Below are 72,089 nucleotides of genomic sequence, written 5' to 3' on the forward strand. Positions count from 1 at the left end.
TTGTTGGGAAAATTTTACATTTAAATTTATAAATTAGTCTAGAAATTATTAAAACAAAATTTTAAAAAAGGTCAATGCAAAATTTAAATTTAAATAAACTTAATTTAATTAAAATTATCTATTATAACAAAAAAATAAATAATAATATTTATATAAAAATTAAATTTTGTCTCAATTTGGAAGGGATGAAATTACTCTAGTTTAAAAAGAAATTAAGACTAAATTGAGACAAAATAACAAATACAAGATCAAATCGAGATTTTTCACATAAACAATTGACACGTGGCAAAATTATAATTTGACATTAACTTCTATTATGTGTGACGTGGAAAAGTACAGCTCAAGTGGTTGAGAGTACTGTGTTTGTGTGAGAGGACTTGGATTTGAGTCCTATGTATGCCAATAATGTGTATTTTTGTTGTTAATGTTTTAATAATATGTTGGGCCACAGTCCGTATGAGATAATGCTTGAATTGTATATGTTAGCAAGAAACATAAGTTGGCTTGGTGGTTTAGCTTTGGTTTGGCATAAGGAAGGTCATGGGTTCAAACCTTTGTGGACTCAAATTTAACTTTCTTTTTGCTAAAAAGTTAGTGTGGTTTGAATATGAAAGGGGTAGAGTGTTTTCTAAGAATCTTAGGAGTGCGAAAAATTGAGAGTGGATAGTGAGGTCTGAAGCGACCAAGTAATCAATGAGGTTTTGGTACTGTTTTATTGAACTTTGGCCAAAAAGCATGAAAATAATAGGGTTGTGCATTATCTATTCCGTGTTCAATTACGCATGTACAATCTGCTCGTGGCCATCGCTCGGGCAGAGAGTTTTGGGGTTTGGGCGAGGGCTCATCTCACTTAGGCGAGTGAGACTCGCCTAAGCGAGAAATCGTATGCAATTGTGTGTTTTGATTGAACAACTCGCGCAGGCGAGGGTGATTGTGTTTTGAGCGGGAGTATGTCTCGCCCAGGCGAGATCCTCTCTTAAGTGAGGTCGCGAGGGAAGGTCTGTGGTTTTGAGGGACTCGTCACTTAGACGAGGCACTTTTATTCTGGGCGAACGAGAGTCTCGCCCAAGCGAGCATGAGCTCGCCTAATGGTTAAACAAAGACTCTTGAATTAAGCAAGCAAGGGTGAAGAGGTACGTTTAAGGAAGATGTACCTACCGTGTTTATAAGACGAGATGAAACTTGTGAGAGGTGTTCTACATGGCTTTTAAAATATCTTCTTGGTGGGCTTGCTGGTGTTCCATGGGTTGTGGTCCGGAACATATCCTTGAGTTGTGGCTTAGGATAGGGGTTAAGTACGTGGAATTCTATGGGTTGTGGCCCATAATGACTTCCCTCGAGTTGTGGCTTGGGATAGCTGATGAACACGAGGAACTTTGAGTTGTGGCTCGGGTTGGCGAGTGTGCCGGTGTGAGTGTGTTGGTTGTGGCTAGTACGGATGGGTCCAATAGATTGCCCTCCTCAGTGGTTGCTGACGAGTTTGGTAGTCCTAGGACGTTACGGACTATCTTCGTATTTGAGAACTCCACTTGGCGTTACGGTGTGGGATCCGTAGCATGGTTTCCGCACGTGCTCTATCGGTTGTGGCCGATAGGTGTGGCAGCAAGGCACCTTGAGATACTTACTATAAGATGTAGAACACTGCTAACATGGTTGTGGCCATGTGAAAGAAATGGAACGAGGTTCCCTGATGTACTTAATATACATGGTGGTGGCCATGTGTAGGGAAGGTAACGAGTCTTCCACTAGGTGCTTCGGTGTACATGGTGGTGGCCATGTGATGGGAATTGAGTAAGGTTCTGTGGGAAAAGTAAGGATACTCTGTATGGTTGTGTCCATGCAGTATAAAGAAAGCGTTGTGCTATTGTTGCATTATTTGTATTAGTTATACATGTATATTTGTGTTTGGTATATTTTTGTGTATTTTAACTGTTAGCTCACCCTATCTGTTTGTGTTTGGCGATGATCATATACGTGGTATACGTGAGCAGGTGATGATGCAGGTGGAGCTGGTGAGGCTTAGTTGTGAAGAGGGGATGTTTTTGGGAATTTTTATGTTCATGTTTTTATCACTCTATTTTAATGTATGATGTAAAGGCTCATGGCCTACTGGACTAAACCCATTGTCTTGTATTTATGAACTTGTTGGTAATTTAATGAAGTTTTACATTTCCCGTGTTTTGGGAAACGAGGCATTATTATTACCTGAGATTCTAAATAAATGATGCTGATGTATTATTTCTATTTTATTTTATTAAATTCGTAATATCCGGACGTGATGTTACATCATTTTAGTTTTTTTTTTTAAAAAAAAAAGAATTAAAAAAACCCTATTTTGACACGTGTCAGCTATTTTTTAAGAAAAAAAAAGTAAAAAAAATTAAAAACGATTTAAAAAAAAAAACACGAGCTGACACGTGACACACAGTTAACATCGTCAATGATGCCCTAATGAAGATGACCAAATTGAAACAAATTTTTAAAAATTAGGACCTAATTGAGATAATTTAGAAGTTGAGGACCTAATTGAGATTTTGTAACGAAAAGAGGATCTTCCATGTGATTAAACCTTTTTTTTACAATGTAAATAATTATATTGTAGATAAGAAATTCATGTTTCATTTTAGGGTTAAATATACATTTGGTCCCTATTTTTGTTGTTTTTATTCAATTTGGTCCCTATTTTTGTTTTGTGTTCAATTAGATCCTCATTTTCATCAAATTGTGGTCAATTTGGTCATTTTCACTAACGATGTTTAAATAGTTAACGTTTTTGAACAGTACATGCCACGTGTCAGCTCTTGGTTTTTTAATTTTTTGTTTAATTTTTTTAATTTTTTTAATTTAAAAAAAAATTATCCACGTGTCAAGTCACAATTGTGTCACATGTTAATGTTAGTGGCACGTGTCATTTTGTGGTTGTATTATTTCTTTTTGTTCTATTTAGTCCCGATATTCATTATTTTTGTTCAATTTAGTCCCTATTTTCGTTATTTTTGTTTAATTTAGTACCAAATTTTTTTAAAATAGAACCATTTAATTTTTAAAATTGACATTATTATTAGTTATTTTTTAAATTCAATTATAAATTATAATATTTAATTATAAATTGAATATAATTCTTAGATTCAATTGTTAAATAGAATATAACTATTAAAAGTTTAAAAATATATATTAACACATTTAAATTTAAAATATTTAATATTTTTATTGCATTTTAGATATTAAAATCTAAAATATTTTATATTTAAATGTTCATTTTACAGATATTAGTTTACTTTTATAAAATATTTTGAATATTTAAAATATTTTTATATATCAATTTTAAAGCATTTTAGAATATAAATATTAGAAAAAAATTAATAATTATATTCTTTAATATTTTAAATAATTATATTCTATTTAGCAATTAAATATAAGAATTTTATTCAATTTATAATTAAATTTAATAATTTATAATTGAATTTAAAAAATAATAAATTCAAATGTCAATTTTAGAAAAAATATTAATATAATTTGTATAAATGATATTAAATTTATTGTCAATTTGAAAGGGACAAAATTGATTTATTTTAACAAAAATTGGGACTAAATTGAACAAAAATAACGAATATAAGGGCGAATTTGAACAAAAAAAATAATACTACCACAAACTGACACGTGGCACGATTATGACTTGACATGTGGACAATTTTTTTGAAATTAAAAAAAATCAAAAAATTTTAAAAAATTTTAAAAAAATTAAAAAGTTTAAAAAAATTTAAAAAAAAAATCAAAAAAACTATGAGCTGATACGTGACATGTACTGTTAAAAAATGTTAACTATTTAAACACCGTTAGTAGTGAAAAGGACCAAATTGATCACAATTTGACGAAAATGAGGACTTAATTGAATACAAAATGACAATAAGAACCAAATTGAATAAAAATAACAAAAGTAGGAATATCAAATATATATTTAAGCCTTCATTTTACTATGCAATATACTTTTTTTTTTTAAATTGAAGACTCAAAAATAATTTATCATAATCTAATAAAAATTTAAGAGTCGTAATTACTAAAAGAAAAATATATGATAATCAACTAACAACGAAAAATCGATTATAAAAAAAAAACATAGTACAATACTTTTTTCTTCTATATTTATAAAAAATGAATATAAAAAGTGATGATATTTCTTCGTGTGAGAAAAGAGACTATCACCATTTAATTTAATCCTAAGTCCTAAAATATTCACACTATCACTCTTTCCCCTTTTTTTCATCCTTGTATATTAATTCCAAGTTTGTTATTTTTTTTTGTTTCTTGCTTTCGTATACCTACAGCGGATATAAAGAACTGCAAAGAGTCATTATTAACTTTTTTCTTCTTCTTTATTTCAACACCTGTTCTGCTTCTAGGTATCTTTCTCATTCCATTTTAGTCCTCTTTAACTCTATTGCGATGTATTAGTTTTAAATTATGATCTTCGGTGAAGAACACAAAACATTATTTACTAAAGAAAGTTTAGTAATGTTTGGATTAGTTCAATTGTCTACCATGTAATACCTATTTTGGATACTTTGTCTTAATTATCTTTTAGATTTTGTAATTTGGAATGAGTTGTAGTGAGTTGCTTTTAAGGGTATGTTAATAATTAAGTTTTCTATTAATTGTTTTAATTATCTTTATCATTTTCCTAAAATAAATCCTATAATTATTTTATAATAGAAATTTACTCAACCACAATCCAATATCTTAAACGTATTATCAATTTTCAATTTATCAATATTTTGTAAGCTCCCATTCTAACAACTATTTCTCTCAAATTATTTAGATTACTTACTACAACCTTAATGGATAACTTTTTCTTCAAAGTATTAGATCCTAACTGATCCCCGACTCCAAATTCCATGTTAACTTACTTTTCCAAACTTAATCACAGCTTTATAATTTTGGTCCTAAATTCAAATAAACATGATGAGATGACATGGCAGAACATAAACAAATGGATGCATAATATGCCATGCATGACTTTATTACCAATTCAAAATTAATAGAAAAAAAAAGTTTAGGGTTAAAGAGATGTGCATATCCACCTTTATGCCTTAAGAGAGGTTTGGCGCCTAATGGATCTAAGGTAAAATACATGCGCTCACCAGGATGGTTTCCTAATACCTAAATATCAAGGTCACTAGAGTTATGACCCACTTCACAATATTTTCCATGACAGTTGGTAAACAACAAGAGGTATGTGTATAAATGAAGCGAACAAACTCTGGTTGGGGTTCTCACAATGACCTCTTGGGAAGTACATTCATCGTGGCACTACTACACAATCCCCTCTAATTCTAAAGCTACTCAAACTCGGGTATAGGACCCACTCATGTCATGCACACAGTGTGTGAAGGTAGGATGATGCATACCCAAATCTCTACCTACAAACAAATAGAAAAATCTAGACATATATATATATATATATATATATATATATATATATAACAATGTCGTCTACCTAGGATTCAATATTCGGGCATACAAATAAGAAATATAAACACATATTTCAATAATCCAAAATGAAAAAATTATATATACAAATTAATAATAATAATAATAATAATAATAATGAATAAAAATAAATAAAGATAAATAAATAAGAGAAAAAAAAGAGAACAAATTTTTTTTGAAACAACACATCAATTTCACATATTTAATTAAATGGCCTAACTTTCTAAAGTCCCCAATATATATATCCAAAATTTATTAAGACCATGAGAAAGTAAAATAAAAATAAAAGACATAAGTAAAATGCTTAGAATTAAATTTATTTAGCTGGTGAGTTAAAGAAATCAAACATGTTACTTGTAAAAGGTTAAACAAAAAAACTTAATCTACCACACATGTGGACAAGAATCATAATAAAGTAAATTAAATAAAAAAAAAACATTCAACCCAGTCACAAAACAATTTTGGTAGAGAAGCGCATGTGATTTTGTTTTGATATATGCAGTAGGGGCATTTTCACTCTAAAGACAATGTTCTGCATTTTTCAACCCAGGATACTTCTCATTCTTTCCTTATTTATTTTTTAATCTATTATTGTTTTAAGAATTGTTGGGTTTGATTAATATTCGTTAATTTATATATATATATGTCTTAGTGTTTTATTTTTCCAATAATTATTATTATATTATTCATATTTTTATTATTAGTAGTATTATTTATTTAATTATTTCTTTAATAATTAGTCATTATAAAATCTATACAAAAATGTTAGTCAAATAAAATAAAATAAATAAACGATTAAATAATAAATGATTTGAAGAAATAAAATTATACAAAGATATAAAAACAATCATAAAGAAAGATATTTTATATCTTTTCTCCATACTCTGATCACCCTTCTTTTTCCTTGTCTATGTTGTAAGATATTTCAATGCCTCTGCAGACTGACAGATCTTCTATATCGCGGGTGTTTTACATGAATTTTCATGTTTCCTAGTCTGATATAATCCAATTATTTTTCAAGCACCAGTGCATATCGCTTCCCACACACTCAATACACGACGCCATATTTATTCCATCTACTGTAACTCACCTGAAACATATTGAAGCCAGGCTACATCACACACTCTCCAACATCAAACAAAGATTGTCCAAGCACAACTTCCACTGGTTATCATATACTCTAACAACCAATTTGATATATTCATTGTTATTTAATGCCTCATTAAAGACACTCACCTATGCATAGTCAAAGAAATTCAAACGAAAGTTGTGAATGGTCTCATCTGAAGTCAAGTATCTTTCCTATATAGTCGAGGAATCTTGAAGACTTTAGCTCAAAGCATAAGCAATAGAAAAATTAACAACGATGCACGTCATATAAATGTGATATTAAATCAAGGGTGTTTTTGTAGAAACACGTCTCCCCCCCCCCCCCCCACCACAAATATCTTCACATGAAAGGAGATGGCATGAAAGTTGAATCATGCATATGAAGTCTTGCACCCCCCGCCCTCCATCCAAATCAATACAAACGAATAGAAAAAAACCTTCTTAAGTTCGTGCTTGGTATTCTCTCGAAATAGTAAATCTATCTAAAAGAACACAATCTGAAACTATTTGTGCAAGATTGATGTACCTTACAATCTCTTCATGTAAGCTTTGTCAAAAATAGAATGCATCACTTTCATGAAAGATTGATGCACCTTATAATAAACTGCCTCACGATGAATTTTACTGTGCACTGATTCAATATATGATTAAATAAAATCATTTCTCATCTCTTATATCACACGAAGTCATACACGTACTCATATTGACTGAAATCATCAATTCAATCCAAAATCAAGAGTTGTACTTGTGTAACATGAATGAAGCAAGTCAACAACAAAATTATATACAACACCCCAAAAAAAGCATCATGCAAGTGGTGGAATACCACCACACCAAAGTTTGGAAACATTACAAAAGGCCTAAAACTAACTTTAAAAAAAATGTAAGATTTAGCTATAATTAGCAAATGATGGAAAACTAAGCATGTGTAGGATTATTTATGATATTTTTAATTGAACGATTGGCTAAATTAAAAAGGAAAATACAATTAAAATAAGCAAGAGAAATTAACGAGAAGAGGATGATTTGCCACTTTGAATGAGATATTTAAAAATAAGGAACAAAAATTCTAATGAAGAACAAATAGAATTCTCACTTCAAGAAAATTATTTAAAAATAATCTACACTAAACCTTATATACCATGAATCTTGTACTCATGGGTAAAAAAAAAGATACTAAAGCCTATTTTGTAAGCCTCTTAAAAAAAACTACAAAAGGTCTTTATTTGCAAGAAAAATGAAACATGTAGAATGTTCAATACAAACAAACAGAACAAATACAATTACAAAGCCTAATAAATGTCCAACACCAAATTACAAAAAAAAAAAAATACAATAAGCTCCATTCAAATTATGTGATTCTTAAGAAGGACTCTCACATTTCATTTTACACCTCAATCATTTATATGAAATTTCAATACTCACCTTATAGGTCGTTTAATTTAACCTTAATTTTTTGTATTTTTCTACCACAGTCGTGTTTGTTCTACTTATTTAAAATAGTTAAAATTTATTAATTAAATAATTTATAGTTATTTATATTAATAGAATGAGTAACTGGAAAATTTAACAAAATTAAATTAGAATAAAGACTTTATTATTATATAATATAGTGTTGTGATTTTAATTTTAAGATTTTAGTTAATTTAATTGAATATAGTCAGAGATGTTAAAAAAAAATCCATATTCACGGATATGTGCGGGTAAAGTCCATAAAAAAATGAGTACAAGACGAATATTTATATAGCGGATAGAGTACGAGGGAACTACTATGTGATAACCCATTATTCCAATCTTTTTCCCCTCATTCCAGCAAACTGAACACTTCACTCTCCACTTCACCATCATCCCCTACACAACCACCTTCAATCCTAACCAAATTTCTTCTTGCTCCTGAAACAGATTCTGGAGAAGTGACCACGAAAAATCCTCAAGTTGCCTCCATCCTTAGCCTTCCTTCCTTCAGGTAAGTTCCCAATTTCGTTTTGAGGTCCAATTCCAGATTTCAACTCGAAATCTTGTTCCTGTTCTGAGTTTAATCGAGTGTTGCTCACTCATCCATGTCTGAATGATGAATTTGCTAGGTTAAACTAAAGAATTCTGCCCCTCCTCTCTAAGTTGCTTTCACCCAAAGCTTTCTCCATTAATTAGGTAAGGGAAGCTGACTTTTCACCAAATTTCGTATGAAATATGTTAATGAGTGATTGAATTGCTTGATTATGTGTTAAATTCGTATTTGAAACTGTTTGTGTGTGAAATTGATTGTTGGATGATTATGAGCGAGTCTGCATGTGAAGAACAAATGAGATTTCCTGGTAGTTTTGCCCAGGCGAGCAGCTCTCGCCTGAGCGAAAATACCAGAAGATCACCTATGTCACTGCGCGAAGTCTCGCCTACGCGAGCTGAGGTCGCCTAAGCGAGATAACGTCTCGTCTAGGCGAGCCAATTTAGCCTGAGCGAGAGTTCGCCCAGGATTTCATTTTGCCACTGTAAGAGGTCTCGCCCAGGCGAGAGTAACTCGCCTAAGCGAGACAAATTCTCTAGCTTAGGCGAGACTCTCTAGCCTAAGCGAGATTCCTTACAGAAATTGGCTCCTTCATTATTTTTGACTAATTGATACGGTATTAATTGCATTAATCTGATAATGACCAGTCTTGTATGTAATCCTTATGCATGATAGTCAGTGTGATGGAATTGAGTGTGAAATTGGTATGAATGAGAATATGTTGGAGTTAGGATTTCAAGGGAAATTCTAAGGAAAATGGTTTTAGTAAATGTAAGGACATGAAGACTCATATTGGTGGCATCACGAGTGGTTGGGTGAACACCCCTTGTGCCTAAAACTCTGCAGAGTTTAGGAACCGTCACGAGTGCAAGCCATCAAGAGCTCCAATGTCACTTACATAATCCCTTCTTGTAAGCTTACCCTTCTTGTATGTTGTGTGTTCCTTGTGTCTTCTATTTATGCAATGATCGTCCCTATATAATGGCGTGAGCAGATATAGGTGCAGGTGAGGATACACCACTCCTGGACAGGAGGTGAGTGGGTTCCAGGACGTTCCCAGTAGTAGTTATCATCTGTTTTCCTCATACATGCTAGGGTGTTTTGTATCCTTTTGTTTTGCATAGGCCATATGTATGGACAGTATATGTATGGTTATTTTGAGGATGACTGTATTGTACTTCATATTTTGGCCTGTTCCTATCAACCGCTTTTGAATTATTAAAAATTTAATGTTTTGTTTAATAGTATAACATCTATGAAAACGGGATGTTACATACTATCCATATCCTAACCGCCCCGTTGACATTTCTAATTACTTATATTAATAGAATAGAATGAATAATTAAAAAGTTTAACAGAATAAATTCATATGATAAGCAAATTTATGAGCACGACTAACCAAATTTAACAAGATTAAGAAGTCTAAAAAAATTTAGATAAAATAATCTTAAAGAAAAGGAGCATATTTTAAGTACATTTAGATATACTATAAGATGTGAAACCGACTAATCATACACCCAATATTTGTTACAGATTATATTATATCTTTGGGCGTTATAAAAAAAAAAAAACATCTGCGAAAATTACACTATATAGATAAATATAAGAGCAAAAAATTCCTTTTTCTTTCTCCACAAACACGAGAGACAAAAATATTTGTTGTTTCATAGTCAAACAGAACATATCAAACAAGTTAAGATTACAACAAACATACAAAAAGATTTTACACAAAGAGACTAAAAAAAAACGTGCAGTAAGCTGAGTTCCCACGTCATCCACTATATACAAAACCTGAATGTAACATTATGATTATGTTTCAAAGTGTACGAGATTTTAAAAACAGCCCTTCAAATAAAATTCAAGTTTATAACGTAGATCAAAACGAAATTAAGTTTTATTTAAGTACAAATAAAATTTGAGTTTGAAACATAAAAGAAAAAATGTTCTTAAAATTTATGATGATCAGTGCAAAACCATGATTTTCATCTTTCCATGGGAAAATTTTCTTAGATGAGGAGCTAACCATATCCATGAGTGAAAGTAATCATAATACGAAAGTAAAAAACGGATGAGGTCGAAATTAATTACTAAATAGAAGTGAAATTAAATGAATAATTATAATTTATAAAGTGTATGGAATGGGAGAAGGAAAGTTGCATCAATTTTTAATGCTTTGAATGATTGATTAAATCAATCACGAAACAGTCCTTTATAACTGCCATAATATAAAAACGAAAGATGATAAATGGTGATAAAGTACATAAAAGCAAAAGCAGAGATGCAGAGAGAAAAAAAATAAAAAAGGATAGCAGAAGTAAAATAGAAAAGTGTAAAATGAAAAGTAGGGTGCAGTCTGAGAGCAGAGTAATAATGATAAGGCTAAGAGGGAAACTAAATCTTTTACACCTTCTTCTTTTTCTTCTTCTGTATTTCCGGTAGATCATGTGACACTGCATACTCTACTTTCCTTCCACCTACTCCCCGTAACAGATCCACTCTAGTTTCCTTTCACTTACTTTCCGTTAGAGTCCCACACCGTATAGTTTCACTAAATGTTTAGTGTTTATAAAGAAGCGATCTGCAACCCTGCTCGTCCCTTCGGGGACATCCGATAAAATTGGAACGATACAGAGAAGATTAGCATGGCCCCTGCGCAAGGATGACACGCACAAATCGAGAAATGGTCCAAATTTTTTTTTCTTTTTCTCCCTTCAGCTTAGTTTCTTTCGAGTTCCGTATTGTTGGTAATGCATAATAATCAGAAGTTCTCTCACAATCTAGCTTTTAAAGTATTTGTTTAACGGGGTAAATGTTGAGATTTGGTGTCTTGTTATTCATAAACTGGTGGTTTTAAATGCTTTTACAGGATGATTCTAGTATTCATTCAGAGACACTGTTTCACACATGGTCCCAACAACCACGATGAGTTCCAGAGACAACACCATGTTTGGCACTTGATGCAAAATCTTTCTTGGCCAAACCTTGCAACATCTTTCCTTTGAACTTTTCATAATCAAAATAAATAAACTCATCAAAAGGGCATCCCCATTTGCCACCACAAACATTATTTTCAGATTGCAAGCAATAACAAACTAGCTAGACAGAAAGTGTTCACAATGACAACAGCTAACATAGTCCCACATCGACAGATTTATGGAAAGAAGGTATGTTTATAAAGCCAACCCTCACAGACTTGGTCACGACCTTACTTGAACAGGATCTGTTCTATAGGCTCGTACCTCTGTATCCTTAAGTTCTAAGGAGACAGGAACTGAAGTCTGGTGGATGAACCATGACCCTGTGATCAGAGCGTGATTAACGGTGTAGATGGTCTTTGTCACTCCGGACTGGACTCACCTTCAACTGTAGAGGATCGTTCTCAGTCGTTCACGACCTGGGATGGTCGCAGGGTTGTCTGACAGACTCCCTCATTCAAATTTTTACTGACTCACCTTCAACTGTAGAGGATCGTTCTCAGTCGTTCACGACCTGGGATGGTCGCAGGGTTGTCTGACAGACTCCCTCATTCAAATTTTTACTTTTCCAGTATGCTATCTATCATTCATTAAACTTACCCTAAATTTAAGGGTTGTGCTATTAAATTTTACCCTTTTGTTTAATTTTTGGGTACCCGACTTCTTTCATTTCATAATGCCAATCTTTCTCCTCCACCTTTTTATTCTTTTTCTTTTTGGTTTTCTCAATTAATACTACGTGAAAGGACAAAATGTCAAAACTAAACTTCAGCACCTCATCAACACATGAATGAAATTGGGGTTGCCTTCCTTTAATTAAAAAGGACATACAGTTTGATTAACATATATTTCATAAGATTCGGTGAGTTAATCTTTTTGTACATTTTTTATTTCATAAGATACAGTTGTACTTTTGTCAAGAATCATCTAACATATACATTATTTCTACAAAATTTGTTCCCAATAAATAAAAAATAAGAAAATGATTCTTCTCAATGTGATTTGTAGTACATTGAAATTAACATCATTTGCAATGTTAGTATCCTCCCATATAACACAATTCATACGATCATCAGAGGTGGTAACCATAACCACAAAAAAACAAGGGTGATCTAACTTAAAAAAATCATAACTAACACATTTTAAATATATATATAGTAACAAAATACCTCAACACACCTCACCTAAACCTTTTCATTAATTCATCCAATATCACATAAACAATAACAAAAATTATTGTCTCATCTGACGATAAAAGATCCACATGTAATCTCAGCCAAAAAGGTTCAATCATCAATATAAACATAACCCTCGCACGTAGCTTACCATCCAAACCAACTCACCTCTAGAGCTAAACCAATCCTTCCTTCCTACTCCCAAGGAGTCTTCAAACAGAGTCTACTTCCCCTTCTCTTTTTCGAGTCTTACGATGAAGTACACGGGTGTAACTTTCCATCACACTCATTAAGAGCTTCCTAAAAAAAGTTCACATTCGGTATAGCCATGTCGAGTTCACCATCGTTCATTTCTCTCCCAGAGATCATATTCGGAGTCCTCAAGGTCAGTTTCTAGAGCCCCCTCACATGTTCTCCTCAGGGTTAGCTCCCAAAGCCCCCTCACCTTTTGTTGAGATACACACTTCTCATTCCTACCATCACAACACATATGCATGCATTCCATTCACAATAACACAAATTCCGTTTCATAATATTATTTATCAACCATTCACATAAATTGCAAGTGATCCTTTATAATAAAGCGTAAAATTTTATAATGCCAACACATAATAACGCAATGAATCCACAACGTAATGTATTATGTGATTTTTTATAGAAAATTTTTAAGTGGACTCGATTATCATAATTTTGTATAGTAGTTATGTCTCTTAATGTTTGATTAGATTATGATAAATTATTTTTAATATTAAATTTGTTTTTTAAATAGGTATATTGATGAAAAACAAAAGAATAAATTCATTTTTTAAAATTGATAAAAGAAAAGTAAAGATCAAAACAAGACAATATTGTTACTCATCGCATAACAATGAAATGAAATGCTTGTGATGACTTTTGAATCGATATGTGCACATTAGTAAAAGGCAAAATGAATATTTTGTAGATAATATGGTTATTTATATTGAAAAAAAAAATAGCTGAAAAATGTAGTTATGATTGAATCATTTGATAAGTTCTAGAATATAAAAAAATGATGGACAATGTTTAGATATGGGCCATATTTACTTGCTTGAATGATGGAGGCAAATGCAAAGATGGTTGCTTTGAATGGTACAAATTATCATTTGTGGAAGGGCAAGATGAAAGATTTATTATTTGTCAAGAAATTGCATCTTCCGGTCTTTGCTACACAGAAGCCAGATTCTATGTCTGAAGAAGAATGGGACTTTGAGCACCAACAGGTATGTGGTTTTATTCGGCAATATGTTGAAGATAATGTTTATAATCATATTGCTAATGAGACACATGCCAGAGCTTTGTGGGAGAAGATTGAGTCTTTGTATGCTTCTAAGTCGGGCAATAATAAATTGTATTTGTTAAATTGCTTGATGAATTTGAGGTACATGGAGAATTCTTCTATTTCTGATCACTTAAATGAGTTTCAAGGGCTCCTAGATCAATTGTCAGGAATGGGCATAAAGTTTGATGACGAAGTTATGGGATTATGGTTGCTTAATACTCTACCAGAGTCTTGGGAGGTATTTCGAGTTTCAATTACGAACTCTGCCTCGAATGGTGTTGTTTCTTTTCAGATGGCAAAAAGCGGTGCTCTTAATGAAGAGATGAGAAGGAAGGCACATGGTTCTTCATCTCAGTCTGAGATGCTTGTTACAGAAATTAGGGGGAGAAGTCAGAAAAAGGAACATAAAGGTGGTAGAGAGAAGAGTAGGAGCAAGTCCAAGTCAAGATACAAAAATTTAGAGTGTCATTTTTGTCATAAAACTGGGCACATTCAGAAATATTGTTTTAAGTGGAAAAAGGAGAACAAAGACAAGAAGGGCAAACAGAGAGAGAATGATCATGATGATGATGATCGTGTCACTACTGCTACAGATGGTGATCTTGTTCTTCTTCGTGACTTTGAGTCCGTTAATCTTGTATCTGATGAGAGCATGTGGATTATTGATAGTGGTGCTACACTGCATGTTACACCTAGGAAGGAGTTCTTCACATCTTACACTTCTGGTGATTTTGGAGTGTTGAAGATGGGTAATGATGGTGAGTCTAAAGTGATTGGTGTTGGTGATGTTTGCCTGCAAACCAACATGGGAGTGCAGTTGTTGCTTAAAGGAGTCAAACATGCTCCAGATGTCCATTTTAATTTAATCTCTGTGCAGTTGCTTGATGATTGTGGTTATGACAATCACTTTGGTTCTAGTAAATGGAAACTCACTAAAGGTAACTTGGTTATGGCCAGAGGGGAGAAACAATCTAAATTGTACTGGACTAAAGCTTTGGTTGCTAAAGACAGTGTGAATGCTATGTATATGGAGAATTGGAGAAATGCATCTTTGTGGCACCGGAGGCTTGAGAAATGCAGAATTGGAGAAATGTTCTCACTGCGGATTTATTTAATTCGTTTATGTGTGTTTAACTTAGATGGACGAATCCGCAGCGCCGAATTTACTGTGACAGCTCTGTGAAAAACGTGAACAGAATTTTCCCTCTACCTCTCCCTCTATGTGTTAGGGCTTTCAGTGTATTCTGACTCTATTGTTCTGCCTCTCTCTTTATTTTATAGCCTCCTCTCCACTAGGTTTAAGTGAGACATGGGCTTCTCAAATTTTGGGCCTTTTCTCCACATAGGAAGGGAGCCCAATACCCAACAAATCTCCCCCTCATAACTATGTGGAGATAACCGCCATCATTACCGTATAGACTCTTCCTTAGTCTACACACGTAATCTTCCTTGCCTTTAACAAGAAAACCATCAGGTTGCTTCATGTATATCTCTTCCTCCAAATTACCATGAAGAAAAGCTGTCTTCACATCCATCTGCTCAACCTCCAAATCAAGAGTAGCAGCTAAACTTAGCACAGTTCTGATGGATGACATTTTCACCACAGGTGAGAAAATCTCATTGAAATCAACACCCTTTTTCTGTCTATTAGACCTCCTGAGTTGGACTTGAGGTGATTCAGGTATATCACCAAGATCGTCATCATCATCATGTTCCTCTTGAGCATCATCAATTGGAACCTCTACTCCACTTCCAAACTGTTGATCATCAACATCACCATGTTGCTCATTGTCTTGAGCTTCTGTTTCAACATTCTCCAAATTGTGAGCGGGCAACCTCATCGGATTACCATCAGTGAGATTACTATCTTTTTCGGGTGTGGTCTTCTCCACCTTATCAATTTCTTCAATGGTCTGGTCTTCCATGAATTGTACATCACGACTTCTAACAAGCTTCTTCTCAACAGGATCATAAAACCTGTAGCCAAATTCATCCTCACCATAGCCAATAAAGATACATTGCCTTGTCTTTTTATCTAGCTTTGATCTTTCATCCTTAGGAACATGAACAAATGCCCTGCAACCAAAGACACGCAAATGATCATATCTAACATTCGTACCAAACCAAATTTTGTCTGGCACCTCAGTATTCAAAGCAACTGCGGGACTGAGATTAATAACATGCACAGCTGCAAGCAATGCCTCTCCCCAAAAGTGCTTAGGCAACTTTGCTTCCGAAAGCATACATGTAACCCTTTCAACCAATGTCTTGTTCATCCTCTCAGCTAGACCATTCAACTGAGGAGTTTTAGGAGGAGTCTTCTCGTGTCTAATACCATGCTGCCTGCAATAAACATCAAAAGGTCCACGGTACTCACCACCATTATCACTACGGATGCATTTCAGCTTCTTGCCTGATTGCCTCTCAACCATAGCATTAAATTCCTTGAACTTTTCAAGTACTTGACCTTTCCGCTGAAGAGCATAGACCCATAGCTTCCTGGAACAATCATCAATAAAAGTAACAAAGTAAAGTGCACCACTAAATGACTTTACCTTTAATGGGCCACAAACGTCAGAATGCACCAATTCAAGCAATTCTGACTTCCTTGAGGGTGGATGCTTCTTAAAAGATACTCTGGTTTGTTTACCAGCCATGCAATGAGAACATTTCTCCAATTCTGCATTTCTCAAGCCTCCGGTGCCACAAAGATGCATTTCTCCAATTCTCCATATACATAGCATTCACACTGTCTTTAGCAACCAAAGCTTTAGTCCAGTACAATTTAGATTGTTTCTCCCCTCTGGCCATAACCAAGTTACCTTTAGTGAGCTTCCATTTACTAGAACCAAAGTGATTGTCATAACCACAATCATCAAGCAACTGCACAAAGATTAAATTAAAATGGACATCTGGAGCATGTTTGACTCCTTTAAGCAACAACTGCACTCCCATGTTGGTTTGCAGGCAAACATCACCAACACCAATCACTTTAGACTCACCATCATTACCCATCTTCAACACTCCAAAATCACCAGAAGTGTAAGATGTGAAGAACTCCTTCCTAGGTGTAACATGCAGTGTAGCACCACTATCAATAATCCACATGCTCTCATCAGATACAAGATTAACGGACTCAAAGTCACGAAGAAGAACAAGATCACCATCTGTAGCAGTAGTGACACGATCATCATCATCATGATCATTCTCTCTCTGTTTGCCCTTCTTGTCTTTGTTCTCCTTTTTCCACTTAAAACAATATTTCTGAATGTGCCCAGTTTTATGACAAAAATGACACTCTAAATTCTTGTATCTTGACTTGGACTTGCTCCTACTCTTCTCTCTACCACCTTTATGTTCCTTTTTCTGACTTCTCCCCCTAACTTCTGTAACAAGCATCTCAGACTGAGATGAAGAACCATGTGCCTTCCTTCTCATCTCTTCATTAAGAGCACCGCTTTTTGCCATCTGAAAAGAAATAACACCATTCGAGGCAGAGTTCGTAATTGAAACCCGAAATACCTCCCAAGACTCTGGTAGAGTATTAAGCAACCATAATCCCATAACTTCGTCATCAAACTTTATGCCCATTCCTGACAATTGATCTAGGAGCCCTTGAAACTCATTTAAGTGATCAGAAATAGAAGAATTCTCCATGTACCTCAAATTCATCAAGCAATTTAACAAATACAATTTATTATTGCCCGACTTAGAAGCATACAAAGACTCAATCTTCTCCCACAAAGCTCTGGCATGTGTCTCATTAGCAATATGATTATAAACATTATCTTCAACATATTGCCGAATAAAACCACATACCTGTTGGTGCTCAAAGTCCCATTCTTCTTCAGACATAGAATCTGGCTTCTGTGTAACAAAGACCGGAAGATGCAATTTCTTGACAAATAATAAATCTTTCATCTTGCCCTTCCACAAATGATAATTTGTACCATTCAAAGCAACCATCTTTGCATTTGCCTCCATCATTCAAGCAAGTAAATATGGCCCAACCAAGAGCTCTGATGCCACTTTGATGGGGAAAACAACAACAAACAATATACCAGAGAATGCAGCGGATATAATTTCCCCTAACTTGCAAGAATCTATGAGGAGCAATAATCAAAGAGCAGCAATAATAAATCACCAAAAGCACAAATAAAGGCACCAAGATTTTTAACGTGGAAAACCCCTCAAATCAAGGGTAAAAACCACGAGTCGTCCAGACCAAAGAAATAGCTCCACTATGATCAACAAGAGTACAAAAGAGTCTCAATCAATAGCACAAATTAGTGCCAACACCCAACCAAATAACAAAGCAACAAAGCTTTCAAATAGAGAAGAACAAGAGGGGAAAACCTCTACAAATCACTGCTGCAGTGCGAAATTAATATCTCCCAACTCAGACCTCGTATCAAAGATCCGACCGGTCAGAATGAAGAGCAATGAGTTCTGAACCTGTTGTAAAAATTTCAGCCCGATCCAACGGTGAACGAATCCGCAACGCCGAATTTACTATGACAGCTCTGTGAAAAACGTGAACAGAATTTTCCCTCTACCTCTCCCTCTATGTGTTAGGGCTTTCAGTGTATTCTGACTCTATTGTTCTGCCTCTCTCTTTATTTTATAGCCTCCTCTCCACTAGGTTTAAGTGAGACATGGGCTTCTCAAATTTTGGGTCTTTTCTCCACATAGGAAGGGAGCCCAATACCCAACATTCACAAATCTCTAACAGTCTGTTCACTTGTGGGAGAGTGATTGATTGAGAGAGAATGAGTGGATGAGTTTGAGTTGATTTAATAGTACAATTTGTGTTGTTTTTTTTAAGGAATTTAGAAGTTATGGTGAATAAATTTAGAAGTAATTTTTGTGAAAGTTTGGGAAAGATTTGATTGATTGTGATAGATTAAAAAATATGTTTTAGTAGAAGTAATAATCAAATTACCATTTAGCCCTTAGTTAAATTAGTATTGTAAATTAATTTCTTAATTTTTTTAAACACAACAAATGAAACTAAAAAAAATTAATAAAAAGAAATCGTATCCGATCCAGTATGGAACAAATCCAAGAGCACGTATTCGATCTAGCTATCGAATCCAAGACCAGGTATCCGATCCAGCACAATGGGATCGAATCCTTCAGACATGGGATCGGATCTGGTTTTCTCCGCGACACTTCTCATGATTGCAGCGAGTCATGGTTGCAGCGAGAGTGTGTTTGTAGCGGAGAGAGATGAGAGGGATAAATATGTAATACCCCAACCCAATCCCACCAAATCTTCGCATTGTGCCCGCGATTACAAATCTGATAGATTCCTAGCATCCTGGCTCTGCCATCTGCATAGATACCCTTAAGGGAACATCACAAAAAGTCTTTTTTTTTTGCTCGCAAATTTACTCTCTTTAATACGAACACAGCATAAAAGAATTGGCTTGAATGAGGGAGAATTGAATATATCACTAAAGAAAATAGATAATTAATGATTTACTTGAAGTTATTATAACTTCCAATAATAAACTCCTCTTCAAATTTAGGTTTTTTTTAGTGACCGACATTCTTGTTACAAAATTAAATTGATGAGTATCACTTATGTTTAAAATAGATAATATTTTTAAAAATTAAAAAAAAAATTCATAAATATATGAGTTTATAAAAGGTTCTTTTTAATTATATTTCAAATTCAAGTCAATGAAAGATTAAAAAGATATGAAAAATATTACAATGAGCGCATATGAATGTTAAGTTATTGATATTGATATAGTACAATTTGTTATGATTCATATTATATTAAAAGTAAAAAAAAAAATATTGATATATAATGATAATCGATTTGTTATACTTGCTTTTCTAAAAAGTATCGGTAAGTTGAAATTTGATAATATTTTTGAGATATTGGATTGTGGTTGCGTAAAATTCTACTGTAAAATAATTATAGTATTTATTTTAGCAACATGATAAGATAACTAAAAGAATTTTATAGCAGATTTAGTAATTAACTTACCTTTAAAAGCTGAGAATAAATCTGATCATAAGATAATAAACATTTCCTTTTTTCTTTCTACCTATGGAAACGAAACACTTGTTCATCATCAACTCCAATGCAAGTTAGAAACATTATTTGATTAGATCCGAATAACCAGGAACTAACCCTATCCAATTTATGATAAAAAGATGAAAAGATAAACGAGAGTGACTATATATGCAAATTTGAATGTGTGATTGGGTTGATCAGAATCACAAGAACCATTGTTCTCAAATTATCATGGGAAAGTTAGCGATCATGTTGCAGGGTAAGTGCAAGAACCGCAAGGAATCATCATCATGGCCATTGACAAAATGCTTTTACCACACCAATAGAAGAGACACTGGGGCCAGAATTGAAGAAGAATGGAACGTTGATTTTTCTGATCTCTTCATCGGACACAGGTTTTCTCACGGTGCTCACAGTAAAATTTACCATGGCATATACAAGCAGCAACATGTTGCAATCAAAATTTTCGAGGTACGAGAATGCGAGGAAGAGGGAAACCTTAGATCGCTTCTGGAGACACAATTTCTGAGAGAAGTCACACATCTACCTCGTATGCAGCATCAGAACGTGGTGAGTTTCGTAGCAGCATGCAGAGATTCTGAATCTTATTACATTCTCACGGAGTATCAACAAAAGGGTTCTTTGAGGGCACATTTGAACATGCTCGAGTCCAAGCCAATCTCTCTGAGGAAGATCATACGTTTTGCTTTGGATATTGCACGTGGAATGGAATACGTGCATGCACAAGGCATCATTCACAGAGACCTTAAACCTGAGAATGTGCTTGTAGACAAGAACTGTCGCCTCAAAATTGCTGATTTTGGCATTGCTTGTGTTGCTTCAAAGTGCGATTCATTGAGGGGAACGTATCGTTGGATGGCACCAGAAATGATCAAAGGAAAATGCTATGGAAGGAAGGTTGATGTGTATAGTTTTGGGCTTATTTTGTGGGAGTTGGTGAGTGGAACACTGCCATTTGCAGACATGAATCCGGTTCAGGTTGCTGTTGCAGTGATTGATAAGAATTCAAGGCCTGTTATTCCCACACATTGCCCACATGGTTTGAGAGATTTGATTAATCAGTGTTGGGCGTTGAAACCACAGAAGAGACTTGAATTCTGTCAGATTGTTCGAGTTTTGGAGCAAATGATCAAAGACATTGTTCTCTAACGAAGGAAAGTCACAACTTGTTTCATTTCCAGATCAGTAGTTTACAGTGTAAAAATTGCATTCTGAATTACTGGTTTTTGGAGATGAAAGAGACGTGACTTGTGAAATAATGGAGTATAGAAACTGCTATACCTCTAAGATTAATCTTTTTTGTTTATGTTTTGTATGTAGAAGGAACATGATTGTGTTGCACAGATCTTGTAGCTATGCTCATTGTCACAGTTTTTTGTTGTATTCATAAAGTTGGTCATGTGCTTTAGTAGTGACCTGGTTTTTGTAATTTGTGTACGACCGTTCCATTGTTATTAGAAAAAAAGAAGAAAAAGAAGAGTTGTTTTAGATATTTATAGTCGTGTCAATTATTTCATTTTGTTGAATGGCAAAGAAAACATGAATTGATCTGTTGTTACAAAAAGTTTGTACATTGCAGAAGCTAAGGTGTGAATATAATCTTTTGTTCGCTATTTATTCATTCAGTTTCTATCTTTATCTAATTTTCTGTCAGTTTTACGGATCTGGTGCTCTAATTGTTCACGTTGACAGTAATTTTCACTATTTAATGAACATTTTAATGGATTGAGGACCACCACCTTGCAACCTTACTTTGCCTTTGTTCTGTATATAAATAGGCAAACGGAAATGATATTTGAATATATTTTTTGAACTTAAATTTGACATGGCTGATGTAGCATGATCTTTTTTATTCAAACATAAACTTTTTTTTAGTGAAAGAAAACTGCTGGACGTGCGGGAGTTAAATTTTTTTTTTCCCAAAAACCAAAGGACACAGAGACAGAGAGAGAAAATGCACAGTGATGAGTGTTAGTGTTAGAGAAGCAAAGAAGCAACGCAAAGAGAGAGAGAGAGAGAAAGAGAGAGAGAGAGAAGCAAAGAAGTAGTGCTTGCCGGAGAACACATCGGCCACTAAAAGTCATCCACGGCGAGGCTTCCACTAGTTTTGGGTTTCAAGTGAAAGGTGTGTTTGGAAGTGTTTGCACAGCAAATCAAAGAAGCATCGATTGTATAGTGTTTGGAAGTGTTTGCACAATGAACCAAAAAATTCAAGATAACTTCCCACCTAATTGTTTTTGAGTCCCCACTTTTGACCCATTTCTGATTTAAATTTTTTGTCAGAATTTCGTGCCCAACATTGTATACCCATCATGGAATGTGATGGTGATGGAAATACAGACATACTATGTTAAGGTTGTGTGAGGAAATGTAACTAACAATGATGATTGATTTCTTTAAAATTGGGTGTCTAAGTCCAAAATACTCATGACAACTCCCTATTAAAGAGTTCTTTACTCCCCACGAACCAATAATATCCATATTATCGCATTTCTACATAGGTTTACCGTATTCATAATCCAGTGGCGAATTATGTATTGATTGAAGGAATTGTCTAGCATTCAAACGTGACTTTGTGGTGCGCATAACTTTGTAATTGGTTTCAAGTCTTGGGTCTGTGAACCAAAAAATTCAAGATAACTCCCCACCTAATTGTTTTTGAGTCCCCACTTTTGACCCATTTCTGATTTAAATTTTTTTTGTCACAATTTTGTGCCCAACATTTTATACCCATCATGGAATGTGATGGTGATGGAAATACATACATACTATGTTAAGGTTGTTGTGTGAGGAAATGTAATTAGCAATGAAGATTGATTTCTTTAAAATTGGGTGTCTAAGTCCAAAATACTCATGACAACTTCCCATTAAAGAGTTCTTTACTCCCCACGAACCAATAATATCCATATTATCGCATTTCTACATAGGTTCACCGTATTCAAAATCTAGTGGTGAATTATGTATTGATGGAAGGAATTATCTAGCATTCGAACGTGAATTTGTTGACTTTGCGGTGCGCATAACTTTGTAATTGGTTTCAAGTATTGGGTCTGTGAACCGAAAAATTCAAGATAACTCCCCACCTAATTGTTTTTGAGTCCCCACTTTTGACCCATTTCTGATTTAAAGTTTTTTTATCAGAATTTTGTGGCCAACATTGTATACCCATCATGGAATGTGATGGTGATGGAAATATAGACACACTACGTTAAGGTTGTTATGTGAGGAAATGTAATTAGCGATGAAGATTGATTTCTTTAAAAGTAGGTGTCGAAGACCAAAATACTCATGACAAATCCCCATTAAAGAGTTCTTGACTCCCCACAAACCAATAATATCCATATTATCGCATTTCTATATAGGTTCACCGTATTCAAAATCCAATGGCGAATTATGTATTGATGGAAGGAATTATCTAGCATTCGAACGTGACTTTGATCACTTTGTGGTGCGCATAACTTTGTCATTGGTTTGAAGTCAACAAAAAATTTCAACATAACTCCCCACCTAATTATTTTTGAGTCCCCACTTTTGACCCTTTTTTGATTTAAGTTTTCACGAAAACTCCCCATGAAGTAGTATTGTACTCACCACTTACCAATAATATCCATAATTTTTGCATTACCATATAGGTTCACCGTCAACATAACCCAACCACGAATCATGTTTTCATGGAAAAATATTTGTAACATCATAAAGTGATTGGGTCTGTAACACAATTGAAAAATATTTGAAATTTCCATTGCTTAAAAAAACTGTGTCTGTGAACCAAAATATCCAACAGAACTCCCCACTTAATTTTCTTGCACTCCCCACTTATGAACCTAATTGTGAGTTTATTATGTATGAAAAAAATCGCGGCCAACATTGAAACCCAAAACTGGTGGAAGCCTCGTCGTGGATGACTTTTAGTGGCCGATGTGTTCTCCGGCAAGCACTACTTCTTTGCTTTCTCTCTCTCTCTCTCTATCTCTCTCTCTCTGTTGCTTCTTTGCTTCTCTAACACTAACACTCATCACTGTGCTTTTTCTCTCACTGTCTCTGTGTCCTTTGGTTTTTGGAAAAAAAAAATTTAACTCCCACACGTGCAACAGTTTTCTTTCATTAAAAAAAAGTTAATGTTTGAATAAAAAAAGGTCATGCCACATCAGCCATGTCAAATTTAAGTTCAAAAAAAAAATGTTCAAATATCATTTCCGATAAGCAAAACACAAAGATATAAAAAATCAAATAAAATTGTTCTTGCCTATGAAGCCGGCACATGGACACGACAAAAACATGGACACCGGCTAGATCCAAAAAACACAAGACACATACATTTATATATATATATATATATATTAGTCTCAAAATTTCAAGTAACGTATTATTAACTAATACAAAAATAATTTAATCTATTTATTTGATATCCAAAAATGTAAAAATAGTGATCATATAAACTTTTTTTTCTTATTTTTATAATGAGAATAGAAACTTATATGATAAATTTACAAGTTTAAGTTTTTTAGAAAATTATTGAATTTGTGATTATTAACCTTATGGTAGAATTATGTTAAAATCATGTCAAAAATAAAATAAAAAATCTTTTAAATTAGACACTTTATTAACACGTGTGTCGAAAGAGTATATACACGATGCCTAGGTTTTCATAGGTTCTTGCTTCACTCTATGTTATATATATATATATATATATATATATATATATATATATATATATATATATATATATATATATATATATATATATATCTATAACAATATATAAAGAGGATTCCCTCTTTTGTGTCCACATTTCATAATACCAAATATACCCTTTACAATATTATTATTTATTAATTTTTTAAAATTAATAATTATTTTTATCTATTTTTTATAAAATTGTTTATCTTTTTTTTATTCATCAACAATTATTCTCTCTATTTATTTCATTTTATTTTTAATAAATATACATTTATTTTATATATTAACTTAATAACATTATACTATTATCATCTACTAATATAATCATTCATATTTAAAAAATACACACAGGCGCGATAGCGCCTGTGTTTACACTAGTATATATAAAGGGATTTCTCTTTTTGTGTCCACATTTCATAATATCCGTTTTATCCTTAGTTATTTTAAAAATTAATTATTTTATAAATAATTTACTTTTAATCATTTTTCTCCAAATCTCTTTCGTCTTAAATCATTATTATTATTATTATCTATATCTATAAAGGGGATTCCTTTTTTTGTACACATTTTAAAATATCAATTTTACCCTTTAAATATAATATTTTTTTAAATTTTTAAAAATTAACCGTTACTTTTATAAACTTTTTATAAAATTGACTATCTCTGCTTCTTTCCTTCTTTATTTATCAATGATTATTCTTTCACATGTTTTGATATATTTTACTTTATTTTTAATAAATATAATTTTAATTTATATATTAACTTAATAGCATTACAATATTATCACATACTAATATAATATCACACATATTTAAAAAATCATACACACAGGCGCGATAGTGCCTGTGTTTATGCTAGTATATATAAAGAGGATTCCCCTTTTTGTGTCCACATTTTAAAATACCAATTTTGCCCTTTAAATATAATAATTTATTAAATTTTTAAAAATTAACCGTTACTTTACAAGTTTTTTATAAAATTGGTTATCTCTGCTTATTCTCTTCTTCTTTATTTATCAATGGTTATTCTTTCATCTGTTGTGATATATTTCACTTTATTTTTAATAAATACAATTTTAGTTTATATATTAACTTAATAACATTATAATATTATCACCTACTAATATAATATCACGCATATTTAAAAAATCCATACACACAGGCGTGATAGCTAGAGATGGCAAATAAACCCGTGTCCGTGGGTATCACCCGAACCCGTCCCCGTTTTGACGGGGAATCCCCGCTTTGACTGGGTATGGGTATGGGTAATACCCGAAATTTTCAACTGGGGATGGGGATGGGGATGGGGATATATATATACCCGCCCAAATACCCGTCCCCGCTTAAATTACTAAACTATTTATAATTTATTAAATAATCTAAAAAATATATATAAATAAATAATATATTTACACATAAAATATAATATAATATAATATAGTATATATACATATAAATAAAATATACTTTTATATATATATATATATATATATATATATATTTACACATATACATGTAATATAATATAATATAATATAATATAATATACATATAATATATATACATAATAATATAATATAATATATATAATATATACGTATAAAACAAATTAATCATTTAACTAGTGAGATCTTTTATAAACAAATTTATAACATTACAAATTTATAAAAATTTAAAAGAAATATATATATATATATATATATATATATATATATATATATAAAAGCATAAAATATCTACGCATATACATATAATATATATACATAATAATATAATATATATTATTATATTTATATTATTATATAATATAATATAATATATACTTAAAATAAATATATATCTATAAATATATATATATATATATATATATATATATATATATATAAACATAAGATATCCACACATATAATATATGTACATAGTAATAATAATATAATATATAATATAATATAATATATATAAATAATTATATATATATATATATATATATATATATATATATATATATATATAAACATAAGATATCCACACATATAATATATATATATACATAGTAATATAATATATAATATAATATAATATAATATAATATATATATATATATATATATATATATATATATATATAACATATTTCTCATTCTCTTTGTTTTTTGTTATATAACATATTGGCAATTGCTTCAGTTTTAGATCCAAGGTACAAGATGGACATGTTAGAATATTATTTTTATAAATTGTATGGTAATGATTTTGATCTGAAACTTAGTAGAATTCGTCAAATGTGCTATAATTTGGTTTTGGAATATCAATCAAAAAAGAATGAAACTTCTTCTTATAGAGCTACATCATTGGAGTTGGGAAAGGATGTTGATAATGATGCGAATGAATTTTTAGAGTTTATGGCAAAAAAGAAAAAATCTAGAATTACAGTTATGAAAACAGAGTTGGATTATTACTTGGAAGAAGATAATTTGCCGGTTACACAAGAATTTGATATCCTATCATGGTGGAAAACAAATGGGTTAAAGTTTCCAACCCTTCAAGCAATTGCAAGGGATGTTTTAGCTATTCCAATAACAACTGTAGCTTCTGAATCTGCTTTTAGTACTGGTGGTCAGATATTAACTTCTCACTGTAGTCGACTTCATCATATTACTATAGAGGCTTTGATGTGTACAAGAAGTTGGATATGGAACTCAAACCATCTAGGTAAGTTACTCAAATTTATTAATATTTTTTGTTAGTATTTTTTGTGAATTCTCATCTAATATTCTACATTTGGTGTTTGTAGGTGTTAAAAAATTAAAAGGAAAAGATGTTCTGATGAGTGAAAATGAATGTGATGAAGAAGGTACATTATATTCTAGTAATTAAAATTTTCAATTTCAATTATTATATCATATCTAATTTTTCATTTTTTTTTCTATGTGTAGGTGGATCGAATGCAAATGAAACCACTGATCATTTGTAAAATTAATAAATATTTTGGTTATTATAAAATTTTAGTAATGTGTAATTTTTTAGCTTTTATATAATTATTTGAATTTTATTTAGTTGTTATTTGATACTTTAATTTGAGATTTATACTATTATAATATTTTTCTTAATATTTGACATCATGAAAATCAAAAAGAGTATGTTATTTTAATATTGAATATTTTGATAGTATCATGATTCCGTTGGTGTGATTTTTAAATTTTTTTTATAAAAAATATTTAATTGATATATGGAACAATAAAAAAATGGGTATGGGTATAAGAAAATACCCGTTACCCGGTGGGGATGGGATGGGTCAAAAGTTGTATACCCGTTGGGTTTGGGGATGGGGATGGGGATGAATTTTTATTATGGGGATGGGGATGGGATCATGATACCCGTACCCGCCCCGCCCCGTTGCCATCCCTAGTGATAGCGCCTGTGTTTACGCTATAAAGGGATTCCTTCTTTTTTGTCCACATTTCATAATTCCAACTTTACACTTTACAATTTAATTATTTATTAAATTTTTAAAAATTAACGGTTACTTTTACAAGTTTTTATAAAAGTATTTACTTATCTCTTTTTTCTTTCTTCTCCTATTATTCATATTTTCTCCATACATTTCACTTTATTTTTTATAAATATATTTTTATTTTGTTTATTAATATCATCAATTTTTAATATAATTCAAAAAATTGTGTATACACAAGCGCGATAGCGCTTGTATTTACGCTATATATAAAGAGGATTCCCTCCTTTGTGTCCACATTTCATAATGTCAATTCTACCATTTACAATATAATTATTTATTAAATTTTTTTAAAATTAATCGTTATTTTTACCTATTTTCTATAAAATTGTTTATCTTTTCTTTTTTTTATTCATCAACAATTAATTTCTCTATTCATTTTACTTTATTTTTAATTTTTTTTATTCATTTCACTTTATTTTTTATAAATATAAATTTGTTTTATATATTAATTTAATAACATTAAACTATTATCACCAACTAACATATTATCATTCGTGTATATATATATATATATTTTGCAATTCATTGCAAAAGCAGTTGCACCGTGATTTTTTCCCTCATTTCGCTTGCAAATATGTTGCAACCGTATATTTTAAACGTTGGGATTGTTATAGATATTTTTTTTTCTCACATGCCATGGATTTGGTCCATTTTTGCCCCCATCCACCATCTATAAATAGAGCATAATTCTCCTCCTTCAAACACACTTCCATACTTTCATCCATTCTTTCTAGTTCTCTCCTTCTTTTTCTCTTATATTTCTTCTCTCATCTTGGGTTTATTTATTTAATCTTTTCAAAAGTTATCTTGCCAGTTCTGAGTTCATCAAAAATTTCAAGAATCTTGAGGACTTGTGCAATACATCACGGATAAGTATTTAAGAACAGTAAGTCTACACGTCTCGGAAAGTCTTTTTGATTCATGATTTTTTCGGCTACTACAAACACTGTATACCCTTTTCAATTGATTCTTGCTATGTAGCAAATGCTCTAATTGAACTGAAGAAGGAATCAGTAATTTTTTTTTATTTCTTTGTTGTTACATTATTATAACTGGCGTTTCCTTCTTACACCTTTTTGAGAGTTCTTTTAATATTCATATGGAAGTAATGCTAATATCAAATGGGTTACGAAAAGGTTGAAGCTTTTTGCCAAAATTTGCCTTTTCTGATTGTGGCAAGTAGATGAAGTCATGAATATTTATAATTTTTCTCTTAGATCAAGTTCTGCCCTGTTTTTGTGAAGCTCTTTATAACAATTTATATAATATTGGGTGAATATTTCTGTAACATGGTTGTATGGTTGTGAATTTATCATAATTTTAGAAGTATGAATAAAAAAATATAAAAATGTTTGACTATAGGAAACTTAAGGAATAAGGAGCACACTGTAAAAACGATATAAAAATGTTTATGTCAAAATAGCTGGCAGAGACTCTGCATAATAAAAATGGAAAGTGTTGATACAAATTCCTTGCAGCTCACGTATATATGAACCCACACAGCATCATAAAGGATTATTTTATGATATGGCTCTATAAATAGAGCAGCTAAATGTCTCAACTTGAATTCTATCTGAAACCATAATTTTTGCTTCATACAGAGGCAAAATCTAAACTGCAACAATGTCTTTTTTCTCATCCTTCTTCAATTGCTGTGTTCCTTCTTCTTCATCATCATCATCGATGAAAGTCTCTGATGTTGAATTAAAAGCACCTTCTTCTGACAAGCAAAAGAAGAAATCATCAAAATCAAAGGGAGCACCAGTAGTGATGTCTTATTTTCCTATTAACTCTTCTCTCTCACGTTTGTAGGATGGTGTTTCATTCTTGGAATGAATTGTAATTATTATTATAATAGATTATTTATTATCGATTAAAGACATGATCAAAGTTAAAGAATATGCGAATATATAAGGTTTATTTTGACAAATTTGGCTGGATATATATTTCTTCTGTGATATATTTTGTTTTTTCAGATTTCCTTCTTTTAGAATAAATTAAATCATTTCAGAGGTCCTTATTTTTGTTGCGAAATATCAAGTAAGTTCTCCCATTTTCAATTGAGTTCCTATTTTGGAAAATTTGTTACAATTGAATATCATTTTAGATTAGCCCTTTGTACTTCATTAATTTGATTCGGTGTCTTCAAATTTGAAGACTTTTCCGGCATTGATTCAATTTAGTCTTTACTGTTAGTTTGACCAGACGGTGTTGAAGTCAACGTCATGTATCAATTTTTGATTAAAATAGTCAATAAGAAATTATATAAGTGACCCGTGGCGGAACTTAGAAAAAAAAGTTAGGGGTGGCAAATTAAATTTGTTATATATAATTTTCGTTTAGTTAGAAAAAAAAAGTATTTCATTTTTTCTCCTCATTTCCTCTTCTTAACACAAACACACATAATAGTAGAATTCAAAAAAATATGACTATTATTAGCTATTATATCATGCTATTATATCATGATACCAAACCATGAATATCATTTTAGATTAGCCCTTTGTACCTCATTAATTTGATTCGATGTCTTCAAATTTGAAGACGCTTTTTCCGGAACGACTCAAACGGGCGGGGCTATCTATTTGCTTGCAATGCGGGTTGTTCGCCTTTCGGATTCGGAAAGGGTTCGCCTATTTGATTTTGATTCAAAAGGCGCTACTAAACTACTCTAGTACAGCTAGTGTTAGTAGTACAACAGAATGTCGTTCACCCCGCAATCCCTTCTTCTTCAAGAGCTCCCTATTCTCTAGCAGCCTCTTCTTTCACAGCTCCTTCTCAAGCACTTGCCATTGTCTGGAAATTGGCCTTGTCATTGTCGCGTTCTAATGAATTTTTAAATTCATTATATATAACTCTAGGAAGTGATTTAACTTGGTTCTCATGAAATTTCTCATGAAAAGTTTAGTTAACATATATGCATTTTTTTTATCTTTATGACAAACCTTCTTTAAATAAAGAATCAGTTTTTTTACATTTTATCATATAATCTTTCTAATATAAATTTATCACATCTCACCTATCCTTAAATTTCATTTATAATAATTTGGGAAAAAGTATAATTAGGATTCATAAAAAAATTTTATAGTAAAAAAAAATCTGAATCTCTTTTATAAATCAATGTTTCCATTAAATTTTTTATTTTATCTTTTATTATAATTTCCATAATATAAATTTAATATAAATATATATATATATTATATATATATATATATATATATATAATAAATTCCAAAAAAAAATATAAATAATTGATTAAATATCAAATGCAAATTAATATGTTATAGTTATCTTGCAAGAACCAATCAAGGTGTAAATATCCTTTGGAGGAGATCACGTCAATATGTAACATTAGCTCAATTGTTGATCAGAAAATTTGGCTGGATAAACCTTTTATTTGTATTTATAAATTAAAATTAGTTTGTGTAAGTTAAAAAAAAAAAAAAGTCATTTAGAAATATTAATAAGAGGGAAATTTTACTAGTTAATTTATACATATACTAATTAGGAATAAGGAGGATAAGGTGAATATGGATAATATCTATATATTTTGACTTATTTTTCCATTATCTCTCTTTTTACTTATTAGGTAGTTATAGTTTTTTTTTTAATTTTAAACAATTCTTTAAATTATAAACTCAAATAAAAATTTGATCTTAAAATTTAATTTAAGTAAATGTGAATAAAATATTAGTGTAAATACATGTATTTTTTAAATTAATATAAGTTTCATTACAAATATAATTTTTAAAAAAATAATATTTTAATAAATAGTTTTAATATCATAAGTCTAAATAAAAAAAAATAAACTCTAAATACTTTTGTAATTATTATTGTATTTTTTATAAATAGCTTTATTTTGATAATTTGTTTTTTTTTAATATTTGAATAAAAATCAGAAACAATTAATATTGAATATTCTTAGGGAGTAGCTGAAATATCTTATTATCTATTGATATTTTTTGTCAACCCTAAAACTAATATTAATAATAAAAAAAAAATTGATCCAGCTATGTGCAAGTATTCAACGTTTACCCAAAAGAGTTGGTGGTGATTGCATCAGTAATGAAACTTATAATATAAGATGTGAATTTATAAATGTGTTGGACCAAGTATATAACATTAATTGTAGCAACACCCCATTGGTTGAGGTGAGGTGAGGCTCAAAAGCAGCCACTAAAGACCACCAACCAAAAGCTATGGTCAAATGTTGTCCTTGCTCTCCAAGCAAATGCATCTTCCTCTGTCTTTATCGTATTATGCTATAAATACTCTTCATCATCACTCACAACTTCACCACAAAAACCTTCGTTTCAGCTTCGTACACTCAAACTCAATCTCCACTTCAATTCCAAACTCAACCTTCACCAACATGCCTCTCATGTCATCCTTCTTCAGTTGCTTCATTCCATCTTCATCAGGTCAAGTTTTTGATTATACTGAAGGATCTTCTTCTTCTTCTTCTTCTTCAATGAATCTTCCTTCTTCAGAGAAACCAAAGCACAAACCAAAATCAAAGGATGCTCCTATTGTTGTGTCGTATTTCCCTGTCAACCATTACCCTTCACGCTTGTAGAATATATTCTGAGTTCAGAAGACTAAGGAAGTGTTTGGTTTTATGTTAAAGACGTGCTTCCAAGGACTTCAACGTGTTTTACAACATCTGTTAACCTAAAATCTAACAGATACTCAGAGTTTCAACATTCAGTTTATGTATTAATTGATGTGCCACCCTTTTTGCCTTTGTCAGGGTCATTAGGTTACAGAGTTCAACTTTGATCTGTTATTTGTAAAATATAGTTTCAAACTATATTTTTTTATTTATTAATACACGTTATTTCAAGAATTTATTTCATTACTTGTATATTGTTAAATTAGTTAGTAAAAAGTATTATTATTTTGTGATCAATATTTGACTAGATTCTATTATTCTTGTATATGTTTTTAAATTTTGGTAGCGTTAAAATAGAGAATTTTGTTCGAATGTATTAAGTTTTGAGAAAAAAAAAAATATTAGTTAGCATATTGCATTGGGTGGAATACGTACTCAACTCTTAACTTATCATAATCAGAATAACTAGAATAACTGAATTTTGACTTTTATTTTGGTTTATTGACTTTGTATGAACTATTAAATAATGAATATTAATTGAATAATTAATATAATTTTATTATTAATTAATTAAGGAATTTATTTGTCTACTAGATATTATTGATCTTTTTTTTCTAATATAAATTTATAATTTTGTAGCATTATTATAAACAGCGGATTATTATAATAAAAAATATTTTCAATAATACCTCTGGTGATTAAAAAGAAAAAGAAAATCAAAATCTTGTCTTCCTTTCAAAGGGTTTTGTTATTATACAAGTACAACGTATAACAATAATATCAACAAATATATACAATTTCAAGTTGGTATTGGAGATTATTGTAACAAAAGGTTTGTTAGGTTATTATATTATCCACAATTAAGTAATGTTAGACTATTATAAATCTTTAGTTTTATACACAATGCTTACGACTTTAGGTGAGATTATATACGTTGGAAATAAAATCAAATTACTCTATAATAGAAGACGAATATCAATTTCTAGACCTATTTTGAGAGAATGAGTTAGCTCAAATTAATTTCCTAATAATTATAAATTTCTTATTTTAATATTCATTTTAAATTTCAATTTGAGTTATTTCAATACCAAAGATAATTGTTAATATAATCAAATAAATAAATATTTATAATATTAAATGGAATAATTAATTTAAATTATATCTAGATTTTTAATTTTTACTATCAAATAACTTAATATTTTTAACAAAATCTAAATATGAACTACATTTAAAAATTCATATAAATTATTACAAAATAATTTCTAAATAATATCACTATTTAAAAATATTAATTATTTTTATAATTATATTTTTAATTTAAAAAAAATCATAATTTCAGTTTTTTAAAAGGTTTGAGAAAAATTAAAAGAATATTTCAGAATTCGGTCTCTATAAAACCAAATTGTAATCTACTTTAAACAAATTTCTATTGGAGAACTGGTGAACCTCTTAAGACTTTGATCTGTTCTACAGGATGAGTTTTAAGAACAGAAAATGTTTTAAAAAGACACATATTTCCACTTGCACACGTTTCTGCAAAGTTTCTTGGTACCATCACTTATCATTATCGACAACACAAAGATACATGAAGAAAAGGCGAAGAAAAGAAAGTAGAAGTGGCCCCAACAATATATTATTCGGAGAGGGCTAAGTCAAAAGCAACCACTAAATATGTTGTCATGTTCTCCTTCTTCCCCAAGTAAATGGACTAACATCTTTCTCTAGCACATTATATAAATATCAGTCATTTCAAATTTGCTTTTCGCCTCCAATATTATTCACTTCAAATTTCACTTATTATACTCACACTTTATTATTTATTTAATGTGTTGGGCATGGCTCCATGAATTTGGTAATTTGTAGATTGTTACGTTTATTAGATATACAAAATGTTATTTCAATTTTTATTCTAAATTGCTGGCCAACTTTTACCACATAATCTTTACACGCGTCTGTTAAAACTTTAACCATCATATCATTTGTACATGTTAACTAAAATAAATAAGATCAGTATTAAATTAATGAATATTTATTTTATTTATTTTTAATATTAATATTTATTTAACTTAGTAATACTAAATAAATGTTAACTATAAAAAAACTAAAATAAATATTAAAAATAAATAATGTTATGTCGATTTAGTAGATACTATTCTCGTTTAGTTTTAATGTTTTATTTTTTTATGCGGAGCATAATCTAAACAAACGTTAAATATAAAAAAAAAAAAACTAAAATAAACAAGTCTAGCCTAATGTTCAAGATACAATTACCTATTTACTTTTAATATTTTATTTATTCAAGTTAGTGTTTAATTTAGGAAATAAAAACTATAAAAAAAAAAACAAATACAATAAAGAAGTATTGTAGGTTCGGGGTTTAATATTTATATTTATTAAAGTTAATGTAGGATAAGTAGTATGAAAAAAATAAAATAATTTTAGCATTAAATTAGGCGGATATAAATCTTATTTTATTTATTTAATTTAGTATCAGACAAACACTAAATATAAAAAGATGAAAATGAATTAAGGTTAGTGTCAAAAAAACCAAACCCTTTTGAATATCGGATTAACGTACTATTAACTATAAAAAAAACTAAAAGAAATAAGGTTAGCGTGGACTTGGTCAATTCTAATTTTAGTTATTTTTAATATTTATCACTAGTAAAAAAATTATATTTTCTTTGAATATTTTTTCGTAGGAAATACTTATAAATTTTGTTGTGAAAAAAAATTTGCAATAAATTATTATCAATTTTCTTGTAAAATATTTTATATAAAACACTTTTTACAACAAATTTTGTAGAAAATACTTGCAAATTTTATAATTTTGTAGAAAATGATTACACACAAAGGAATTACGAGCCAATTAAAATTCTTAGAAAAAATGGCAAAAAAAAGTTTTTTCTTGCAATTTTTTTTAACAAATTTACAAAAAAAATCTCATGTAATATCATAATTTCTAGTAATGTATATTTATTTAAGTTAATATTGACTCAGCCAATTCTAAGTTATATATTGAATCCATGTGCAATCTTGATATCTTGATATTGAATATGAAATGTAATTTATTTTTAAATTTAATTGCCTAGATTTAAAGATGAAAAATCTCTTTCACCCACATTAATCTTCTTCATCCATTTCATCTACATAAAACACTTCTTTCCTCACGGCCTTCATCTTAATTCTTCTCCTCTTCTACTTTATCCACGCTATTCATCTCATCTTCTTCCTTCATATTCATTTTTTTCAACCACATTCGTTTCCCTTATACATCTCTTTCATCAATTATGATTTTTTTTTCGTTTATATTTATTAAATATAGAAGTTTTTTTTTTTTAATTTATTGTCTTTAGTGTCAACCAAGCTAATGTTAAATTAAATAAATTTTAAAATAAAGTACATTAGCTTCGGCCGACACTAAATTGTTTTAATTAAAAAATTAATTTTGGTAAAAAAAAGTAAGGGCTAAGTAAGGGCATTTCGGTAAAAAAAAAGTATGATGGAATGTACGCTTCTCATGCAGCCTTAATTAAAAAAAAGTAAGGGCATTTCGGTAAAAATAATTACAAATCGTCAAAAGCAAACACAACATAAATTGTTGTTTTGCTTCTGCCATTGTACCCGTCCATCCTGAAAATTTCAAACAAACAATGAGCCTAATTGCAAACAATAAGATGTGAAGGAGGACTTCAAATATGAAATTGCTATAACTTGATTTTGTTATGATGCAGCCACATACTTCAATCCATTTGGTCATATGGGTTTGAAATCCTCTAATCTACAAAAGCAAGAAACAATTTCAATGAGTGACACTTTGTTATGCTCATCTTCATCTTGTACAGAAACCAAGACAAAATTATACGAAGATATTAAATGTACCACTCCATAGTAACAGAACCAACAAAATAAGATAACATACGAAGATAACATCTAAAACATACGAAGCAACGAAAAAACCTTATTCCAAAACGAAGATTATGAAAAACCTACCTTGAAGATTCGAGTTAACACAAAAGAAGGAAAAAAGCACCAAAAAAATCAGTAATCACCGCAAGAAATCTCATAATAGGGTCTTGAGGTTATATCTCCGCGAACCTAGAAGAAACTCAACTCAAACTTCAAGTCAATAGGATTGAAAGCTAATGCTTGTTTTAGACTATCATACAAAGCAAACAAATAATTCATCAACGACATCCATAGCAAACACAAACCAAAGCTTTTTACAACATAATTTAGCAAACACCTAAGTATAGAACAAAAACATAAAAATATTACAACGTTTTAAACGCTTTTCTCAGCTAACATTGAAGCGAACATGTGTCAAATAGTGTAAACAAACTAAAATATTATAATGAGATGTGTTTGAAACCTCAAATAAACATAATAAAATTTGGTTAAAAAGACTAAATCGACGCATTTACAGAGTTAAGGACTAAATTGATTCAAGATTTTCGATAGACTAATTCCAATTTTCACTAAAAATTGAAGAACAAAAATATATTTAACAAAAACATATTTAACTCCAAAAATTATGATAACTAAGCCTAAATTAGAAATCCGTTATAAAAAATTTTAGACCAAAACTTTTATAGATATGCGCAAATTTGTAAAGTGTCAAATATATATAAATATTGGGTGGCCAAAAACCCTCCCAATCCTTAGTCCCTATTAAGCTCCGCCATCAATAAAAATCGTTGTCATAAATTTTATCACTTGAAATTTGAGTTTGTTGAAATACTTTTCAACACGTTCAATTCTAACAAGAAGCAACACATATTTATCCTTTTTGCTATTGACTTTTCAAAACTACAGTGTAAAGAAACTTCATAATATCATTGTCATTGCAACTAGAATTCTTCTTTTGAATTTTCATTTATATGATCATAAATTATTGTCCCACATCTTGTCTATCTTCTCAAAAAGTACATATTATTGTAAAAAAAATTCAACTAAGTATAACTACACAAAATTCTCATAAAATCAAATTTGTGGTAGATAACATCAATCATTTTGTTAAGAGTAAAAGTTTAACACACTTATTTTATTTTTTTTACTATGTGCATCCAAAATATTATCTATAATATATTATTGCATCGACAATCTTTATAAAACTACTTCCTCTGTTATCTCAAGATGTTCTATTTCAAGAAAATGTCTTATTAACAACCAATTTTAGTAACTAAAAATTATTAGTCATTATAGCAATCAATTTATATACTAATTTATAAAATAAAAAGTTATGATTACTAAAATAATCACTATTATGAATAAAAAATTATAATTGGTCGTTAATTAATTTATAAATTAATTTCTTTGATTGCAAAAATCTTGATAATTAATGTTTAGTGACCAATTTCTTTTAATTTTAAAAACCAATTTAGAGATATGTTTAACGGTGTCTATTACAAAAAAATTGAATAACATAGTTCTTAAAGTATTATGTTTCTTCAATTAACAAACATATATAGTACATGATTGAATCCACTACAAGCGTGTGAGGGGTAATGGTTAACAGGGAAATAAGGAACAACCAGTGGAGGGTCCTTTGATTTTGGTTTACTCTTTTGGTTTCTGAGAAGAATTTGAACTGAGATGATCCTTGGACAAAGTCACAAACTTGACCTGATTAAGATGAAGTAAAGCAACTGAAGAAAGATGAGACGAAAGACATTTTTAGTTTCCTTAAAGGGTTTCACCTAAAATATGCTTTGGTTGGTGAAACCAATTCAAGTTCCTCTTTCTATGGAGAAACCAAATAGTGATTTGCTTTTGGTGCAATGAAAATTTGAAATTGAAGAGGGGATTTTGTTTGAGTTTGCAAAAATGAACAATAGAAGGTGTTGGTGTGAGTGATATAATTGAGGAAAATAAGTGGAATATTTGTAGCATATTATTGTGATAAGATAGGAAGGTTGTGACTGCTTTGTTTTTTACCCTCACCAAATGCAGATATTTTGTATATATAATTATTGTTTTGTATTATCATTAAACTTAAGAAGTAGACATAAAAGATAATTTAATTAAGAGAAAAAGATTGGAAAAGAGATGCATGCAGGTGATAAAAAAGATCCACCCACCCCAAAGATTTTAAAGGTTCTCATTTATTAAGAGAATCAAAGTTACTTTCAAACACGAAATTTTTCTACAGATATTAATTTTGTAGATAAGTGAGAATCAAATTTTTAGGTGAGATTGAAGGACCAATAATGTTATTCAATTCACCCACAATAATTGGTTATCTCATTTGCATATAACCAGTACATTAAAAAAAAAGAATCTTATTCTTAAAATATTTATTAAATATATCATAAAAAAATTAAAAATATCATAACAAAGAAAGAAAAAATTAAAATAAAAAAGCACTCATTTTCTTCTTTTAAATAAGATGTTTCAATAATTTTAAAGGAAAACGAACATCATGTACCTACATATTCACTCATATTCATATTTATATTTGATGCATATTCACTCATATGTATATTTATATTTGGTTATAAGTTTGGACAATTCCTGCAAATAGATATCTGTATTCATCACTCCATTTAAGTTAGGTTCCGTGAAGCAACGCTCCCAAGTGAGGAAACAACGTGGTAGTGGTTCGAGTATTTTGACCACATGATCTATGTTGTCAAACCTTAAAGAAACCAACCCTGCACAAAATCCATGACATGAGACTATGAATTTTCAAACACCGATGTGGTCCCATCTTCTCCTTCCTCCCTAAGAAAATGGACTAACGTGGCAATTTCCTTTAATTGGTTTCATTTAATCATACACCACTATAAATATTTTGGGTAACCCTAAATTCTACAATCACCCATTTTTAGTTTTACAAACTCAAATACAAACCCTCTTCAATCTCTCATTGCCATTGTTAGGGCAAACTCACACCACAAAATTAAGATGTCAATGTTCTTCAATTGTTTTGGTTTCTCCTCATCAACTCAAGTCTCGGATTATACCAAAGGTTCATCATCTGAATTGAAATCTCCCTCTTTGCAGAAACCTAAAACAACATCAAAATCACAAGGAGCTCCTCTTGTTGTTTCTTACTTCCCCGTCAACCATTATCCCTCACGCTTGTAGTTCATCGTCATTAATCACTGTTATATATGTCTTATGTTTCGTGTTTCTTCATACATAAATTTTGTTTTTTTATTTTTTTCTTATACATGTATACTATAGGTAACTTATGTTTAAGTTATATGTAAATTTTTTATTTAATTTTTTATTTGTTCATGTGTTGTGTATTTTTGAGGCTCGGGACTCGGTATTTCGAGCAAGAAACTAGGAAGATATTTCGGAAGACGCAGTCATATCGGTTACTTTGTCTAATTTTGACTAGTTTTTTTTTTTTTTTAATATATATTTTGTTGTTCTTTTCTGGTAGTTTGTTTATAATATTAGCTACAGTTCATGTTATTAAAGAGGTGATGGGGGAGAAAAAGAAGATAAAAAGTAAATGAGTAAAAATAAGATTGAAGAAATTAATGTATATAAACTATTTTTTTTCCAGTTTACAGAACATTAAATGCAAAATATATCATGAAATACTTTTTAGCATTGTAATAAGTTTATTTTTCCTTTATGGCTAAATAAATGAGCAAATGTTAAAAAACATGTAATATATAAGAGAATAATGTAATTTTAAGATTTTATTTTATTTTTTATACTACACAATTATTAAAAAACTGTTAAGTATCATATTTTTACAATTAATAAATGGTGTTGGTGTGAGTGATAGAATTGAGGGAAAGTGGAATATTTATCGCATATTATGATAAGATAGGAAGTTCCATCTTAGTTCATTGATTTTGGAGACAAACATAACATGGACCACATGCTTGAAAAGTCTTTTAGTTTGTTTTTTACAAGTTTAAATTTCTTATTGAATATTTGTGGTCTTAAAATACATTAATATTGATTCTTTAAAAATATTTTTAATATATTTAAAATATTAAAATTAGTATTTATCTGTGTATGTTAAAGACATATCAAAGTAAAAAAAAAAAATCCAAAATCGTTTTTTACGCTCACAAATACAAATATTATATTATGTATATATAATTATTGTTTTGTACCATCGTAAAACATAGGAAGTAGACGGAAAAGGTATTAATTAAGTGATAGGTCTTGTTAACTCCTAAACATGATTGGATAGAATAGGAAAGAGATATTTGCAGGTGATAGTAAAGATACACTTTCAAACATGAAAAATTTCCACAGATATTAATTTTATGGATAAGTGCGAATAGCTTCTTCTCTTTTCTTTTTTTTTTTTTTTGTGAGACTGAGTGATGAATAATGTTATTTTGAAATCACCCACAATAATTGGTTATCATTTATATTTTAAAAAATAAATCAAGAATTTTATTCTTAAAAGTCCCATTTGCATAAGAGTGATTTGTCAGGAATTAAAAATGTTCGGTATTAAACTCATCTTCATTCCACACACTTGTACAAATTACTCAACTTTTTTTCCTAAATAAGTTTAGATCCGTAATATAAACAATATCTGTCTTAAATACTTACTATTTATTTTTAAATCATGTATCTAAAATATAACTTATAAAATTTTAGCTTAGATTTGTGAAAAAGAATATTTATTTAATTTGATCATCCTATTATAATAATAATGTTTTTGACTTATTTATGATTTTTTTAAAAAAAATTATCTTGATCTCAACTTTTTCTCATAACAATCATTATGATTTTCATTACATCCATGTTACGTATAACATATATGTCCAGACAAATAATAGAAATAATTTATTGTATATCATCCATTAGTAAGAATGATGTATTGTATGGTTTAGTTGATTGTCTTAGCCAATTTTGTTAACCGTCTTAGCCGGCGATCTATTGACCACTATTTGAGTAAGACTATTTTAAATGTTTGCAGTAATGCGATTAATAGTTGTTTAGTGATCAAACGAATATCCAGCAGTGTCAATAGTTAGACTGTCCACATGATTCCACTATAGGATTCTTTTATATAAGTTATTTATAATAATTAGCAACAACTTGATGGTCGAGTGGATTCCTTACAGTGCCAACAGTTGGACTGCCTCAAGATTCCACCATAATGTCCTCTTATACAGATTATGTACGACGTCATTTGGGTAGTCGGGCCAAACGACGTTGCAATGAATTAACTAGTTTTGTAATTAGCGTAAACATGTTAGTAATTAGGTTTAAAAAGCAGTTGAGCCATGATTAGGCCGACTCTTATCACTAACCCATATAGAAAACTAATAAATACAGGTCAAAGGTATGGATGTTATTTCTCTTGCATTAATTACAATATTTATTGTTTTCACCAATCGAACCATTCTGACTTTAGCATCGGAATTTCTTTAACAAGTATCCTCGATCGGCGAACGAATAGGAACATCAAATGGATGATTAGACTGAAGATTTGAAGACTTGGCATTTGACCCCTACACCCAAAACATTTTGGTGCCCACCGTGGGACCAAACATTTATTTATTCATACCTACATGGTGACCATAAGAAACATGACGAGCAACGTATATGTGGAGAACTCTTTAGACGACCAGACTGATACAAGGGAGATGATAAGGAGGATGCAACAACGCATGAATGTAATGTAGTGGAATTATGAGGTAGGGATCAAAGCGTTGGGGAAGAGAATGAGGCCATAAGGTAGTAGAGGGCCGAGAAAGAGCCCATACTATCGACCTCGACCTTACCCAATCCCCCCAAGCAGTCTCGCATTGACCTAGTCATGGGAAGAGATGAATAGCCATGACCCTCTCGAGTAGAGTCGGTCGACCGAACAAAGGGGGAACCAACACGAACTGTTTAGGAAAGCACATGAGCGAGCAAGGGCTTCAATCCATCTAAAATGACAATCCACACTAAAGGGATGTTCCCCTTTGTTAGCACGAGTGACCTTGGTGTATGGATTTTATGAAGCAAGTGCATGAGATCATATGTGGTTGATGAAAAATGAATGAAGATGCATTGATGATCAAGCTAGGGATTTGGTAAATCTGAAATTGACTTGAAGACCATAGACCTTGTATTTTGTATTGTATTTGTACTTTTATTAAGACTTTTTCCTCACATTAATTACAACATTTATTACTTTCGTTGATCGAACCATTGGTAACTGTGGCATCAAAGTCCTTTTAGCAGGTATCCTAATCGATGGATGAATAGGAACACCAAATAGACAATTGAAGTAAAGATTTGAAAACTTCATAAATTGTTTAAGTGAATTTTTGACCCTAGATCCAAAACAAAATGACAATACCAATATGTTAACTAAACTACACATATTATTGTAATCCAAATAAAAACTTATACATATTATTGTATTTCAAATATTTATTAATTTAAAAAAAATAAAAAAAATATAACAAAGGAAACAAAGAAGGTGTTGTAGTGGCTGGAGTATTTGACCACGTGATCCATGTTGTCAAATCGTAAAGAAACGAAGCATGCACAAAATCCACATGACCTGAAATTATGAATTTTCAAACACCTATGTGGTCTCATCTTCTCCTTCCTCCCTAAGAAAATGGACTAACGTGGCAACTTCCTTTAATTTGGTTTGGTCCCATCTCATACCACTATAAATATTTGGGGTAACTCTAAATTCTACAACCACCAAATTAGAAACCCTCTTCAGTTTCACATCACAACTACTTGGGCAAACTCACCAACAAGAGATTAAGGATGTCAATCTTCTTCGAATGTTTTGGTTTCTCCTCACCAAGTCAAGTCTCCGATTATGTCGAAAGATCATCATCTGAATTGAAATCTCCCTCTTCGGAGAAACCAAAGAGAACACCAAAATCAAAAGGAGCTCCTATTGTGGTTTCTTACTTCCCCGTCAACCATTATCCCTCGCGCTTGTAGTTCATCCTCCTGTTTCTTGTTTTTTCATATATAAATTTACTTTTCTTTTAAACACTAAAGGTAGCTTATTTGAAACTTATTATATGTAATTCTTTTTAATATAATTTTCTTTTCTTTTTTCACTTGTTCATGTGTTGGGTCTTTTTCAGGCTTGGGACTCGGTTATTTTTGGTAAATATTTTATTGCTCTTCAATTTTAGTTACAATTCATGTTACTAAATCTTTCAGGTTACATTAGAAAATGAGTATAAATATTTTTAAAAATTTTACTTGAATAATAACTGAAGAAATTGTAAGAAGAGAGATACAAGAAGAAAAAGGAGATGCAGAAAAAATTGATGTGCATGAAAAAGGAGGTGGTGTCGGAGAAAAGCAAAGAGTACAAATAACATAGAAGAGAATAGAGTAAATATATCGAAAACTGCACAAAAGTATGACCCATACTATTCACACCCCTATCTTTACTCTTTGCATACCTTGCTCTTTACGGAAACTAATTTCGCGTTTATATTCGTATCAACATTATTTTTTGCATTGTAATAACTTTATTTAATACAATCATAATAATAACAATAATTATATTATTACGATTATATCACTTTGTAATCATAAAAATAAACATAAGTAATTCGATTATTTTATACTATGCTTACAATATGAGATCAATAATAACAAATCATTGAAAGAATAGTAATTCTATAGCTATTCATATGTCAAATTTATATATATATATATATATATATATATATATATATATATATATATATATATATATATATATATATATATATATATATATCGATAGAAATGGGGCGAGATTTCGTTATCTCACACTCGTCTCTATAAAAACAATTCATGCACATTTTTATACCCAAACCCAACGAGTATTAAACTTTTGTTTCAATCCTCATCTCCACCGAATAATATGTATATATTTGTACTCATACTCGTACTCGCTTTCTTAATATTTTAATATTAATTAATTAATATTTATAAAATAATAAAAAATTATGGTAAGTGAAATATAATATTATCAAATATGCAATATTAAGATGAAGTTGTTTCTTCAATATCAAATATTTATAATTATATATATTTTAAATTAGAATATCAAATAAAATTTTATGAGAACTAAAACATTTATTAAATTTTCAAATATTAGTGAAACCTAGTTGATAAAATTAAAAAAAAAATTAAAATTTAAAAGGAAATAAATATTCAAATTAAAATATATTTTTAAATGTTTGTTTACTTCAATTTTTTAAATTCTAATGAATCTCCTTTTAATACACTAATCAAAATTCTAATACATCCATCGATCAAAATCACGCAAAGAACAAAGATTAAACTAATAATAATAAAATTTTAACATACATCTTGTATCTTTTGAACTTCAATATATGTTAGATGGTAATAAAAAAAATTATGGCAATTACATTAAACTTTTATATTATAGTAAATAATATATATATATATATATATATATATATATATTGACAAAATTATAGTATGATAATAAGTTACAAAATAAAAAATAATTATATAAAATATATAAAAATAGTATTCTACATTATCAAAATAAATAACAAATAAAATATTAAACAATTATCAAATGTGTGGCTTAGAAACAATTTGAGAGACTATTGAATGAGATCGCACAAAAATATATATATATATATATATATATATATATATATATATATATATATATATATATATATATATATATATATATATATAATTAAGGGTATCATAAGATAAAAAATACCATAGAGATTTAAGAAAATTTTTTAAATATCAACATAGTCAATGATTGAAAAATAAGAAAAATTGTTTTAGGGAAACAAAATAGTTCTTCAAATGAAACAAAAATTAATAATAATATAGTAAAAAAAATAAATTATTTATATTATTTAGTAAATGAAAGGTTTGTGCTATTAAACATTTAAATTGAAAATGTTAAATATTCTCATGTGAAAGGAAAATATACAGTAAATTGAAATATTAAAAGAGAATAAAAATATTCAAATGTGAGACATAATATATATATATATATATATATATATATATATATATATATATATATATATAGATAAATAAGGTTACTTAATTGACTATGAATATTTTAATAATTTAATCGAAAAATGAGGACATGGCGGAGACCGATAGTATTGCGAGTATAGGTGTAACATCTCGGTAGGATATTACTTAAAATAAGTAATGAAATAACAATTTATATAATTAATACCTCATTTATTGTCCAACCAATTCCCAAAACGCGGGAAATTATGGCTTTAACCCTTAATAGCAAACTATTAATAGTCCAAGTGTCACAAAATTCATCTTTACAATTTAAAATCCAAATCCATGAAAATTGTATTCAAATTACATGGAAATTAAATAAAAGCAATTATAAAATCCCCTCATACTCTGAGTCCACTCTCCGCCACTATGCATCTCCTAGCTCACCTGAAACATCATCTGGTCCCGGATAATAAATTACCCGATCATCGCCACACACAAACAGATAGGGTGAGTTATCCACATAAACATAAATAACTATGAAATAATCTCCCAGTCATTCGTAATTATTTATTTGTTTACAAAAATACCCCCTTTCCCACACTCATAACCAATATGAGTTCATGCATGTACTTTAAATCTGGGATTTCATGTTCTTCCACGATCCTCCTCGCTCGTGGTCCAACCTACAAGCCTATCCCGCTTGTAGTCCTACTTCACGAACACTCACGTCCGTTCATCCGAACTCCTCGCTCGGACCCGGACACGTATACCTGCCTTTCCTACTATGAACTCCCTCGCTCATAGCATTCTCAAGTTGAGCATGAGATAAACTCTCTCGCTTACTCATCCCAACTAGAGTACCTCCGGTGAACTAATCTGTTCACATTTCGCATGCGGTCCACCCATCACGAACTCCTCGCTCGCGACTCAAACCAAGCATATCCTAAATTCTATGGACTTAGTCCTTCAAGCCCAAACACCACAAACACGAGCATATAATTCCTATACCCTAGGAAATAGCAACAAACCAGCTCAATAAAGCACACATAAACATAAAATTCCCAACATTCTTACTTAAGCCAGGGACCCTCACCCAAGCTAGTCCATCAGCCTCACTCAAGCTAACCTGCCTCGCTTGAGCGAGTGTGTAACAATGGCTGCACCACACCATCTTGCTTAGGCGAGCCCAGGCTCGCCTGAGCAAGTCATACATTCGCTCAAAACACACAAACCTCGCCTGAACAAGAATTCGACGCAAACTGCATCAGACCACAACAAGACCTCGCTTAGGCGAGCCACTCTCGCCTAAGCGAGAGTATCTGTCGCTCAAAAACCAAAACCCCTCGCCTGGACGAGAAGTCGCGCTTAACACGTACAAGTCTCATCACGACCTCGCTTAGGCGAGTCATTCTCGCCTAAGCGAGAGACCAAGTCGCTCAACCCTGACACTAATCGCCTGAGCGAATTGCGCAAGCCAAAAGCCAAGACGTGATTCTGCAACTTTCGCTTAAGTGAGATGGACTCCCTTGGGCGAAACTTGCAGAGTTTCATCTCTGTTCATGCACACAAATCACCAAAACCATGCCAATTTACAATGTACTCATTCTCATTCAATCTGTTTCATCAATCAAACCTTAAGCACAGACTTTAATCATGTTTGAATCCCCAAAACACAAAGTTTGGCCATAAACAACAACAACAATACCAAAACCCTCATCCAATTCATATAAAAACCCCAAAGAGCTTTATACACAACATCCAATCCACCAATTCTCAATCACAGTGCATATAATACCAATTCATACCACATAGAATCCAATTGAGAATAGAAAACTCGGAAACACATGCAAAATTCGTATAGACATAAATTCAGCACCCCTAACCTAGAATGAAATTGGGAAAAAGAAAGTTCCTTATTCACCAATACTTTGCTTCAGCCCTTCTTATATAAAAAAATATGAGGATTAATTCATGTTTATCAAGGTTTGAACCTGTGACCATACCAACGCCCATTCAATACCCAACCATCCAACCAACTCATCTTGAGTGATAGTTATCAAAATACTATGATTATACTCTCACTCACTAGGCATAAATATTTTATTAAAAAATAAGAATAATTAAAATAACACATAAAAGGCATACATAGGACTCAAACCCAAGTCTTTTCACATAAACCAAGTACTCTCAACCACTTAAGCTAATACTTTTCCACATCATACCAATTAACATTTAATGACATCAAAGTTCCCTACACCCGCATTTATTAATTAATCAATTATTTAATTAATTAATTTCCACGGGTCTTACAATAGGAACGGAGACGGGGCGAACATGTACATCCCTATACCCATCCCATACCCAATTGAAAAAGTCAAGAATTTTACATACCCATACCCAGTCAATGTGGAGATTCCCCGTCAAAACGAGGATGAGTTCAGGCAATACTCACAAGGACGAGTTTATTTTCCATCCTTATGTATATTTATTGAACACTTAGGTTGACTTGAAAAAAAAAACCACTTTTACTTAACCCGTCAAACTCAGGTTGGCCTAGGTTTAGATTATTTCGACTCAACTTGATCCTTATTGACTTGACCAAACCTGGTCTCAACCCAATTAGGCTTGAAGTTGGCTCATGTGGATTTAGTCTGAAGTGGACTTATGTCAGCCATAAGTAGACCTTAGATGACTCAACCATACCTACCTAAATCTAGGATTATTCAGCTTGACATGGATTTGAGCCTCCTCAACTTAACTTTGATATGACTCAACATTGCTTGACTTACTTCAATTCAACCTAGGTCCCATCGACTTTGGCTTTACTCAACTCAACTTGACTCTAGTCTGCCCCAATTTGGCTTGTCATGGGCTCACCTTAGGACAAACTAACCTAGGCCTAACTCGAAAACTTGCCATGGTTTTACTCCAGCCTAACTTAACTCAAGACCGACCTTACCAAGACTCACTTACATTTATCTAGCCCAGTTTAATTTAGGCTCACTCTAATCTATGTTGGGTCCGACTAAATCCAACTTAACATAAATTGGATATGACTTAACCTAACATAACTTGGGTCTAGCCTAGTCTAGCTTGACTTTAGCATGACCAATTCAACTTGTGTTAGGTTTAGCCTGACCAAATCTTTCTTTATTTGGTTCAACTGAACTCGATCGTAGATGAATTTTGCCCAGCTTGATTTGTCCTTATCTCACTTAGGAATGATAACACCTAATATTTTATAACTTGAACTTACTAAGCCTTGACTTGAATTTTAATTTTCAAAATTCAAAAAGTTTTCAATTCTATCTACAATCTAATTATCATAATTGAACTTAAAATTTTGAAATTTATTCATTAAAATAAAATTAAAGTAAATATAGCTATATAATTATGAACTTAATTTAAAGACTTATATATTTAGTGTGTTCTTAATATGCCAGATTTTGGTGAGTGTTTATCTTGAAATTGGTTGATCAACTTAGGTCGATCTTAGAAGATACATATTCAATTTTCAGTAAACTTGTCTCAATTTCTAAAAATCAAAAAAGTATTAAAGGAGTCCAAATTCAGAAAATGATTAATATACCCAAGTTGACGTTATTTTGATATAGAATCCAATCAATTTGAAACGATAAAAAAATGATGTTTACAAAGAAAATTAAACATGTCAAAAAAAACTCGAATTATTACTAAAAAATAAAAACGAGCTTAAAAACGTAAAATCAAACATTTAAAAAATACAATAAGTATAAAAAAATAAAACTACAAAATGAGTACAAAATATGTAGTAAGTTGTTTTTTTTTTTCAAAATTTTCTAGTATATATATATATATATATATATATATATATATATATATATATATATATATATATATATATATATATATATATATATATATATATATATATATATATATATATATATATATATATATATATATATGTAGATTTTAAGTATAGTTGTTAACTTGGCCCATGGTCTATGGGCTAACCCTAGCCCACCTTTGAATAAGTTTCTTTTTAGGGGGTCCTCAATTGCGGGGCAAAAAAAAGTATAAACCCTCGTAACCCCTCTCAAATGGGTTAAGGCTAGAGCTAAGATGGGTTTGACTCTATTACAAGATTTTAATTAACTTTTAAAAATAATACCTTCAGTTTAGATCATATTGAGTTTGGTTGTCTCGGACCGAAGGCTAAGATGGCCCCGCCTAGACCGAGGTCGAGACGAACCGTTTTGGACGAAAAATTGAGACGAACTCTCTCAAATTGAGGATTGAGAATGGTTGACTTAAACCAAAGGTCAAGATAGATTGAACTATGCTGAAGGTCGAGAACGATTGACTTAGATCGAAGATTAGGACAGGGTAGATAGAATTGAAGGTCTATACCAGTCGGCTTGGGCCGAAAGTCAAGACCGGCCAGCTTAGGTCGAAGGTCAAGACTGGTAGGCTCGAGCATAAGGACAAGATTGGTCAGTCTAGGTCGAAGGTCGATCCTGACTGGTTTGGCTGAAGGTCAAGATATGCCTATTCATATCAAAAATCGAGAAGAGTCGACGTAAACTGAAAGTCTAATAATTTATTTAATAAATGAATATTTTCTTATGTTTTAAAAGTACGTTCATAAGTTGTTTTTAACCCACAAGATTTTTATGGACATTTTGATCGAGTAAACTTTTTCAATAGAGTTTTTTTATCCTGTGAACTTTTTTGTCCTAACCCACTACAAGACCAAACATTGTGGAGTGGACAAATTGAGTGCTCTAATTTTAAGTACGTTGTTAAATACACATTATGACTTAAACGCTGAAGCTGCAAACGTGGAGTTATTTATGAAACATGAGAAAGAAGAACATGAAAACTACATTTCTACACACATCGATCGTTTGATAAGGTAAATAAATTAATTTAAAGTAGGAGCGTGTTTGGAATCGGAGTCAAAGTCTTTATTTGCGGGGCAATTTTTTCCATGATGGAAGAAGACAGTTCTGAAGTATAGCGTCTTGAGCAAGGAAATGATTAGTATAAATACATCCTCCCTTTTCACCAAAACCCAAACCTAACTCATTACTTTACCTTTTCATAAGGCAAAGATGAGTCTTCTCTCAGCCTTATTCTGCTGCTTCTACTCCAAGAAAGAAAATAGCTCTACGGTGGCAGTGAAAGCAGGTTCTTTATCTCTCAAACCCAAACAAGATTCTCAGAAATCTTCACCTCCCATTGTCGTTTCTCATTTCCCAGTTAACTCTCCACACTCACTCTTGTAGCTTCGTTTCAACCATCTCTCACAACTTGTGCTTTTTGCTTATTCAAGATCAAAGTTCTATATTCACAACATACCGTTCCTTGTAATTTTTCTTCTTACCCATATGCAACTTCAATTCCAGTTCTCTTTTTTTTTTTACATAATTTTAATTTATGATTTATAATTATGTGTAGTTTAATTTAACTTTTTATTAAAAATTTGATTAATAAATTTATAATACTGAGTGTAAAATTTATTTTAAAAATAATAATTTTAAAATTAAATTATATTTAAAATTTATTTCTTAATTTAATATATCTAACTAAAATTGTTATTTGTCAATCATACTGAACCACCCTTAATATCCATTTTTTCAATAAGTTCAATTAGAAAAACTAGGATGTTAATTTGATCCAGAAATATTATCTTTAATACTGTTAATAAAGATTTGAAACATAATGCATTTTTCTCGGTCTCACTTTGTCAAGTTAAAGCAACAAAGTACCGATGTTTTGAATTAGAAATTCGGTAAAGTTAGACCTAATTAAAAAATAAACGAGCAAGATTGGGTAAAAAGAAATTTAATAAATAAATTACGTAAAGTTGCAGATTTTATATAATATAAACCCAACCTATTGTGGTTCACTCTCTTAGTTGATTTCAGTGAGATAATAATAAGGAAAGAAGTTCCTTATGAAATAAAAATTTAATATATATTATTCATAAATTAATAACAATTGTATAATATAATTAATATTTATAAATAATATAATTTATTAATTAATATTAATCTATTATAATAATAAAAAATAACAATTTTATATAATAAAATTATATAAAATACAATCGTAAATATATATTTAACAAGGTATCTAACTGGTAGTCTAGGTAAATAAGAAATTCATAAATTTTTTATTTTATTATGCTGTTAATATATATCCAGAAGTTGCAAGCAAAAGAAAAATATTTACATAAATTCTTCTCTACTAAAAAACATGTGAGGATACATAAAAAAAATAGTAATCAACGTCACAGGTGACGTAGTGTAAGAATATTTAACTAAAATACTTCACGATCATAAATCTTAATCATAAATCTTATAAATTTAATATGCAATCATTGCTTCTTAAATCATATTTTGAAGTAAGGGCTTCACAATGATGGAAAAACTGGTAGCATATAAGTGTGCCATTTTTAACTACTCTTAATATTTATATAATTTTTAAGCCGTGGTTTGATCTATTTACTGGTTATATTTTCTGTTTTAAGTCTGATTCTGACCTACTTCAAAACTTAATATAACTTCAAAGTTTGTTAAGTAATTGTTTTATAGAAAAATGTATAAAAATGACGCAATAAATTTACCTAATCTATCAAAACTAAAAGATCAATAAATTTTGTTTGTTAGATAAATCATCATTTATTTTTTAACGACCAATAAGAAAGGAAATAGAAAATTGTAAGTGTTTAATTCATTTTACCTTTTTTTTTCTTTAAAATGAAAAAAATTGATTTAAAAATAACCGAGTTTTATTCTTATTGATAAGTTGAATGTGTTTGACGAAAAAAAATTACAAAATTAAATGTAAGACTAAACGAAAATGCTATAAATCTGAAATGTGAGAACAAAATTAAATGCTATAAATTCAAAATACGAGGAAAATGAATTAAATTCTAAATTTATTGTTCACTTTTTTATGCATTTATCAATCAATGATAAAAGAAAATTATGATAGACTTTACTCTAAAGATATTTATGTTGAGTTGATGAATATTGGACTTCATTTATAGGTTTAAATATTTTTTTTATTCATATTATCGTCGTATTTGTTTAATGTGATATTTATTTAGTTTTTAAAGTTTATATTGTGTAAATTTTGTTGAATTTGATTCTTTTTGAGAGTAAAGATTAACATCAGAGTGAAATATAAAAATAAAATACAGAGATTGAGAATTGAGAAGAGAAAAAGGTACCTTTGCAGCAGAGAATGCAAAAACCTACGACATAGAGTACTGAATTAGATAATCAATTCCTATAATAATTCTTCCATTTTTCTTTCTTTCATAAAATAACGTTCTATCTAAAAAAATTCAAAACAAAAATCTCATTCTCAATTTATTAAATTACTATTAACAATTTCAATGTTATACTAACATTAACCGTAAGGCCCAATTGTTTTTGCCCTTTTTATTTTAATGGCTACCCAATCTTATGTGTCTAAGGGGTTGGTCCAATTCGATTTCTGACCTAATGTGTCTCAAATCCTAATTTGTGCTCATTTTTCGTAAAAACAGATCCCTCACATCCCTTGAGATGTTGCTGCCACCTCTGCTAGGGTTCCAAAGTGTACCCAGTTTCACGTTCAGCTTGACCCCGTTTTGGCTCACATAAGTATTCCCAACCCACACTTTTCGATCTTTGGTCCTGTTTCCGTGAGTAGTGTTAGAGCTCTGGTATTAAATGCCCTCTGTTCATTTTTCCAGCTCCGTAATCTTCTCCTAGAGCTGTGGTGTTCCGTTGTTCGGTGTCGAGGCCTTAAAACTAGCTCATTCTAGGTAACGGAAGCTAGGGATCTTCGTTAAAGTATGTTTCTTGCATGTTTTGCCACTGTTTTATGCTTTGTACGAGTGTGGTGCCATTGCGAAATATTAAATGCATGCATGCTGCTGTTTGGGGAATGGTTGGATGGCTGTGCAAGGCGAATAGTGGCGAGACCCGACGTTCTCACCCAGGCGACCCGGCCTCACCCAGGCGAGACTTGCAGAGACATACCCAAACTCGCGCTCGAACTCTCGCTCAGGCGAAGAACTTTCGTTTGAGCGAGACACCATCTCGCTCAGGCGAGAGAGGCTCGCCTAAGCGAGAACGCGTGGGGGTTTGAGGTTTGTTGTTGTATATGTAGCTCAGGCGAGGAAGCCCTTTTTGGGCGAGGGACATGCTCGCCCAGGCGAGTAGCGGCTCGCTTAAGCGAGAATCCGCAAGTCTCACAAGGTTTCCCTGATGACAGTCTCGCCTAAGCGAGACCCCGTGGCTTAAGCGAGACTGGCACGATACTTCTCTCTGTACAGTTGCACCTTTCATGGTTTTGGGTCCTTAATTGTATATTTGGCTTGTTATGTTTTACCTTGGGTATGAACTGTATGAATTGGGTGACCTTGTATGAATAAGATGGAATCATGATTCATGAGTTTTAAATATGAGGTGAGCATGATGTTTATATGAGGTGATTCATGGAATTAAAATGATGGGTTTGGTATGGGTTTGACATGAGACATGAGGGAATGTGGATCCATGAATGTGGCATGGTGCTGATAGGAAATACACTCATACTACGTGATTTGTGAAGGATGAGTGGAATGGATTCAATAGGAAATACGAGTGAGGATGGATTGTGAAGGTTGACATGATATATATATATATATATATATATATATATATATATATATATATATATATATATATACACACACCCGTGCATGTTAAATAATACTAGTTTGATTTTGATTGGTCCGTGTCAGTGTGTAATTCCTTGAAGCCTCTAGGTGAGACTTTTAGGGTCACACTTTAGTAGTCGGGATGTAATTCCATGGCCCCTGTTAGTGGGTGTTCATGGTGGTGTCCCATCTATATGGTCTAGTAAGGATTCAAGGTAAGGTTGCATCCTGACGCTCTAAGGAGTCAGTTAGTCTCACTAAGAGCGAACTGATTCCTGTGGTGAGAGTAGCAGGAGGCCTGAAACTCATTAAGGGCTAACCTTGTGCGTGAGGGAATTGATTCATTGTAACACTTGTAACACATAGCTTGGGAGTGAGCAGCTCGGGGGTGAGCAGAGGTATCCACCACAAGTGCAAGCATCCGCTGAATCTGACCAGACTATATGTATCCGGATGAGTTGAGTCAAAGTCTAGTGTATTGTTTGAGAAGTCATAACATGTTTGGATGACATATGAAATGCTTGGTTTGTGTAATGGTATGTTACTATTTGATGAACTGTTTTACTCTAACTTACCCTATTTGTTTTGTCTGGTTGTCTTATTTGTGGCTCTTCTCTTTCGCGATGATCATCAATTTATTGATGGGAGCAGATGCGAGAGGTCCTCGCGGTCAACAAGGGACTAAGACTAAGTATTTGGGTTCTCTAATTAATCATCCAGGTTTTCAGGGGTTTCATGTTGGGCACATATGCTTGTGAATATAAAACTCAGATATAAGTACCACTATCCTTAAACAATGTATAAAAACACACATGACATGGGTCACGATGTCCCCACATTTTTAAACACTTTAGTCCATCCTTTTTTTTAAATGATGAAAAAAAAGTGGAAAGTTGGAAAGCAACACGTAGAGGGAAACCCTTGAGGGAGACTACATTCTTACAATTATTTCCAGACTTTGAAACTCATTCAGTGTAAGCAGTTTCTACAATGCAGAAGATGATGCAATTCAATCCAACAACAGATTATAGTTCACTATAACTGCTAATGATCTAAGCATTTTGGTGACACACCATCTTATCCACTCTGCCATAACTTTATCAGTAAGACTTAGGTTACATTTATAGCTACATAAAAAGAAGCCGCTCTTGCTGGACTGAACACGTATTGCTAGAGTGCAACAGTTCAATTAGCTTATTAAAATTCTCGTCCCATGTGTTGCCTTGTTACGTGAGACCACAACTTATGACAACAAACTATTTAATAGTCAACATGAAGGGGCAGGGGCAAAGGCAGAGCAAGGGCAAGGCTTTTTGTTTTCTTACAGCTACATAATACATGTTTAACCTTTTTACAGTTTTTCCAGGTCACAGGAGTTCAAGAAGAATAAAGAAGTAGCACCTTTCAGCTTCCCTAATATATTGGACTTCTCCTTTCATTACCTTTAGAATCTTCCTGCTCATGCTCAACACTAAACCTTTTTAACTCACTCACCATAGTTTTGTTTCCTAATTTCGCTACCCATTTTATTACTTCTAATTAAAACACAGAAACCAGTGCAAGAATAAGCCAAAACAAAATTCTTTAACACATTTGCAAAAAAGCATTTCAAATATTTACCTCTTACAAGTGCCTCAAGCTTGGAGCTACTGTGTTGGTCTTGGGAGAAACCAAGCTTGGGTTTCCAAAGTTCGTGTTGCAACTGGATCGGGTCTTGACAATTGATGATTTTGAATCCCAGGGATTCAACCTACAGAATTGAAATTAGGGATAATGTCCCTTCTCGGCATAATGTCCAAAAACGAAGCAGAGAGAAAGGTAAAACACACGGAATCAACATGGAATCAACTTTAAAACGCAATAACATGGAATCACCTAGGTTCAATCACGATAGATAACTTGTTCTTCGATTTAGTTCCAACTTCAACGATGACTTCAGATACGCGAGAAATTTTGAGGCAAACAAAAAATCTTTGAGGGCGCGCGAAAAATCTTGGACTCAGAGCACACTGGTTAGGGTTGCGCGAGAAGGTTTTCGTGTTTAGTGATGAAGATTCTCGATAAAGACTGGCGACTTCAGCCTACGCCATTAATCTGCAGCTCGAACCACACCATCCACGATCTACGCGATCTTTAGTTTAGGGCACGCGAAAATGTTGGGAAAAACTGTCTATAGAGATGTTTAGGGTTACGAGAGTTTAGTAAAGAAGTCATTTCTGTGCAGTTAAAAAAATATTTTAATGATATTTTGCTTTTTAAAATTTTATTTATGAGGATCAATAGGTAATATTAGTAGGTAAGAAATAAAATGTTTACTTGCTTACGTAAATACGATTACATACGGATAAAATCCTTCAAAACCTTTTCCCGCTTAAGTGTGCTAAATTTATATACGGACGTTACTTTCAGATCCTAGGCGCCAAAATAATACATGGATACAAACGGAAAAATCCGTATGTAAGTAAATAATTACCTACTGAAATATATCGGTAAGTAAATCGGTAGGTAAGTGACAAATTACATACGGATTATAATCCGTATGTAATTATCAGTAGATAACTAACGAATTTCTTGTAGTGTGCTTAGCCATTTGGGCTGGATTTTCTATTCTGGACTTTCTTTTAGGACTACGACTCATGTATTGGTTGTCCTTTAAACTTTCATTTTATTTCTGTTATATTTCCGTACCTGGTTTAGTATGACATCATTGTATACCTTGATTTATTGTAAGGTATTATGTAGAAACTCTAAGACTGTGCTACTATACTTTTTGGTGTGACGCTTCTTTTAATTATAATTATTAATTAAATGAGGTGTTACATTAACAAATTAGCAAATATATTATTATTAATTTAAAATATAATAAATTTATAATTGAGACGAAAAAAATTAATTTTATGAATTTTAGTTACCGCAAAATCAATATCTAAATGTAGATAATAGAGACAAAAAAAATTAAGTTTTTAATAATACGATAATTAAAAACTAAAAAGTTAGTTTTTAATTGTATTATTTTTGTTGACTAAAATTTATTTTCTAAAATAAATTAAAAATTGACTAAAAAACAATTTCTAATTACATCTTGAAAAGACACTAAAAATATTATTTTTAAATAAACAAATATTTTTTAATAATAACTAATTACTAAAAATATTGCATCTAGTGATACTTTTAATTTAATCACTAGAATGATTAATTATTATTAATTTTATATTTAATTAATTTCTTTCCTCGTAACATTTTATTAAAATCTACTATATAAATTTATTTATCTACGATAACTTTTTCAAAAAATCTTGCTATTACTGTAGAATATATATATATATATATATATATATATATATATATATATATATATATATATATATATATATATCAACATATTTAGTAAATGTAACTTAATAAAACTATTAAATCTTGTAGTGAATAATCTCTATTATTTGGACAATTCAAATATTTTTCCAAACCTAAACAACAACAACATCAATTTTTTCCTTTTCCTCTAAATTAATAAAGACCGACAAGAAGAAGATCCTTCTATAACATTGTCATATTGGTCATAAAATTATTATTTCCTTCCCTTTTTAATAAATGCTATTACAAATAAGAACCACCAACTAGTAATTAAACAAATACTCCATATGTAGTTCATCTTTATGAAAAATGAGAAATGTTAATCACTTATTTGGAATGTTTATAAAAAATAACATTTTGCTATAATGGGCTTATGTTGACCAACATGATAATGTTAAGTATTCATTGAAAGCTGTTAATGAACAATTTACTATATCTAATAAATCTCTTGCTAGTTTTAATGAAAGTTATAAATGAGCACTTTACTACATCTAATATATCTCTTTCTATAATTAAAGGGTATGTGTCGATGACTTATGCATAAAGAACATTATGATTCAAATGAAAGTTTTGAAGGTTATCAAGTCCTATTTTTTCTTGGCATGCCTAGTAATGATAACGGGTCGGGTCGGCTACGGATAATAGGATAATACCTACTCGTAATTTGATCTGCAAAAAAAGAAAAAATTCTTCTGTTATTCGTTCGTTTACCCGTTAGATACTTGTTTAAAAAATATTTGTGGATTTTTTAAAACTCATGGGTACCCGTGAATATTCGCATACTTGCAAATATTCAAAAAAATATATTTTTTATAAATTTTTTAAATAAAATAAAATAAAATTAAATTTTAATTTTAATTTTAATTAAATTTAACTTAATAAATTTATGATACCCGCACTCAACCCATTTATAATCAGATATTAAAATACCTGCAGATACTAACTACCTGCCGCCAATTTTATCTAAAGATATTCGCGAGCACAAATATTTTTGTCATTTCTAAAAATGCCATATGAAAGAGTAACATAAAGTTTATCATCAACAATAATATATAAAAAAAATAAAAGTTACCTTTATTCAGAGTGTTCCTTTACGCTCTTTCAATAACTTAAAAATCTTCAATAATTGAATCAGAGCTGAAGCTAGTTGCAATATCCCTTTCAATATAGATTATCATAGTGCTTGCTAAAAATTTAGCCTCCATCTTATTTCTCAACTTGTTCTTGATTATTTTCATTGCAGAAAAAGATCTTTCAGTTATAGATGTAGAAACTAGAAGAGTCATGATAAGACGGAGTAATCTATCTATCAAGTAGTAAACTTCAGACTTTTTTGTTGTTGACAAACATGTACATAACTCTTGCATTGTCGATAAATTCTTCAAATTTGAATCTTGACGAGCATCAATAATGAAATGTTGAAGTTAAAAATTCAAATTAATCTTCTCTTGCTCATTGAGATCCATGGGATAATATTTTTTCACAAGAGTGCAAATTTTATCAAGGTTTAATTATGCCTTTGGTCCCCATTTTGGAGTCAAAATCTCAAAATGGTACCCAAATTTTTAAAAGTCTCAAAATGGTCCCCTTTTTTGTTGAAACGTCTCACGTTTGCCCTTCCTGTTAACTCAAGGTTGACGCCGTTAGAGGGAGTGACACGTGTCAGTTCCTCGATTTTTTGAATTTTTTTTTATTTTTTTTTTGAATTTTTTTTAAAAAATCAAAAAATTACCACGTGTCAAGCTGTCATCGTGCCACGTGGCAGTGGCAGTGACACGTGTCAGTATTACGTCACGTGTCATTTTGTTAGTCTCAATTTGGTCCCTTTATTTTAATTTGTCTCAATTTAGTCCCAATTTTTGTAAAAATTAGCAATTTTGTCCCCCTTCAAATTGAAACAAAATTTAATTTTATATAAATGTTATACAAATATTTTTATTAAATTTGATATTTGTATTCAAATTGATATTTTTATTATATATTTTTAACATAGCTAAGTTTAGTTAAAATTATGTTTCACATTCAACTTTACTTAAAATTGTTTTAAAATTTTAAATTTATATGTGTTTTATTGTAACATGAACTAGGTAATTTATGAATTTTTTTCTATTAACAACTTTTAAACCATTTTAAATAAAGTTCAATGTAAAATATTAATTAAATGAACTTAATTTGGTTAAAAATATTTACTTGAAATATCAATTTTGATGGAAATATTTGTGTACATTTATACAGAAATTAAATTTGATTTTAATTTGGAGAGGGACAAAATTGCTCATTTTTACAAAAATTGGGACTAAATTGAGACAAATTAAAATAAAAGGACCAAATTGAGACTAAGAAAATGACATGTGGCGTAATATTGACACGTGTCACTGTCACTGCCACGTGGCACGATGACAGCTTAACACGTGGCAATTTTTTTTAATTTTTTTAAAAAAATTAAAAAAAAAATTAAAACAAAAAGAAATTCAAAAAAAATAATAATAAAAAATTCAAAAAATCGAGGAACTGACACGTGGCACTCCCTCTAACGGCGTCAACGTTGACTTAACGGTAAGGGCAAACGTGAGACGTTTCAACAAAAAAGGGAACCATTTTGAGACTTTTAAACTTTTTGGGTACCATTTTGAGATTTTGACTCCAAAATGGAGACCAAAGGCATAATTAAACCTTTTATCAATATTAAAAGCTTTATAAGCATCCTTAGGATCTAAAGCAGAGCTTAGAATTAATAACTCCATTGCTTGGTCATTAAATCTACAATTTAACTCTTGTAATTGCTTATCAATGGTAACAAATAATATTTCAACTTTGAAATAATGCTCCACTATAATATGATCCTTTTGGTGACGAGAGCGTCTTTGCCTTGCTACATAAGAAGCCCCAAAATTAGGCACCTCAATATCATGTTTTTCACAAAAAAAGAAGTCACATTTTTTAATAACTTATCCCAACCATTTTCTTTCAAGTTTTGAATAAGTCCTTTTGTAGAACAAACTAGACGCATAACATTAACTATATCCTGAGATTGTTGTTGTAATGCTTGACAAAGAACATCTGTTATCCCCATAATTTCTCTCACCAAATACAATATCAGTATAAACTCAAATGAGGTCAAACTTTTATAAGCATTATCAGCATCACCACGTTGTGAATAAGTAGATTCATCATCAGTAATTTTTTCTAAAACTAAACAAGTTGCATCATACATATTGATCAAGCTACAAATAGAAGAGAAATGGGAGCTCCAACGGGTATCCCCAACTCGTTTTAAAGTACCAATTTGATTTGCCCCTTTACCCTTTTCAAGCTCATCAATTTCTAACAAATATGCAATTTCATCTAACTTGGCAGCCTGTAACTCATCATGACATTTACTAGAAGAGCAAACAATATTGACAATAAAGGTCAATTTTGAAAAGAACTGGTGAATTGGAATAACTTCTCTTGATGCAGCAACCAAGGCAAGTTGTAACCGATGAGCAAAACAATGAACATAATATGCACAAGGACAATCAGTCAAAAATAATGCTTGTAATCCATTCCATTATCCTCTCATATTGCTAGCACCATCATACCCTTGACCACGGATATTAGAAACATTAAGATTATGTCGCGATAGTACAACACACAATTCATTCTTCAAAGTTATTGCTGCAGTGTCTTTAACATGCACAATATCAAAAAATCGCTCTTGAATAAAACCATTTTTATCAACGAATCTCAAAACAAGATCCATTTGCTCTTTTTTTGATTCATCACGAGCTTCATCGACAACTATACAAAACTTGGAATCCCCAATTTCCTCACGAATATGATTTTTCACTTTACTAGAAAGAATATTCAATAACTCCTTTTGAATTTTAGGTGAAGTATATTTGGAATTGAATGGAGCATTTTCCAACACAACTTTTGCAACTTCATCATTGTATGATGCTATGAGTTTTATCATCTCAAGAAAATTACCTTGGTTCCTCGATTCAGTACTTTCATCATGACCTCTAAAAGCACAAGCTTGAAGTGATAAAAAACGAACTGTGTCAATTGAAGTCTTGAGACGTAACCGATTCTTCATAATTTGATCTAAGCTTTGCACTTCCAAAACATTCCTAATGTGACAATTTTGATTTAACAAGTCTTGACAAGCAGACACTGCAATATTGTGTGGTGAACAAGGATCCTTCACAATGTGTTTAAGGAAAGCACAATTTTTTCCATTATTAACTTTCCTCCAATTTTTAAAACCTATAAAATAACATTCAAAAAGTTAAAACATGTTGATGACAATAAACTTATTGCCAATTAGAATTCAATGAAAATAAACTCAATTACCTGTAACAATGAAAACATCTGAGTCAGGTCATCCACTTGGTTTTTTACTAAAAAGATAGCACAGTAAGCAATATGCAACATCTTTTAATGGCGAATACTCTAACCATGAAGGAAATAAGCTAAACCATGTGTATTGAAATCTTCTTGGATGATCATCTTTACCAGACAATGGATAATTTTCTAGATGCATTTGATATGGACCCCATTTTAGATAAACCCTTCGTACCTTATCAATTTGATTTGGTGGGTATTGCCAAATTTGAAGACGCTTTCTCGGATCATGTTCTAAAGTATTTTCAAATTCATTATATGTAACTTTAGAAACCTTAGAGAGTTGTTTTTCGTTTTCTTCAATATTTGGATTCTCATGAAGTTTCTCAATTTTAGATGACGTAGATGCATTTTTTTCATCTTCATCACAAGCCTTCCTCTTGAAAAAAGAATCAATTCTTTACTCTTTATCATAATTTTTCTAATATAAAATTTTCACCTCTCACCTATTTACAAAAAGATAAAATTATGAATATCCCAAATTAAATCTTAAAAGCAAGACTCAATATTTTAAGAAAACTAATAACTTCTAAATGATTAGCTTCCCTTACCTTAGAGTAGATTCCTAATCTTGTTCTTCCCTTACACAACTTCAAAGCCTAAAATAGCTCTATCTACACAAAGAAGAGTTTGATCAACAATTAAAACATGATTTTATGATCTCTAACAGATAGAGATATGTAGGGATGTCAAAACGGGTCAGCTCGACCTGTTTTGACCCGACCCGTTACTGACCCGTTAAAATCGGGCCGGGCCGGGCCAACCCGTAAAAAGAAAATTGGTTGAAAACTAGAACCCGTCCCGCAACTGTCCGGGTTGACTAACTTGTTTCTCTATGAGTTTGAATGTGCATCACAACCAAATAGAATACTAGAAACTTCAATCTTGAGAATGAAAAACCCCAATTTTAAAAGAGAAACCATATCGGAAACTAAATCGTAATACAAAAATACCACAGATAAATTATAAACCCCATCTCAAAAGGGAAAAATTATCACAAAGAAACCCAATTCAGAAACCCTAATCCTAGCAACAGTGCAAATAAAAGGAGATTAGGGCAAATAAAGGGAGATGAGTTCAAAGCAACAGAAGAAGATGATGAACGACAATTGTTGGTGGTGGGGCGCCTACTTCCTCTGCGTGAGATCTGCCATTGTGGATGAGAACAACAGTGGTCTCGTTCTCTCTCTAGTCTCGCATCTCGTCGCTCTCATCGCTTTGGTCTCTCTCCCTCTGGACCTGTGCCTCCTCGCTTTGTACGTCAAAGAAACAACGTTTGTGATGAGAGCAGAGTGAAGGGAACGCTTGAACTTCGAAGGGAAAGGAGGGTAGTAGAGAGGCTTCGATTAGGGTTCAGGAGGCTTTTGCGAGGTTGCTGAAATGTGATGGTGATTGGGGTTTAATTTGGGGATTATTTTGGACAACGACAAAGTGAAAGGGATAAGGGTTTCAATTTCAAAGTGAGAGGAGAGAAGGGTTTCCTTGTGTAGAGGTGTGGCATGGCAACGTGATTGAAGGCAAAGTGAAAGAAGGGAGAGGGTTTTAATTTCAAAATGAGAGGAGATAAATGTTTCTTGTGCAGAGTGTGGCAACGTGAATGAAGGAAGGAATAAGAAAAATCAAATAAAACAGGTTAATGGGTTAGGGGCGGGTTGGCCCGCGTTTGAACCCGATGGGTTAAGGGTTAAGCAGGCCGGGTTTAAACGGGTTAACGGGTTAAAAAACATAACCCAACCCGATTTTTTATAGCGGGTTAACGGGCCGACCCGTCGGGTCGGACCCGTTTTGACACTCCTAGAGATATGCTTAGAGCGTAGAAAAGCCACATACAAAAGATAAACATATTGCTTCAAAAATAAAAAGGAAAATATGAACTTACTCAAAAGAAGAAATTGTTCAGTCCAAAATGTTCCTTAACTCTTTAATTTTGTCGTAGTGCAATTTGATTTTGAAAATAATAAAGAATTGATGGTGAAAATTGAGATGAAAATAAAATGGAAGAAAAAGATGAAGGCACGGAAAAGAGAAATCAAATAAAAGAGTATAAAAAATTATAATAGAGAAAAAAAATGTGATTTTTAAATTTTAAAAATGATTTTTCAAACTAAATTAATATAAATAAGGTAATAATATATAAATAAAGTAATAATATATAAATAAAATAATAATATATAAATAAAGTAGTAACATATAAATATTTTTTTAAAATATATAGAAAATAAAATAAAATAAAAATTAATTAATATAAATAACGTAATAATTTATAAATATATAGAAAATAAAATTAAAAAAATGATTGGGTGTCTCTTCATACTTCCTCCGCCATTGTCTCAAACATTTCAATCCACTCGTCTCACTATAGTCTTAAGGATCACCATTGATTACATCATGTGTTTATGCTTTATAGCCTAAATGTATATTTTAAAAATCATTCCTTTTTAAAATATTATTTAAAAAAATTAAACATGATAATTACATTTTCTCATATATTTTAAATAAAATAATTTTTTTTCTTCTAGAAACTAACTTTCATTAAAGTATTTATAAGAATTTATGAATATGAAACTATGATTTTATATCTCAATAGAAAATCCAATAAACCGTCTCTTCCAAAATAAAAATTTATAAGAATTTTTCAGAAATAAATTGTTCTCATTTTATAAAATGTAAAACTATGATATTTTTAATTTATATTCAAATAATAAAATTATAATTTTATGACTATATAATTTTGAATTAAAATAATAAAATTATAAACATAAAAAATTATACAATTATAAAATCATAAATTATAAAATCATAAATTATAAAATTACATATTATAAAATTTTAAAATAATAAAACCACATAATAATATAATAATGATATAATGACAAGTCAACACAACAATACAACATAATAATAATCATTTTAATTTTTTGTCAGTTTTGGATCGGTCACATTACCCAATAAACTCAATAAGAGATTAAATTAAAAGGAAAAATTAATGAATACTTAATAAATTATAACAATTTATCAAGGATTCAATTGAATAATTTTAATTTATTAGAAATTTAAAATATAATTAGGTAATTATTTTAAATCTTAAATATTTAAAATATGAAATTAATTAAACAAATAAATATCGGAAAAATTTTGATTTAATAATAAAAGTTGAAAAAGTTAAAAAGGAATGAGATAGTTCTAGGTTCAACACTTTAAATCTCTAAGAAGACAATAATATTTATTGGTTTCATTATAAATAAATTTTAATAAATTTGTCATCTAAAGAGATGTTTTAATCAGTGAAAATTTTATTTCTAATAACTTTTTTTATTCTTAATATTAAGTTTTAATTTCTTTTAAATGAAATTAAATATTATTAACTTAAATTTATTTTATTTTATTTAGGTTCGAAAATGGAGAAATGATAATTTAGTAATTGTAATTAACAAATCCACAGACCTGATCTCCAAATCCTCCAAATTCTGCTATCTAATTCATGAGATAGAAGAGAACAAAGAAAAGGGAAAAGCACACAGAGTCACAGAGGCGTGTCCCTCCCACAAGCCCAAAGGCAAACAACACACGCCGTCTCCTCAATCTCCCCAAAGTCCATTCCACTTGCCACTCTCCAATTCCAACACAAACACTCACTACCTCTGTTTAAAATATATAGAACAAATTCCAAGCCTTTAAGGTACTTCGTCTTTTGTCTCACACCACCCACATGGCTCTTCTTCACAAGCTCGCACCTTTTTCCTCTCTCCACTCACCCTTCACCGGAAAGCCCCATTTTTCTCCTCCCCGCCGCCACCTCGTTTCCTTCTCCGCCTCACCCTTCACGGAGAAGCACTCCCTAGAGAGGTACCAGAGGGATCAATGGGTGTACGAGGATAATCAGACGATGTCGCTTCCTCCCCCTTGCGACTCGGGATCCGTGAGGGAGGAAGATATAGCCCTGCAGCTGCCGGAGCTGAAGAAGCTGCTGGAGGTGCTGAGGGAGAAGAGGGAGAGTGAGGGGAAGTGCAGTGGAGGAGAGTGTGTGCCAGGGAATGTGTTCTTGGTGGGGACCGGACCTGGGGACCCTGAGCTTCTCACTCTCAAGGCTGTGAGAGTAATTAAGAGTGCTGATTTGTTGCTGTATGACAGGTTGGTGTCCAATGATGTGCTGGATTTGGTTGCCCCTCAGGCCAAGCTTCTCTATGTGGGAAAAACTGCTGGATACCATAGTAGAACACAGGTAAAGATGTTGTCTTTTTATTTTCTTCTGTGATTAGGTTGTTGCTAGGTTTTTAAATTGAGGTTTTGTTGCCATTCTTTATATTGTGGGTAATTGTGAATAAACGTGGTTTTTGCAGCCGCAATTGCGGTCGTGGTTTTGTCATTCTTGATATTGCAGAAAATTATGGATGAATGTGGTTGTTGTGGCTGCAATTGCGGTCAACAGTACTTAAAAACCATGAAGTTGAGGCCAAAGTTACTGATAAATTTTCTTATTGTGGTCGTGATCTAGTCACAATGATCTTCTTAGTCCTTGATAGTGTGGAAAATTACGTTAATTGTGTCTTTTGTCGCTGCAATTCTAGTCAGGACTGTTTATTGTAACCTTGAATTGTGGGGTTTTCTTGGAATTTATGATTCGCTGATGCTGGAGTCAAAAAGTTGTGTTTGTGTCAACTTCTGAATATCCTTTGGAGGTGTGATTTTTGATGTAAGTTGTAGAGATATTTCGAGTCATAGATGTTGATAAAATGGATTTTTTTGTGTGGTTGATTTGTGGCAGGAGGAAATACATGAGCTTCTTTTGAATTTTGCAGAAGCTGGGGCAACTGTTGTGAGACTTAAAGGGGGTGATCCATTGGTAAGTTTTTGTTTGAGATTGTTTTAGTGGATTGTATTAGTAAAGCAAGTTACTGTTTTAGTTTGTCATGGTCTATGTGATGAATGTAGATGTCTTATAATGATTGTTGTTGGGTACTTGTAGGTGTTTGGGAGGGGTGGAGAGGAAATGGACTTTTTGCAACAGCAAGGTATCCAAGTCAAAGTTATTCCAGGTATGACTCATGAATGTAATGATTCAATAGGCACCAACATTGTTCTTCTATGTAATGATTTCTATAAGAAAAGGCAGCAACAGTGGTGATTATTGTAATTACTTATTTCTCATTTCTTGCAGGTATAACTGCTGCATCTGGAATAGCTGCAGAGTTGGGAATACCATTAACTCACCGAGGCATTGCAAATAGTGTGAGATTTCTCACAGGGCATTCAAGAAAAGGAGGATCTGATCCTCTCTTTGTTTCAGAAAATGCTGCTGATTCTGATTCTACCTTGGTGGTTTATATGGGCTTGTCGACCTTCCCTTCACTTGCACACAAGTTAATGCTTCATGGTCTGTCCCCTCAGACCCCGGCTGCAGCCATTGAGAGAGGGACAACACTTCAGCAGCGCACAGTAAGCACAATCTTATCTTCCTTTCATCATAGTTGTTCTCTTCCTGTCACATTGATTAGGTTTCTGATTAGTAGACTCTTTTCTGATTACTAATCTTATTGTTGATGCCTTTGTTGTTAATCTTAACAAATTAATTGAGGTAAAAGATGGTCGGTCATCTTAGAAGGTTGAACATGTAGTGTGGGAAGGAAGTGTATGGTGTGAGTGAAGACTTTATGATTTTTTCTAATGGTAACAGTGAGCAGAGAGAAAAATTACTTTGTAGTTGTGAATGGTTGTTAACATGAAAGTGATGATTCACAATGATGCAGGTGTTTGCTGAACTAAAAGACCTTTCTGAGAAAATAACATCTGCTCAGCTGGTGTCACCAACACTGATTATAGTAGGAAAAGTTGTTGAACTATCCCCATTTTGGCCAGCTTCTACAAAAGAAGAATCATGTTTAATGCAGACATGAGGGATGATGTTGTTGAGAAATATTACTGTGATGTGAAGCTTGGTGGAAATGAAGGGTTACCTTGTTGAGGGTTGATTTAGCATGAGCTTGCACATAAAAAGGGGTGATGATGATTTTGATTGAGATCTATGGAGGATGCCTGGGAAAGAAGGTAAATAAAGCTATCTGATGTTTATGGAAATGCAGAACTTCTGCCACACAGTCTTGGGGGTATCAATTGGATTGATTGGCTTTGGCAGGAACTGTTTCAGAACCAATTTTGATTTTTTCATGTTCAAGATTGGGAATAAAACAAAATGATACACAGATTCACTCTCACTTTTATGAAGAAACACACTGATTCCCATAGCTGCTGTTATCTTGATCAGTGATAACTTGGTCATTGGAGGAAAATTTGTGTTATAGCCTTAGCTTTTTAGAATCTTTCTTTCAAGAAGAAATGTGGAGATGGGTTTCATCAAGTGCTAATGTTGCTGTTATTCAGAACCATTGATTGTATTTTTCATTCATTGTTCTTGTCTGTTGATGTTAAAGATACTGACTTCATCATGTGACCTTGATGGTTGTAAGAATTCAGTTTTGGTTTACTGAATTCAAAATCATATACCTGGTGGTATTCCTGTAACCAAAAGATAAGGTTTTATTTTGAGTTTTTGAACAACCTTGTAAATTATTCACTGAATTATTTCTTCTATGGGATTTCTAAATTAAAAAATCCCAAGTACTTCACATCATGAGCATAACAAAGGAAGAATATGTTTCGTTTTTGTCCCAATGTAAAATAATCGATCAATGAATACCTCTTGAATTTACTTTTGCCTTCATTTGTAAATATTTATTTCCAACGTGAGGATTTGATATAATTGTTTTTCACACTCTCCTATCTTCTACTCAATTCTTTTGCACTGCATTGCTAAGTCCTTTGCTAGTTTTAGTTCAATCTTTCTTTTTTCAAGTCTTTTTACCCGTTGTGTTTTAGTATTGTATATATATTTCCTTCTTCCTTTTTCAAAATAATATAACATTCATCTTTTCTTCTTTCTTCTTCTACTTTTATCTTTCTAACTCCATGTCATTGTGTTACACTCACTACAAAATTTCACTCATGAATATGAGCGTTTTTTTTCCTCTTTTGGCCTTGTTCTCAAATTTGTTGACACCCCTGGTCGTGAAGAGAATTATTTCCCAGAATAGACCTCTTTAAGAAATTGAATAATTTTACAAAATTGTTTTTTGAAATGTATATTTATTTATTAAAAATGATTTATTATAAATTTAAAATTTTGATAGTGTGGTGTAAATTTAAAATTGGTAAATATATTTAATCTAAAATTTAAAAATCAGTTAGGAGTAAAACATTAGAAGAATAAAAATAATTAAATACAAATACAATAAATCTTGAAAAGCATCTCTTTAGATTTAAATATTTAAATACAATAAAGATAATCAAATTTATTTCAAATACTTTTTGCCAAAAATCACAACTAATCATATTACTAAATTAACATTTCATTTTGGGACAAAAAGATTAATTACTTTATAAAAATTAACATTTCATTCTTAAATTAATATAACACGAAAAGTATTCAAACTTAACCTTAAAACAAATATTTATCTACAATTATCACTATTTTTATAATTACAAAATTTTTCTTAACTTAAAGACTCACATGGTAAAATAAAATAAAATATATTATTAAATCACTCAAAGCATAAAAAGCATCAAAATATAATTTTAAAAGTATTTAAATATAAAATTATACACAAAAAATAATTTAAATATAATATATTATAGGCAAAACATAAGATATAATTAAATAAAATTTTGGAAAGTTAGTATTGAATTTAAATTATAGACAATGGTTATTTACACAAAAATAGTAATATATTAAAATATTATAAAACTAAGGTAGGTTTATTAGGTTAAAAATTATAAAACACCAAATAAAAAAGTTAGTATTATTATTATTAACGAAAGCAATCCACGCATTGTATTTTTTTATTACATTAATATATATATATATATATATATATATATATATGTATGTATATATATTTACCAACGGAATTATTTTTAACATTGATTATAAATTATAATTATATAAGAAACATCATAGATTAATGTTTCATTGTTAATAAAATAATTTAATAAATATAATTAAGTATAAATTAATAACTAAAATGTTGAGTTTAAATAAATGTAATTAGAGTCAGCAACTTAGAAGCGTCAAAATGTTATCTAAGTGACCCAATGAAACATAAAAGTTTTTTCTAAAACTATTATTAGAAGTTATTATTTTCAACATAGTCCAAAAATCATATTGTTTAGAAGTTAATGTACTTCGCATAGCGAGAGATCACCATGATAAATTACCTCTTCATTATTTTCACATATCTAAAAACTTATATTTTTCAAAAAAAGATAGTTATGTCAATAATAAAGACCATTATCTTAAAAAATAAAATTGACTAAATATATAAACTAGATATGAGTCATGATGTCATAGATCAATGTAGTGGTGTTACTTAAATGTATACATTGTTATTAAAATTTAACAATATTATATTAAATATTTTAAATGTATACATTAAAAGTTTTCTATATTATTTTGTATAATATTAAATTAAAAGGGAAGTATATTAATAATATGTATAATTCAAAATAAATTAATAAATTTCGTAACTAATAATTGATAACTATTTTGTTCCAATAAAAATTCAGAAGTTTGGGAAAAAAATAGTAGATAACTCTTTCGTAAATAATAATGAGTAATAGCAATTATTATTTTAAAAGTTTAAAAAGTTTCAATTAACATTTAAAAATTTAAAAAGAAAACTAAATATTTAATTCTAATAAAATCATTTATTCCTTTAAATCAAATATTTCGTTTCATCAATATATTTTTTTCTCAAAAATACAGATAAAAACATTTTCCATAGTTGAAGTCAATATTCATTAACAATAAAAGAAAATATGTTATATAAGCATGTTCAATAACCATGTATAAATGTTCAATATTAATAAAGAACTTAAGAAATTGTTCAAGTACACCATTTCAACAATAACATTACAAAAATTAGCTTAATCCAATTATAACAACAACCATTAACAAACACTTCATTATTTGGTTCAATGAAATTATTGTCTACTTGAAAGATAACAATATCTCCTACTTTTAAGTAATTTTCAGAACAAAATAGCCTCCAACCTTGACCTATCTTTGTTGAACTTCTAGGTTTTGATATTAGGATTTTGCAATTCACTATAATTTTAGGCCCTATAAGAAACACATCTTCTACATTCTCCTTCCGAACGAAGTTGACAAATTTTGATGGCAAGTATTGCATGATTCATACATAAGGTGATTGTTAGTACGTTAAGTTTTTTCATTTAATTTTACATAAACTGGTATTAAATTATACTTGTAAGGATAAAAAGAAATGAGAAGGCATATACCAAGCAACTTCCTTTGCTTTGATACTTTGTCAATTTTACTAAAAGTATAAATATTGTATTTTGATGACTAATACGGTAAATAAACACTGTCAGACTCCTTGGCGTACAACCACCTTTAAACTTTTAGTTGAAATAAAGAATTTCCTAAATACTGAAACTGGATGTGAGAGTCACTTTGGATGTCATACACATTTCTCATATTACTCCAACCTTCAGTGATTCTCGAGTTATCTGAATCCATGTTATAGGTAATTGTCGTGCTCTTACCATTTACGTCTACCAAGTGCCATTGTGGACCTAATTCGTGTGCATAACCAACAACAAAGTGTCGATCGACAAATCCAAATGGCTACAAATTAATGAACACACTAAATTATTTTCCAACAATAAATAAAAATATAATCAGACATGTAGCTGGTATGAATTTGATAGTTCACTAAATAATATAACGTGAACACAAATTATGATCCAAATTGTTATCCAAAACAATAGACAATAATA

At 30.8% G+C, this 72,089-nt stretch overlaps 1 protein-coding gene, 2 long non-coding RNA genes, 2 other non-coding genes and 3 pseudogenes across 6 annotated transcripts; 5 read left to right on the forward strand and 3 right to left on the reverse strand.

Moving 5' to 3' along the window:
• The first annotated feature begins 10,925 nt into the window (after positions 1-10,925).
• On the forward strand, positions 10,926-12,027 carry LOC114162801 (uncharacterized). The gene is made up of 2 exons (XR_003599302.2): positions 10,926-11,285; positions 11,469-12,027. It is a non-coding gene; the product is annotated as an uncharacterized LOC114162801 (long non-coding RNA).
• Positions 11,195-11,297, forward strand: LOC114165483 (U6 spliceosomal RNA). The gene has a single exon (XR_003599717.1). It is a non-coding gene; the product is annotated as a U6 spliceosomal RNA (small nuclear RNA).
• LOC114165425 (small nucleolar RNA U3) lies at positions 11,802-12,027 on the forward strand. The gene has a single exon (XR_003599706.1). It is a non-coding gene; the product is annotated as a small nucleolar RNA U3 (small nucleolar RNA).
• An 8,215-nt stretch (positions 12,028-20,242) lies between these two features.
• On the forward strand, positions 20,243-21,705 carry LOC114175133 (serine/threonine/tyrosine-protein kinase HT1 pseudogene; annotated as a pseudogene).
• Positions 21,706-46,041: 24,336 nt separating this feature from the next.
• Positions 46,042-56,683, reverse strand: LOC114188920 (uncharacterized). Its single transcript, XR_003605469.2, has 4 exons — positions 56,373-56,683; positions 56,118-56,247; positions 53,037-53,060; positions 46,042-46,270 (listed from the first exon to the last, which is right to left on the reverse strand). It is a non-coding gene; the product is annotated as an uncharacterized LOC114188920 (long non-coding RNA).
• Positions 56,684-58,960: 2,277 nt separating this feature from the next.
• On the reverse strand, positions 58,961-61,065 carry LOC146888658 (uncharacterized; annotated as a pseudogene).
• Positions 60,945-62,637, reverse strand: LOC114175924 (uncharacterized; annotated as a pseudogene). Its single transcript, XR_014984147.1, has 2 exons — positions 62,187-62,637; positions 60,945-62,099 (listed from the first exon to the last, which is right to left on the reverse strand). The product of XR_014984147.1 is annotated as an uncharacterized LOC114175924 (transcript).
• Positions 62,638-65,802: 3,165 nt separating this feature from the next.
• UPM1 (urophorphyrin methylase 1) lies at positions 65,803-68,792 on the forward strand. The gene is made up of 5 exons (XM_028082668.2): positions 65,803-66,459; positions 67,003-67,080; positions 67,204-67,273; positions 67,396-67,673; positions 67,985-68,792. Exons 1-5 carry the CDS (start codon positions 65,947-65,949, stop codon positions 68,129-68,131), a joined length of 1,086 nt encoding a protein of 361 aa, XP_027938469.2. The 5' UTR covers positions 65,803-65,946; the 3' UTR covers positions 68,132-68,792.
• The last annotated feature ends 3,297 nt before the right edge of the window (positions 68,793-72,089 follow it).

Source organism: Vigna unguiculata, chromosome 1 (assembly GCF_037176805.1).
Source record: "Vigna unguiculata cultivar grain cowpea cultivar isolate G323 ecotype 2 chromosome 1, ASM3717680v1, whole genome shotgun sequence".
NCBI lineage: Eukaryota > Viridiplantae > Streptophyta > Magnoliopsida > Fabales > Fabaceae > Vigna > Vigna unguiculata.

What these genes read in the sequence shown, in the direction of transcription:
- UPM1 (XM_028082668.2), top strand. Translation starts at nt 65,947, where the DNA reads ATGGCTCTTCTTCACAAGCTCGCACCTTTTTCCTCTCTCCACTCACCC. An exon ending in GATACCATAGTAGAACACAG is followed by an intron (nt 66,460 to 67,002) that starts GTAAAGATGTTG and finishes GATTTGTGGCAG; the next exon opens with GAGGAAATACATGAGCTTCT. An exon ending in TTAAAGGGGGTGATCCATTG is followed by an intron (nt 67,081 to 67,203) that starts GTAAGTTTTTGT and finishes GGGTACTTGTAG; the next exon opens with GTGTTTGGGAGGGGTGGAGA.